General features: G+C 41.1%; 2 protein-coding genes across 4 annotated transcripts; both read right to left on the reverse strand.

Moving 5' to 3' along the window:
• Positions 1–6589: 6589 nt before the first annotated feature.
• LOC139417260 (tumor necrosis factor receptor superfamily member 6B-like) lies at positions 6590–8156 on the reverse strand. The gene is made up of 4 exons (XM_071166519.1): positions 8148–8156; positions 7524–7923; positions 7201–7383; positions 6590–6982 (listed from the first exon to the last, which is right to left on the reverse strand). The coding sequence occupies exons 1-4, from the start codon at positions 8154–8156 to the stop codon at positions 6717–6719; spliced, it is 858 nt and encodes a 285-aa protein (XP_071022620.1). The 3' UTR covers positions 6590–6716.
• An 863-nt stretch (positions 8157–9019) lies between these two features.
• LOC139416426 (regulator of telomere elongation helicase 1) lies at positions 9020–60627 on the reverse strand. Of its 3 annotated transcripts, none has more exons than XM_071165028.1 (33): positions 60282–60627; positions 59727–59925; positions 59350–59443; positions 59174–59255; positions 58728–58788; positions 58334–58409; positions 57546–57630; positions 56716–56781; positions 54004–54157; positions 53726–53764; positions 52931–53003; positions 50550–50647; positions 50186–50241; positions 49775–49858; positions 49576–49657; positions 45671–45803; positions 45312–45425; positions 43663–43703; positions 42838–42923; positions 41078–41155; positions 40836–40913; positions 36042–36188; positions 35682–35797; positions 32126–32249; positions 25335–25515; positions 21443–21606; positions 18427–18522; positions 13933–14146; positions 11573–11710; positions 10687–10845; positions 9903–10127; positions 9613–9732; positions 9020–9266 (listed from the first exon to the last, which is right to left on the reverse strand). In XM_071165028.1, the coding sequence occupies exons 1-33, from the start codon at positions 60381–60383 to the stop codon at positions 9202–9204; spliced, it is 3630 nt and encodes a 1209-aa protein (XP_071021129.1). In that variant the 5' UTR covers positions 60384–60627; the 3' UTR covers positions 9020–9201. The 3 variants fall into 3 exon arrangements, 2 of the variants coding, with proteins under 2 accessions (XP_071021129.1, XP_071021128.1); XR_011635095.1 differs by having other exon boundaries at positions 9065–9266; positions 9949–10127; positions 60282–60625; XM_071165027.1 differs by lacking the exon at positions 9020–9266 and having other exon boundaries at positions 9397–9732; positions 60282–60625.
• Between the last annotated feature and the right edge of the window lie 5984 nt (positions 60628–66611).

A 66611-nucleotide genomic window follows, 5' to 3' on the forward strand; every position in this document is an offset into this window, starting at 1 on the left:
TGAATACACAATGACCTCAACAAAAAAAATCTGAATGATTTGTCCTCAGGGTTTTGCCTGCTACATAAGTTATGTTATACTCACAGACATGATTCAAACAGTTTTAGAAACTTCAGAGTGTGTTCTATCCAAATCTAATAATATTCATATATTATATTCTGGGGATGAGTAGCAGGAAGTTGAAATTGGGCACGCTGTTTATCCAAAAGTGAAAATGCTGCCCCCTATCCCGAAGAAGTTTTAGTCATCGAAGGAATGACCGTTACACCAAGGCCTGTACTCTGGAGCGGGATCGATTTGGAGGCGGAGGGTCCGTCATGGTCTGGAGCGGTGTGTCACAGCATCATCGGACTGAGCTTGTTGTCATTGCAGGCAATCTCAATGCTGTGCGTTACAGGGAAGACATCCTCCTCCCTCATGTGGTACCCTTCCTGCAGGCTCATCCTGACATGACCCTCCAGCATGACAATGCCACTGCTCGTTCTGTGCGTGATTTCCTGCAAGACAGGAATGTCAGTGTTCTGCCATGGCCAGCGAAGAGCCCGGATCTCAATCCCATTGAGCACGTCTTGGACCTGTTGGATCAGAGGGTGAGGGCTAGGGCCATTCCCCCAAGAAATGTCTGGGAACTTGCAGGTGCCTTGGTGGAAGAGTTGGGTAACATCTCACAGCAAGAACTGGCAAATCTGGTGCAGTTCATGAGGAGGAGATGCACTGCAGTACTTATTGCAGCTGGTGGTCACACCAGATACTGACTGTTACTTTTGATTTTGACCCCCCTTTGTTCAGGGACACATTATTCCATATCTGTTAGTCACATGTCTGAAGAACTTGTTCAGTTTATGTCTCAGTTGTTGAAACTTATGTTCATACAAATATGTACACGTTAAGTTTGCTGAAAATAAATGCAGTTGACAGTGAGAGGACGTTTCTTTTTTTAATGAGTTTAGCAGGCAGATTATGAAGACAATTATAAGGGCACAAGGCAAGACCCAGATGCAGACACAGGAGGCAGATGGTTTGAGTCTTTGATATGTATTAAACAATCCAAAAGGCGTAGGCAAGAGAATTGCCTGTCCACGACCAAAGGTTAAAACCAGTTCATACATAGTGGCAGGCAGGCTCGAGGTCAGGGCAGGCAGAATGGTCAGGCAGGCGGGTACGGAGTCAAAAAACAGGCAAGGGTCAAAACCGGGAGGACTAGCAAAAAGAGAATAGAAGCAGGAGTACGGGAAAACATGCTGGTTGACTTGAAAGACATACAAGACAAACTGGCACAGAGAGACAGGAAACACAGGGATAAATACAGCAGGGAAAATAAGCGACACCTGGAGGGGGTTGAGACAATCACAAGGACAGGGGAAACAGATCAGGGTGTGACAACAATCAAATATCTGTATCAGTACAGAAAGGACTTTTCCATGCTGTCATTGGAAAATAAGCTAGAATAATACACACAACCCACATGATGGAGACAATACTGTATGACAGAGAACTTCTTATTAAGGCTAGGCGTCCCGCTAGCAGGACACCAGTCGAGAACATCCGGTTGAATTGGAGGGTGCGCAATTCAAAAAAATAATCGTAATATTAAATATTTATGAACATACAAATCTTATATCGGTTCAAATCTTAAATTATTTTTAATCTAACCGCATTGTCCGATTTACAATAGGCTTTACAGCGAAAACATACCATGCGATTGTTTGAGGACGGCACCCCACAACATATTTTTCAACCAGCACAGGCTTCATAAAATCACAAATAGTGATTAAATAAATCACTTACTTTTGAAAATCTTCCTATGTTTGCAATCCAAAGGGTCCCAGCTACAACATGAATGGTCGTTTGGTCATAGAAAATCCTTCTTTATAATCGCAAAAATTCTGTTTAGTTGGCACCATCGATTTCAGTAATCCACTCGTTCAACATGCAGACAACATGCAGAATCCAAAAAGCTACCACTAAATTTTGTTCAAACAAGTCAAACTACATTTCTATGCAATCCTCAGGTACCTTAAAATGTAAATAAACTATAATATTTCATACGGAAAGAAGTATGTTCAATAGAAAAATAAAATTAGCAGGCGCGCGTCCTTTTCGTTGCACCCTGACAGACTGATTTTCCACTGTGACTCTTTGTACCAAAATTCCAAATTTTTACTCATTTTGGAAGAAACAAGCCTGTTACCTTGAACAAAGACTGTTGACGTCTAGTGGAAGTCATAGGAATTGCAAAGTCAAGGCTGCTTGCCAATGAGCATATTCTGCATTTACTCATTATAATTTATGAAAAGGATGAAGGTCCTCCACAGAATAATTATAGTAGACGGCATGTGTCCGAAAGTGAGTGATGACCTATTTTATGTGTCACGTGGTTATGCCCATTTATGTACATCCTGACCGGATGTTCTCACACTATTGAGTGAGTGCTTATGCATCCTGATAGTGCAGCTGTTTTGGGGAAAGCATGTGTTTGCAATAAAGCTGTCCTGGTGATTGATGTGTAGTGACCTTGTTGAACTGAAAGAAGATGTGAAACAGTTGGGAAATTTGGGAATTTATGTTGTGAATGGGGAGGCCTGAGTTTGACAACTATAAACAGGTGGGAATTTATGTAGTGAATGGGGATGCCTGAGTTTGACAACTTTAAACAGGTGGGAATTTATGTAGTGAATGGGGATGCCTGAGTTTGAACATTTGAAACAGGTGGGATTTTTTGGAGTGAACTTAGGGAGCTGCTGTTTAGGGAGCTTGTGAAATGAAAAAGTATTTTCCAGGTAGGTCTGCCTGAGTATAAGTAACAGATGAAAATACGCCTTCTGGAGTGGCCCAGTCAGAGTCCTGACCTCAACGCGATTGAGATGCTGTGGCATGACCTCAAGAGAGAAGTGCACACCAGACATCCCAAGAATACTGCTGAACTGAAACAGTTTTGTCAAACAGGAATGGTCCAAAATTCCTCCTGACCGTTGTGCATGTCTGATCCGCAACTACAGAAAACATTTGGTTGAGGTTATTGCTGCCAAAGGAAAATCAACCAGATATTAAATCCAAGGGTTCACATACTTTTTCCACCCTGCACTGTGAATGTTTACACACTGTGTTCAAAAAAGACATGAAAACGTATAATTTTTGTGTTATTAATTTAGGCAGACTGTGTTTGTCTATTGTTGTGACCTAGATGAAGATCAAATGTTATGACCAATTTATGAAGAAATCCAGGTAATTCCAAAGTGTTCACATACTTTTCTTGCCACTGTACATATACAGGTTTTGAAGTGGTGCAGGAGGCTGCCACACTGGGTGCCCGGAGAGCTGTTGTTGTTGGGCATTAATTACCTTGCTCAAAGGCACACAGCAGGAAATGGCATCTAAGATTTGATATCAGCAACCCTCCGGTTGCCAGCTCACTTCCCACCAGATTTTTCCCGTTGGACCCAGAAATCAAACTGGCAAACCTCATGTTGCTGGCTCTCCTACCTAAGCACTAGGCTACCAGCCACCCCAGGTGTCTGTAATTATCTCTGGCTCTCTGTGTGGCCTTATCACATGTAAAATATATAAAATAATCAAATAAGATGATTTTAAAATGTAAAAATATTTAATGACAAAGCTGTAAAACATAATCATAAAAATAAATCATAAAAACTTAGAGAATACCATTGGTGTTTAAAATGAGGGTTTCAGCATGAAATATACTTATTTTTTAACACACTTTTATGTCAATATGTCTTTGTTGTAAATATTTTGGTGCCAAACTGGTGGCAGTTGTGAAAAAAAGTAAATAGTTCATTTAAAGTAATTGTTAATTAGATCATTTTTCATTAATTAGACAATTTTTTCTATAACCATATGGCATATCCACTAGAAATTCATGGAAAATACAGACACAGATAAACATATACATAGTTAATTCTGAAAGTTTTCACACCCCTTGACTTTTTCCATATTTTGTTATGTTATAAATTGGGATTCAAATATATATATATTTTTTTTATGATCAAAATACTCTGTAATATCAAAGTTGAATAAAAAATTTCCCCCAAAAAATGTGATCAATGAAAAATAAAAGAGTAATATATCTTGATTAGATAAGTATTCAACCCCCTGAGTCGCATTGACTCAGGGGGTTGAATGAATGTTATATCATCACCTTTGGCAGCGATAACAGCTGTGAGTCTTTTTGGGAAAGCGTCTAAGAGCTTTGCACACCTGGATTTGACAATATTTGCCCAACTCTTTAAGCGCTGTCAAGTTGGTTGTTGATCATTGCTAACTAGGCCATTCAATGTCATCAATGTCATCTTGGTAAGCAACTCCAGTGTATATTTGGCCTTGAGTTTTAGGTTACTGTCCTCCTTAAAGGTGAATTTATCTCCCAGCGTCTGTTGGAAAGCAGACTGAACCAGGTTTTCCTCTATGATTTTGCCCTTGCTTAGCTCTTTTCCATTTCTTCTTATCCGAATGAAGGCATATCCATACCATGATGCAGCCACCACCATGCTTGAAAATATGAAGAGGGGTACTCAGTGAGGTGTTGTGTTCATCCCAAACATAGTGCTTTGTATTCAGGACAAAAAGTTAATTGCTTTGCCACATCATTGCAGTATTACTTTAGTGCCTCATTGCAAACAGGATGATGTTTTGGAATATTTTTATTCTGTACAGACTTATTTTCATTCTGTCATTTAGGTTAATATTGTGGAGTAACTACAAGGTTATTGATCCATCCTCAGTTTTCTCTTACCACAGCCTTTAAAGTCAATGTGAAGCATGGGGGTGGAAACATCATGCTTTGGGGCTGTTTTTCTGCAAAGGGACCAGGACGACTGATCCGTGCAAAGGAAAGAATGAATGGGGCCATGTATCGTGAGATTTTGAGTGAACACCTCCTTCCATCAGCAAGGGCATTAAAGATGAAACGTGGCTGGGTCTTTCAGCATGACAATGATACCAAACACACCGCCCGGGCAACAAGGGAGTGGCTTCGTGAGAAGCATTTCAAAGTCCTAGAGTGGCCTAGCCAGTCTCCAGATCTCAACCCCATAGAAAATCTTTGGAGGGAGTTGAAAGTCCATGTTGCCCAGCAACAGCCCCAAAACATCACTGCTCTAGAGGAGATCTGCATGGAGGAATGGGCCAAAATACCAGCAACAGTGTGTGAAAACCTTGTGAAGACTTACAGAAAACGTTTGACCTCTGTCATTGCCAATAAAGGGTAAATAACAAAGTATTGAGAAACTTTTGTTATTGACCAAATACTTATTTTCCACCATAATTTGCAAATAAATTCATAAACAAACCCTACAATGTGATTTTCTGGATTTTTTTTCTAATTTTGTCTGTCATAGTTGAAGTGTACCTATGATGAAAATTACAGGTCTCATCTTTTTAAGTGGGAGAACTTGCACAATTGGTGGCTGACTAAATACTTTTTTTGCCCCACTGTACATACTTTGTGTATTTCATATTTCCTATTGTTATTTCTCACGTTTTTTTTCTAGTAATACATTGTTATTGATTATTGCATTGTTGGGTTTTGAGTTTGCAATAAAGTAATTTCACTGTAATTGTGCAAGTGACATTAAAAACTTGAAACTAAGGTGGTACAGGCCAGTACGGGGTCCAAGCAAAATATATGGTGGTGGTAAGCCGTACCGGTAAAATGTGAGCCTATCACAATTAATACAACATGCCCAAAAAACTATAAGCTTTTACACCATTATTTAACATTATTGCATGTCAGCCGCATGACAAATTAGATAATTGACTAGAAACCGGGTGGTTTTCGCTCCAAATTGTGATATGAGAAGAACACTTACATTTTGTCAAGACGGAGATGAGTGGCCGAGACGCTTGAGGACAAGGCAGAGATGAGTGGCCGAGACCGAGGAGCGCGTGGACAACAGTGGATGAATCAATTCAGGCTACAAGTGTAGGCCTAATGAAAATACACGTAGGTGTTTTGTAAGGGATGTTTCTCCATTCATCAAATTGCTGGTGCAGTTTGGATGCTGAAATGATTTTGTGAATGAACGAATGTGCGAGGGTAGTTTACAGGAGCGCCTTTGTTTGACAATCAGATGAAAACATGACTGGTTGTGTTTCTGAAACATTAACCCTTGTGTAGTCTTAACATTCTGTATACTGCCCTTGTCCTAAGGGTAAAACATGACCTGCCTTCACTAAACCCCTAAAATAAAGCAGCTTAATCTAATTTTAAACCACAAATCTATTTTGCATGAAGAAATATCACAAACATTGTGAATATCTGGGTTTTCCCTCTTTATAATGCATAAAGACTGCATTTAAATCAGTGGACACCACTCGTTTTAATTACAACACACCTGTCATAATTGTTTTCTTCACTAAAGTAGAGGTTTATTATTATTATTGCTAAAGGTACTGCATAGGTGTAAACATACATTTGTTTAGCCTAAGAAAGTAGCAGAAATAGTTAGTCGTTTTGAATGCATTTTATTGAAGGGAAACAGTAAGTCTTGAACTTTTTTGGCAACATAGTGATATATTCTGATATACTGCACAATGAGGAATTCAACGACAAAACACTAGTCTTCTATTTTTTTAAAAACCATTTATACACCCACAAGGTGTATAAACAACAATAAATAAGAATAAAATAAGATAATGGATACAAAACAAAAACATGAAGAAAATAAACGGTTTACAATATGTGGTGATTTCTATTAGCCCTATAAATTCATATGGAGAAACCATTTGTTGACTTTAGTTCTTAAATGGAGCAGCCTGTCTGTGTTCAGGATATCACGCATTTGAATAGCAAAATGTTTGCCAGCTTTGTTCTTAATAGTTTTGAGGAGGTCTAGTACAGTTGCATTATTGGTTGTGGCTTTACCAGCACTCCTCCTGAGCACAGCCACCAGTCTCTTGTCCTTTCTTGGTGTGAGGATCTGCAGTGACAGGAATTCCATCAACTCCCCATCACAGATAGCTTCACCTGAGTGGTTGAGAGAGTGAGAGAGAAAGAGAAAAGGAGAGAAACCAAGACCATATTAATTGACTGCATTACAATAAATAATTCCACCTTTTGTGACACACAATTAAGGCTTTTCATTTTCAGTTCTGGTAGATAAGAAAACATAAAACAATTATCATGAATAAATGTTTTTCCCCATGCCTACAAAAGACTAAACAGAACCGACAAAATATTCTCACCTTCATGTGTTCTTGAACCATTCCTACATGCTGAGCAGTAAACATCATTCATGTCATTGCCAGGTATAGTGGTGCGACCTGGGGGGCACACAGAAAACTTCTGACAGGTTTTCCTACTGGAGGACACTGCAGAGAAGAAGCCCACTGGGCAAGGTTCACACTTCACATCAGTGTGTGCGGTTCCTGGAAAATAAGTATATTGATCATACAAAGTGTATTTAATCTGTAAACAGATTGCAGTGGTTTGCAGAGCCAACTGGAAACATAGCAGTGGAAAAGGTGTATTCATTATGAAAGGTAGCCAAACATATCACTTAAGCTACCATTAGAGATGACCCCTTCCCCGGGTGGACACCTTCTGTGCCTTGAACATGACCCATGTGTCATGTATAACCCGTCCTTGCACTCGCACTGTCGGTTGTGCAGTTGGGTGCACGGTACGCTTTCAATCTCATCAGCCGTGCAAAAACGATTGCAGTATTGACACCGCTCGATGTAGTTCCAGATCTCTGTGTAGTGGGACTTTGGACAAGGTCCGCAGTCGCTCTTGCGGTCCTTTGTGCAATGCTTCAGTAAGTATGTTCCAGGAGCGCATAGGTCGCACGTAAGGGAATCCCCTGTCGCGTCATCTCTCCAGATATAAATCGGTGTGTGAGCGCCTGACACTGGCACGCTGCCACCACAGAGCGCAAATACCAGGAGAGGCAGAAAACAATTTGTCATCTATTGGAAGAAAGAGTAATGTTATAATTTAGAATCAATCATAACTTTTGTGTGGTCTACGTCTCTCAATACGACTGTCCAAATCCAGCAAATTACTATTTAATTTGAGGCGTTCAGCTTCAAGAGTTAAATAGCCTTGCCTACACCATAGCCTAATATCCATTTATTTCCCATAGGCACTGAAGAGCTCGCTCGCTATGTTTGAGCAGAGAAATAATACTCACCGGATGCATTTCTCTCTAGTCAGCTAGCAACTGATGTTAACATGTTCGTCTTTTGAATTTATAGGGTCTACATCGCTGATGACTAATACTCGGGGAAGACCTTTCCAATGACAAGAGCAAAATTACCGCTTCCGCAACATCAGTTTTGTCTTTGGTGTTACATAAACTAGACGTAACATATTAAACATAAATCCGGGACACTGAAATGAATATATGTTACGTTTGGTATGGTTAAATAAGTCAGGTTACTTAAGGCAAAAACGAAATGCGGGTATTTGGTCGGGTGTATAAAGCGAAGTCTAGCAACCCAAAAGTTGTGTTCGAATCTCATCAGTGACAACCGTTGCAACTATTTCCTACTTTTCAACTCCATAGCATGTTAGCTAATCCTTCCCTTAACAGTTTATGCGAACCCTCCCCCCAGCTAGCTAACTTCAGTCACAATAAATTGGAAATCGGGCAATATTTTCGCGATTTCGTAACATTGTACGTTTTGCAAATTCGTAACATATCATACTTAATGGACGATGGACATCCACAAATTAATATATACCATACGAAATGCAACATATGTTCAAGACCATAGGTTGTTTGCATACCAATAATTTATCCCATCCTGATGTGCTCACGTGTGAACAAGTAGTGTATACTTCAGGAGAAATTAGTGTTATGTCTAACAGTTAATTTAACAGTTCACTACTTCTCTCTAACAGTTTCAATACTGTCATATTTCAGTTGATTATGTGTAAAGGAGGTTGACAAAGCAGCTCTTAGCACCCATCAAAGCCTTTCTGATAAGAAAACAACTGAGTGTGGTAAATAACCTAATATTTGGATCAATATCTTACATGATATAATAACAAAAGAAACAATCACATCAACATTTGTTTAATAAAAAAAGTTATAAAATATGTTGGGAAAATATTACCATAATCTGCATACATTTATTACAACACCACAAAACCCTAACTTTTTACCACAATTTCCATACAATAAAAAGCTAGCAGCATCAGAGTAGGGGGATTCTTCTTAGAGGCTCCATTTCCAACAGCTTTCATTTCCTTTGGCTGCTGGGAAAGAAAGAGGAGATCTTCCTTTGTGCTTTCCCAGGCGTCGAAACTGAAAGAGACCCAAAAGTGCATTGAAAATTGGTTGACACTGTAAAATTCTGTTAATGTGTTCACATCTTTTATATGCTTATGTCTTTTTCAACTCTAACATTGTTAAATTACATTTAATCACATTACTACATTATTAAATTAAAATGGTTATTATTGCAAACCAGCTGTTTAACACTACCAAAGTGTTAATTAACAACACCTGTTAAACAAAAATAATGGGTTCAATAATTACTTATATAGACTTTATGCTCACTGTAGTTACAATAGTGCTGACAATACAAGAACTTCTCCTGAATTGCTACAAGTTATTCTCTCTTGAAGGCACTTGCGAATTGTACATTCACCTTTTATTAGTTGGCCTGAAATCCCAGAGGAAACACTTGAGCCTGTGGAGTCACCTATCAAGGCATCCAGCATCTCTTTGTACTGTTTCTTATGGTGAGGCCGAATGAACAGGGCAAATGCTAGGGACACAAAGGATGACAAAAATAATATGCATCTATGCCATAGCATTTCATGGTTCATCGATGTTTGTTCAAATGTTAAGATTTGATTTAATTGAATTTCAGATTTAAGTGAGAATGCAAAGAACTGTGCTTGCCAAGACGCTCAACTCTAATAGGCAAGAACTTACTGCTAAGGAGGTTAAAGTCTTCGTTTTTCTCAGTTAACAAACTCACTACTGTGCCCACCAGGCTATCATAGTTGTCGGTCTTCTTATAGCTCTGAATAGCTGAGAACAGTTGGTTGGACTTCTCAAGTCCAATGGATTTTTTCACATCCGCTATGAAACTGACGTAGATTTGACTCTTCTGAGCAGACTGGACTGGTGCTTGGCCTTCGCATTTAGGATCATCAACTGGTGAGCACAGAACAAGACAAACACATCCAATCCTGTCAGGATTTGGCCAAACCAGTAAAAAAAAAAAAGCATGTCAACTTTTATACAGTATATGCGTGAATGTGGCCTCCCATATCTTTGTGTCATGCTCATACATAGCCATGAAAGATGTGGTGGTATTTCATGGCGTAACTTGGTTGGCAAAAGATTGGAACAATAACACCACATCTGTCATGGCGAAAGTTTGAACAACGTTGTGGGGAGATTTGCCTATAAGGTATCTATGCTGAAGCTCATACAAATTACTCTAACTGCATGTTTGTAACTGAATGTAGAGGGGAATCCTTTGTTCAAAAACAAAGATTCAATTAAAGACTCTTCCCCCCCCCCCAAAAAAAAAAATAATTTTCAACTAGGCCTGTTCAGGAAGGCACAACTTTATGGAACATTCAGATATAAATATATTATGTAGAACAGATGTCGATAGGGAATTGTGTCAGCTTAATTTGTAACATTTCTATCTGAAACGTTATGAACATTCCATCTCACGGAATACACTCCAGGTATCTAGCAGTACCTGTAAGCACTTTATTCTTTGGCAAATGCTCCTCTGTAGTCAATCCGTGGATTCCAAGGTGATGGCCACCTTTATTAAGCAGCAGACTGGCGTTGAGCTGACTGCAGGAGGAGCTTGAATCAGAAGCAACAGCAACACTCGTCAGCTTTCCCGGCTTGGCTTTAAAACAAAAGCAAATCAAGGTTACTGGGTTGTTCAGGGGGTGAAATACAAAAACACTAAGTTGCATTTTTGAAGCCTTGCTGCAAAGATGGTCATAATTGTCTGACAATTAGGCTCAGGGCCGGCTCCAGGCATATGCGACATAAGCGGTCACTTAGGGCCCCTGGGAGAGTTATTAGCATAGTAGAAAAAACAAGGTGCAATTTCTACATTTGGCTGTGAGTCTCTTGTTATGTCAGTCATTACATTACATTTTTGCTAAACTTCTCCCCCACACCATGGCAAAATGTCTAGAATTGCAGAAAGCTTGCTTTAAAACTGGAACATTTTCTCCACTCCCCATGGCAAAATGTGTAGAATTGCAGGAAATTCACTTTATTTTTTTTTCTCTTGCCGTCGTGAAGAGGGAGCCACTAAAATGTTTTGTCCATGAGGTGTGGGGCCTCCCAACCAAATCTCGCTTAGGGCCCCCAAAAGTCTAGGGCTGGCCCTGATTGGGCTAGTCAGAATGTAATGATTCAGGAGTCACGAACTGGTATGATTAAGCCAAGACACTGGGTGGGTGTCATCTTGCTGCACAAAGGTATCCTTGCTTAAATGTGAAATGACTCATGCATCACATGTACAATCACACTCTATCCAGTCTTTTGACATGTCTGGAAAATACAGTGTTACTAAATGCATCCTAGTGGTCAGTGTCAGAAACTAAGAATTGACTGCACACCCCCGTTCTGCATCAGCGTTTCTTTCTCCTCCTTTGAGAGAGAGTGATCGGGTTTGTAGCCACAGCCCTGGCCAGTCAGCTCCACACACTTCTCATCAAATCTCTTCTTGTGGTGGGGTCGTATGAACTGGTAGAATCCTGAAATACAGTAAGGTTTGAGGTCAAACCCCAGTGCATATCTGTATGAACAAACCTGTGATATTTGCCATGTATATCTTGAAAATTGTTACATTTCCTAAAAACAGGAATACAATACTGCAGTTTGCCAGTTCATAGTTTACACAATTTCCTTGGAATCTTGTATCAGAGAGAAGATCTACGCTACACTAAAGTTTGTGTAACGTTTGTGTACATGTGACTTAATTCATGACTCACCACAAGAGAACTTGTGTAACTAACTTCCTTTTTCCTGCATAACTTACATTATACCATCAACTGCATTACTCATGTGCTGGCTATGACTGTCCATGACCACTTTTAACATCCCGCTTCTAATGGATTCTCTGGTGACAATGATTTCAAAGTCCTGTTACAGTCAAAATGTTGATTAATGTAATTCTCTTGAAGTTATTTGAAAACTGACAGTAATGACCAAAAACAGTAGACATTACAGAACCAGGAAAATCTTTTGACTGTCACACAGGAGTGGCTCATGTTTGGACTTCAGTTCTCATTGTCAGCCCGAACCCTATGGTCTTATACCAGGTCGACCTCAAATTCCAAGAATTGATTCAGGTCAGGTGGGTTGCGGCCTTGCCACGCTGTGTTTAAGAAGGAAAAAAAAGTATACGTGTCTTAGCAGCTTTTACTACTGCGGTGTCTCAGCAGCCACATTATTCCAATGGCATCTGTTAACGTGACACATTCAAACAAAATACCTTGAAAACTTTCTAAAGTAGAACCATAATTTATCAAAATGTTTTCCTAATCAGGCATAGGCTTAATGCAGTTATTTCGGAATAAACTATGCATTCAAAACAGGGATTTTGAGCGATTATTCAAATGGATGTATGGCAGAAAATATTTAAAGGCTCTTAAGAATTTGAATAAGAATTTTATAAAAAAAAATAAAATGCTTGTTGTATTTAAAGATTAAATACACAGTAGGGGCAAACAGCGTCAAGGCCGTAATATTTTTGTTTTGTTGTTGTTGACAGGGTGGAAGTGAAATTGCAGTACATATTGGGCTCCGGAGTGGCACTGCGGTCTAAGGCACTGCGTCTCAGTGCAAGAGGCATCACTACAGTCCCTGGTTCGAATCCAGGCTGTATCACATCCGTCCGTTTTCCCCATAGGGCGGCGCACAATTGGCCCAGTGTCGTCCAGGTTTTGCCGGAGTAGGCCGTCATTGTAAATAAGAATTTGTTCTTAACGGACTTACCTAGTTAAATAAAACATTTAAATGAAATATATTTTTTATATTCCAAATTGCGAGTGCAATGATGTCCAAGGGAAAGAGACGGTGTCTGTCATTTGCAGTAACTTCTATGTTGTTATAATATTGCAAACGGACGTGGCAGTTTCACCATTAAGAATTTCAGCTTTAAAAGGCATAAATTACTTGTATGCTGTGTAATGAAATGAATTAATGTTTGATTGAGATACTGTATATTTAAGTAGGCTAAATTACTTAAGACAGGAAACAGGACGCACTAACAGCTCGATAGATTATATAAGGCTACTATAGCCTATATGCGAGTCAAGGGAGAAATAACACACCAACTGCATTTGCTGACTTTATCCAATATTTGCCATCCAGTTTATCATAACAAAAAGGTGAGTTTTCAGCTCTTCTCTTTTCTAAGACAAGGGCTGTTTCCTCATCTCCTCACTCCACTCCCTCCCAACTCCGCCGCATTGTTCTTAACACCAGTTTAAATCAATGTACTGTTTTCTAGAAAAGTTTTTTTTGGGGGGGGGGGTTGGACTCATTACATTTCTGTGATGTCGGACCTTCAGCTCACCGGGCTTGGTTAAGACCAGCCTCATTTTCAGGCCCGATGAGAACTCTAGGTTGGACAAGCCTAAATGACAGCCATCGTTGTCATCCGGGTTCAATGTATGCAAGAGGGGTGCGACTTCAAGCGATGCGACTTCTGATTGCTAGTTATTTTTTCCCTATGCTTCAATCATGCCCTCCCCCACTCCTGGACAGGCTGTGCACACACACACACACACACACATGCGTCAGGCACATGCAGCAAATGTTTTCCTTTAACATTAGAATGTACCATTGAGTAGGATCCATTTTCTCTAGCTGAGTCAGAGTGACCTGATGACTCCGATGAGCCCAGCAGTGAACACACAAGGCCGAGATCCATTACTATACAAGCTGAACCCACAAGCACACACACACACACCTCGGAGCAGGTTGTGGGTGTTGGTGTCCCCGGTGAAGAGGTCGGCTGCCTCGGCCAGCAGTTCGTCAAGGTCATCCATCTGTTTGTACGTCTGCAGGGCTGCCATGATTCGCTGGAAATTCACCTGACTCAGCGACCTTTTCATTTCCGCCAGGAACGACTTGGCTTTCCCCGCTTTGCCCTCCTCTGACACATTAGGAGACAGAGGGATTTTCTATGGGAGGTGGGAGAGATATGGTTTGTTAGTGTGTCATACATCTTAGTGTGTCTAGCCATGACAGATGCAAGGGTATTTCACTGTGTTCATTTGGTTGGCGAATGGAATGATACCTAAGTTATTTGAACAACGCTGTGGGGAGATGTGCCTGTAAGGTATTTATGCTGAAGCACATATAAAACTGTCACAAGAAATGATGAGTTAGCGTGTGATAACTGTATGCCCCCCAAAACTATAGAAGTCCCTTTACAGTACCTTCGGAAAGTTCAGACCCCTTGACTTTTCCACTTTGTTACGTTACTGCCTTATTCTAAAAATATTTCAAAAAGTTGACAAAATACACCATAATGACAAGGCGAAAACAGTTTTTAAAAAAAAAAATGTTTACAAATGTATTCAAATAAAAAAACAGAAATGCTTTATTTACATAACTATTCAGACCTATTGCTATGAGACTACAAATTGAGCTCAGATGCATCCTGTTTCCATTGATCATACTTGAGAAGTTTCTACAACTTGATTGGACATGATTTGGAAAGGCACACCTGCCTATATAAAAGGTCCACAGTTGACAGTGCATGTCAGAGCAAAAATCAAGCCATGAGGTCAAAGGAATTGTCCGTAGATCTCCGAGACAGGATTGTGTCGAGGCACAGATCTGGGAAGGGTACCAAAATATTAATGCAGCATTGAAGGTCCCCAAGAATGTAGTGGCCTCCATCATTCTTAAATGGAAAAGGTTTAGAACCACCAAGACTCTTCCTAGAGCTGGCGGCCCGGCCAAACTGAGCAATCGAGGGAGAAGGGACATTGGTCAGGGAGGTGACCAAGAACCAAATGATCACAGACAGAGTCCCAGAGTTAATCTGTGGAGATGGAAGAACATTCCAGAAGGACGACCATGTCTCCAGCACTCCACCAATCAGGCCTTTATGGTAGTGGCCAGACGGAAGCCACTCCTCAGTAAAAAAGGCACGATAGCCCACTTGGAGTTTTCCAAAAGGCACTGAAAGACTCTTAGACCATGAGAAACAAGATTCTCTGGCTGATGAAACCAAGATTGAACTCTTTGGTCTGAATGCCAAGCGTCAGAGCACTCAGGTGAAAACCTGCTCCAGAGCACTCAGGACCTCACACTGAGTAAAGGGTCTGAATACTTATGTAAATGTGATAGTTTTTTTGTTGTTGTATTAATTAGCAGAAATGTCAACCTGTTTCTGCATTATGGGGCATTGCGTGTAGATTTTTTTATTATTAGAATAAATAAAAAATGTTTTAGAATAATCCTGTAACCTAACAAAATGTGGAAAAATTCAAGGGGTCTGAATACTTTCTGAAGGCACTGTACCTCTGTCTCTCCCTCCACTCATACAGTTCCACTCCATAACATTTGAGTGAGAGCTGTTTGAAGGGGCCTAAACGAGGTGGAAGGAAGATTGCTTGGAATTGTACGAGGTCATCACCATGGAGTGTACTGTGGAAAACATTCAAAACAAGGGGACAAAAGAGAGAGCAAAATCTACTCCATACTTTGCAGTCCCTCCAGGATTTAGAAATTCTGAGGTGTCACACAATTTTAACCAATCACTAAGTTTTCTTATGCAGTAAAAGTAACAAGAATAAAACATAACATGCCACAATTTCAAAGATTTGACTGAGTTACAGATCATAAGGAAATCCGCCCATCTATGGATTTCAAATGACTGGGAATACAAATATGCATCTGTTAGTCACTGACACCTTTAAAAAACAAAAGTATGGGCGTGGATCAGAAAACCAGTTAGTATCTGGTGTGACCACCACGTGCCTCATTCAGCGTGACTCATCTCCTTGGCATAGAGTTGATCAGGCTGTTGATTGTGGCCTGTGGAATGTTGTCCCACTCCTCTTCAACGGCTGTGCGAATTTGCTGGATATTTGTGGAAACTGGAACATGCTGTCGTACACGTCGGTCCAGAGCATTGCAACCATCCGCAATGTGTGACATGTCTGGTGAGTATGCAGGCCATGGAAGAACTGGCAGCTTCCAGGAATAGTGTACAGATCCTTGCGGCATGGAGCTGTGCATTATGCTGAAACATGATGTGATGGCGGCGGATGAATGGCACGACAATGGGCCTCAGGATCTCGTTACGGTATCTCTGTGCATTCAAATAGCCATCGACAAAATAAGATTGTGTTTGTTGTCCGTAGCTTATGCCTGCACATACCATAACCCCACCTCCACCGTGGGACACTGTTCACGTTGACATCAGCAAACCGCTCGGCCACACGAAGCCATACACGTGGTCTACGGTTTTAAGGCTGTTTGGACTTACGGTCAAATTCTCTAAAACGATGTTGCAGGCGTTTTATGGTAGAGAATTTAACACAAATTCTCTGGCAACAGCTCTGGTGAACATTCCTGCAGTCAGCAAGCCAATTGCATGCTCCCTCAGACATCTGTAGCATTGTGTTGTGTGACAGAACTGCACATTTTAGAGTGGCCTTTTATTGTCCCCAGCACAAGGTGCACATGTGTAATGATCATGCTGTTTAATCAGGTTCTTGATATGCCACACCTGTCAGGTGGATGGATTATCTTGTCAAAGTAGCGCACAAAAACAGGGATCTTATATTTCAGCTCATGAAGCATGGAATCAACACTTTACATGTTACGTTTATATTTTTTTCAGTGTAGTTCAATCAAGCCTGTGTTGAAACTTTTCCCTCCGTCACGCATTTGTGACAAAATGGTTATGTCAATAGTTGTGTCATTGGTGTTAAATAATTAATTACTAAGATATACAGGGACCTTGAGCATTCCCTCCAATAGCAAACTATTACTGTGGGAGGGGTCTATATTAAAGAATGAACCTTTTAGTATGTAAAATATGAGGATTCCATTGCTCATGTAGTGCATCTAAATACAAAGTGTCATTGGTGTTACTCAATTTAAATGAAGGCTAATTACATTGTGAACAAAAATATTAATCATATCACTTTAGTAAATGTTCTTTTAAACAGGTTAATAATCGTTCATTTTATGCATCTGTGGCCTCCAATTAAGAAAATCCTCAATGACCTAAAATGTGTCAGTGGTGTTACTACTCCTAGTGGTGTCACAATGTTATCGCAATGGTACAAGTTATTTTAAATATTTAGATGATTTAGAATAGTTAGATCGAAACAAATTACATTTCAACAAATCCCCCCAAAATTAAGTAAATTATTTCCTAAATGCTTTGCCCAAATCAATGCCACCGCAATTCAAAGAACCACCATACCACAGGATTGATTCACCATAGTGTGAAATAAACCTACAACTTATCGTAAAACTTGTAAAAAAATTAAACACTTAAGACTTTTAATAGTTGGGCATTGGCACACATTTCAGCAAATAAATGTATGTTTCAAATAACTGTTGGGTCTAAATGAATTGTTTACAAGGTTACAATGGACACCGCTCTGGTCATGAACACAAAGGAGATCTATGAGACTGAGTGACAGTGGGGCCTCTGATTTCACTGCTAGTGCAGGTTGGCTTGACAAAATCCTTAAGTGTATTGAGTTCTCAGTCAGAGACGCCTGGCTCATATAGAAGCCTGACGCTAATAAGCGCGATTGTGTTCAGTGACTGAAGCAAATAAATGCCCAGGCTATTAATTTAAGTTTTACGGTAGTATATTTGATAAAACTATCTGGACAAAATTAAACTACACATTTTTCATAGTCCATTCTGTGAATTTCTCTTGAAAACCTACTATTTAGCCAATTTTATAAATTTTAATGTGTCTCAATGAGTTTTCTTCACAGATTCAAAACTTATATTGCGTCACAAGTTAATTTCCACAACATGACAGTGCCATTTCATTGTACCTAGGTAATATTAATACAAACCATGAGGATGTTCACGGTTGGCCAAACAGACAAGACTCAACAATAGGTATGCACAGCACGATTTTCCGTGAGTCAGTATCACACACAGAAACCTCCGTGCCAGAGTAAATAATGGAACTCCCGTTCAATGTATTTTGTTCCACAAACCCCAGCCAACGCATCCTTGTGCCAATGATGATAGGGATCAACAACGCGGGTGACACATAAACAATGGAGTGAGAGGCTCTTGTGACTGTGGTATGAAGACAGTGTGTTGGAATTGGGGGCTAGTCTTAGCGTTAGCCTTATAGGGTATGAGTTGGGGGAAGCGTGAGGATGAGTTACACACAGGCCTCAAACTTAGTGCGCTATAGAGCTTTTAACAGCAGTTGTGTTTAGACATGCAGTATTTCACATACCCGTTCTTGGACCACTTTGATTTTTCGTTTTCCACCACGCAATTCGTCATCCACGCGCTTGTCGTACTGAAGAGACAGCGTGGATATGCGATTAGCCTAAACAGAATGGAACCGTTAGCATCAGCAGCAGTTTTATTCAGTACTACATTTATACTAAAACATACACCTTTGCTATGATCACCTACTGTATGGTCCTCCTAAATCTGCTGTAAACAGCCGTTACCTTACACTACCTCAGCTCATAGCGTCCGGATAATAAAAACAGAACCTTATATGAGCTTATTATATTATTTTCTCATCATGGTCTATTGATTGATCCATCGTGACCAAGGAAAAATTATTTAAAAAATAAATAAAATACTTTAGGACATTGCTATTTCAGGAAACGATTGAGTGAAAGAACAGACGGGATATGTTTTCCCCCCCTCAACTCAAAGATATCATATGGTTACGTTACAATCTCCATACTACACCACTATGAATACATGCCCAATACTTTGGCTCATTCTAAGTCGCATGCTAAGATATTTGAAGGAACAAAGTCTATAGTGTCTAAAGTCTATAGTGCACTAACTTCAAAAGTAGTGTTACCACATCCAATAACTAGCCTAAGCTTGCAGGTATCTATTATTTATTTCCTAACTTACTAAACATGTGTATTGAGACAACCACCGCCTCCACATGGCTTTTGGAAATTGGAACCGGAGAGCGTTTTGTTCGAAACATAAACACACATCCTTTGTTTGTTCGCTCAGCGTTAGGTGGGAAATGGCATTTAGAAAAATAGAGTAAACAATTGGTCATTATAAAAGGTGCTAAACCACTGTGAATCTGTCATCCGAAGGGTAATATAAGCCCTGTAATTAAATGTGTGACCTTTTAATTGTGCTGATATAAAATGACTGTATGGCTTTACAAAATCTTAGTGAGCGGATTACTGGAAACTGTATGTAGTGCTTAGCCACATACTTGCTAGCGATAAGGGAAACAATAGCATTATGTTTCATTTTCATTGATTACAAGTATGAAATTATATTTGATTTAATCAGTTTGATTTAATAATGTTAAATTTAATAATCAAATCAAAGAAAAACAGTATAAGTATTTTGTAGACAATTGGATGAGGGGAGTAACAGAAATAGATAGAGCTTATATTAAATATATATAATATATTGAAATATTATCTAATAAAGTATTCACAATTCCTGACATTTAATCCTAGTAAAAGTTACCTGTCTTCGGTCAGTTAGGATCACCACTTAAAATGTCAGAATGATAGCAGAGAGAATTATTTATTTCATCACATTCCAAGTAGGTCAGAAGTTTACATACACTCAATTCGTATTTGGTAGCATTGCCTTTAAAATTGTTTAACTTGGGTCAAACGTTTTGGGTAGCCTTCCACCACCTTCCCACAATAATTTGGGTGAATTTTGGCCCATTCCTCCTGACAGAGCAGGTGTAACTGAGTCAGGTTTGTAGGCCTCCTTGTTCGCACACACTTTTTCAGTTCTGCCAACAAATTTTCTATTGGATTGAGGTCAGAGCTTTGTGATGGCCACTCCAATACCTTGACTTTGTTGCCCTTAAGCCATTTTGCCACAACTGTGGAAGTATGCTTGGGGTCATTGTCCATTTGGAAGACCCATTTGCGACCAAGCTTTAACTTCTTGACTGATGTCTTGAGATGTTGCTTCAATATATCCACATAGCATCATGAGGAAGGGAAATGATCTATTTTGTTAGGTGCACCAGTCCCTCCTGCAGCAAAGCACCCCCACAACATGATGCTGCCACCCCCATGCTTCACGGTTGGGATGCTGTTCTTCGGCTTGCAAGCGTCCCCCCTTTTCCTCCAAACATAACAATGGTCATTATGGCCAAACAGTTCTATTTTTGTTTCATCAGACCAGAGGATATTTATCCAAAAAGTACAATCTTTGTCCCCATGTTTAGTTGCTAAATGTAGTCTGTCTTTTTTGGAGCAGTGGCTTCTTCCTTGCTGAGCGGCCTTTCAGATTATGTCGATACAGGACTCGTTTTACTGTGGATATAGATACTTTTGTAACCATTTCCTCCAGCATATTCACAAGGTCCTTTGCTATAGTTCTGGGATTGATTTGCACTTTTCGCACCAGAGAACATTCATCTCTAGGAGACAGAATGCGTCTCCTTCCTGTGCGGTATGACGGACTCCTGGTCCCGTGGTGTTTAAACTTGCCTACTATTGTTTGTACAGATGAACGTGGTACCTTCAGGCGTTTGGAAATTGCTCCCAAGGATGTACCAGACTTGTGGAGGTCTTTTTGTCTGAGGTCTTGGCTAATTTATTTTGATTTTCCCATGATGTCAAGCAAAGAGGCACTGAGTTTGAAGGTAGGCCTTGAAATACATCCACAGGTAAACCTCCAATTGACTCAAATTATGTCAACTAGCCTATCAGAAGCTTCTAAATTGAATTTTCCAAGCTGTTTACAGTCAACTTAGTGTATAAATACTTCTGACCCACTGGAATTCTGATACAGTGAATTAAAAGTGAACTAATCTGTCTGTAAACATTTGTTCGAAAAATGACTTGTGTCATGCACAAATTAGAGGTCCTAACTGACTTGCCAAGACTATAGTTTGTTAACAAAAAAATTGTGGAGTGGTTGAAAAACAAGTTTTAATGACTCCAACCTAAGTGTATGTAAACTTCTGACTTCAACTGTATGCTAGCTCATATTTAGTCAACTAAAACACGTTTTTTTTCTCAATGCTGTGGGTTCCTAGCGTTTACCAATCAGTTTCCTTATTTCATCACTTAAGGACGGTTTCCCTAAGTGAGTCAAGGACTCAGCTTGATCTGGTAAAACGATATTGTCAGTTGCATCAAAGCAGTGCAACATGCATTTCTCCTTCTGCATCAGTTTAACCAGACATGTTCAGCAAAACATTCCTTGATATTATTTCGAAGGACCACCATCCTCCAACTCATCTGTTCAGACAGAGGTTTCTGTAGTAAAGCCAAGTGTACCCTCTCCTCGCCCCCTAGGGCCTCGTCTTCATCTCCATAACGGCTGTCGCTGTGCTCCAGGGCGTCTAGCAGGCCGGCCGGCCTCCTCCGGCTTGCCTCCATCTCCGTTTCGTACTCGATGCACAGCCTAGCCATGCCGTTCCCCTCACTGCCGCCATGCTCATCTGAGAACAGAAACAGGAGACAGGTCATGAGACAAGTGATAAGAGGTGATGAGACGAGTCACTTCCAGACCCACAAACATGACCAGACCTGTGGCAAATGGTTCAGGTCTCTCCTGAAAAAGAGATTTTGTATCATCAACAAGACTAACCTGGTTAGAGACTTTCATATATTACAGCTGCGCTTGATTTAGTTTGCCCACCCAGTACAATGGAACACATGGTTAGCAGATGTTAATGCGAGTGTAGCGAAATGCTTGTGCTTCTAGTTCCGACCATGCAGAAAATATCTAACAACTTCACAACAACTACCTTACACACACAAGTGTAAAGGAATGAATAAGAATATGTACATAAAAATATATATGGATGAGCGATGGCCGAACGGCATAGGCAAGACGCAGTAGATGGTACAGAGTACAGTATATACATATGAGATGAGTAGTGCAGGGTATGTAAACATTATATAAAGTGGCATAGTTTAAAGTGACTAGTGATACTTTCATTACATCCAATTTTTATTATTAAAGTGGCTAGAGATTAAGTCCGTATGTTGGCAGCAGCCACTCAATGATAGTGGTGGCTGTTTAACAGTCTGATGGCCTTGAGATAGAAGCTGTTTTTCAGTCTCTGGGCCCCAGCTTTGATGCACCTGTACTGACCTCGCCTTCTGGATGATAGCGGGGTGAACAGGCAGTGGCTCGGGTGGTTGTTGTCCTTGATGATCTTTTCGGCCTTCCTGTGACATCGGGTGGTGTAGGTGTCCTGGAGAGCAGGTAGTTTTCCCCCGGTGGGTGATGTGTTGTGCAGACCTCACTACCCTCTGGAGAGCCTTACGGTTGTGGGCGGAGCAGTTGCCGTACCAGGCGGTGATACAGCCCGACAGGATGCTCTCGATTGTGCATCTGTAGAAGTTTGTTAGTGTTTTTGGTGACAAACCAAATTTCTTCGGCCTCCTGAGGTTGGTTCTTCACCACGCTGTCTGTGTGGGTGGACCATTTCAGTTTGTCCGTGATGTGTATGCTGAGGAACTTAAAACTTTCCACCTTCTCCACTACTGTCCTGTCGATGTGGATAAGGGGGGTGCTCCCTCTGCTGTTTCCTGAAGTCCACGATCATCTCCTTTGTTTTGTTGACGTTGAGTGTGAGGTTATTTTCCTGACACCACACTCCGAGGTCCCTCACCTCCTCCCTGTAGGCCGTCTCGTCTTGGTTGGTAATCAAGCCTACCACTGTAGTGTCATCTGCAAACTTGATGATTGAGTTGGAGGCGTGCATGGCCACGCAGTCATGGGTGAACAGGGAGTACAGGAGAGGGCTGAGAACGCACCCCTGTGGGGCCCCAGTGTTGAGGATCAGCGGGGTGGAGATGTTTCCTACCCTCACCACCTGGGGGCGGCCCGTCAGGAAGTCCAGGACCCAGTTGCACAGGGCGGGGTCGAGACCCAGGGTCTCAAGCTTAATGACAAGTTTGGAGGGTACTATGGTGTTAAATACCTGAGCTGTAGTCGATGAACAGCATTCTTACAATGCTATTCCTCTTGTCCAGATGGGTTAGGGCAGTGTGCGGTGTGATTGCGTCATCAGTGGACCTATTGGGGCGGTAAGCTATTTGGAGTGGGTCTAGGGTGTCAGGTAGGGTGGAGGTGATATGAGCCTTGACTAGTCTCTCAAAGCACTTCATGATGATGGAGGTGAGTGCTATGGGGCGATAGTCATTTAGCTCAGTTACCTTAGCTTTCTAAGTTGGCTGCGGTGAAGGAGAGCCGGCAGGTTTCTGGTAGCGGGCCGTGTCGTTGGCACTGTATTGTCCTCAAAGCAAGCAAAGAAGTTGTTTAGTTTGTCTGGGAGCAGGACATTGTGGTCCGCGACGGGGCTGGTTTTCTGTTTGTAGTCCGTGATTGACTGTAGACCCTGCCACATACCTCGTGTCCGAGCCGTTGAATTGCGACTCTACTTTGTCTCTATACTGACGCTTAACTTGTTTGATTGCCTTGCGGAGGGAATAGCTACACTGTTTGTATTCGGTCAGGTTTCCGGTCGACTTGCCTTGATTAAAAGCAGTGGTTCGTGCTTTCAGTTTTGCACGAATGCTGCCATCCACGGTTTCTGGTTGGGGAAGGATTTAATAGTTGCTGTGTGTACAACATCACCGATGCACTTGCTAATAAACTCGCTCACCGAATCAGAGTATTCATCAATGTTAATGTCCGACGCTATGCAGAACATATCCCAGTCCACGTGAGCGAAGCAATCTTGAAGGGTGGAATCAGATTGGTCCGACCAGCATTGAACAGACCTGAGCACGGGCGTTTCCTGTTTTAGTTTCTGTCTATAGGCTAGGAGCAACAAAATGGAGTAGTGGTCAGACTTTCCCAAAGGAGGACGGAGTAGGGCTTTGTATGCATCGGGGAAGTTTGAGTAACAATGGTCCAGGATTTTTTCAGTCCGGGTAGCGCATTCGATATGCTGATAAAATTTAGAGTCTTGTTTTCAGATTAGCCTTGTTAAAATCCCCAGCTACAATGAATGCAGCCTCAGGATATGTGGTTTCCAGTTTACATAGAGTCCAATGAAGTTCATTCAGGGCTATTGATGTGTCTGCTTGGGGGGGATATACAGATTTTATTACAATCGAAGAGAATTCTCTTGGTAGATAATGCGGTCGACATTTGATTGTAAGGAATTCTAGGTCAGGTGAGCAAAAGGACTTGAGTTCCTGTATGTTTTTATGATCACACCGCGTCTCGTTAATCATAAGGCATACCTCCGCCCTTCTTCTTACCAGAGAGATGTTTGTTTCTGTTGGCGCGATGCGTGAAGAAACCAGGTGGCTGTACCGACTACAATAGCGTGTCTCGAGTGGGCCACATTTCCTTGAAACAAAGAACGTTACAATCTCTGATGTCTCTCTGGAAGGCAACCCTTGCTCAGATTTCGTCTACCTTGTCAAGTAGTAAACTCGGAAGCAGTGCGCGATGTGCCCGTCTACGGAGCCTGACCAGAAGACCGCTTCTTCTGCCCCTCCTGCGGCGCCGTAATTTTGGGTTGCCGGCTGGGATCCGATCCATTTTCCTGGGTGGTGGCCCAAACAGAGGATCTGCTTCGGGAAAGTCGTATTCCTAGTCGTAATGTTGGTAAGTTGACGTTGCTCTTATATCCAATAGTTCCTCCCGGCAGTATGTAATAAAACTTTAGATTTCCTGGGGTAACAATGTAAGAAATAATAAATTTAAAAAATGAAATACTGCATAGTTTCCTGAGAACGCGAAGCGAGGCGGCCATCTCTGTCGGTGCCGGATGTTATATATAGACCTTACCGTGAAATGCTTACTTACAAGCTATTAACCAACAATGCAGTTCAAGAAATAGTTAATAAAATATTTACTAATTAAACGAAAGAAAAAAATTCAAACACAAAATAATAACGAGGCTATATGAAGGGGGTACCAGTACCAAGTCAACGTGCAGGGGTACAGGTTAGTTGTGGTAATTTGTACATGTAGGTAGGGCTAAAGTGACTACATGGACAAATTACCACGACTAACCTGTACCCCCACCGCAGGAAGCGTTAAGTACATCTCAAATAGTACTTAAAGGTATTTAACGCAGATCTGCACATGACAGAGAACTGATGAGAAGCAAAAGCCTAAGGAGACATATTGTTAAGCAACTAAAACGTTCACTCAAACCATGCTTGGTGCCACTGCATGTGCGGTGTAGATACTCACTCAGCCGTCGCCTCTTCAGACTGGGCACGTGGGAGTCCAGTACTTTGGCCTTCTGGGCGAAACCTCCCTTGGTGGAGCTCTCGGAGGAGTGGCAGGGTCCGGCGCTGACACACTGGGCATCTGCAGAGTGTACCGCCCCACCACAACTCCCCTTTGCAGGCTTCTTCTCTGGAGGAGGCCTCTGGGACATTGGAACAGTCAAAGAGTTCAGAGGTTAGGATTAAGGTCAGAATTCAACAAAAAAAAATTGGTGTCTCACATCTGCAGTGAAACAACAAAACCAAATGGAGGAATATAACAGTTTCATCCCCAGTTGGGCAACTCTGAATCACCCATTGACACTACCCACAGTGTAATCGAGGGAGATTGACTCCCTGTTCTGAGGAAAGGCTACATGTAGGCTTCAGTTCTGACGAAAAATCTTGGTTACAGTTCTGAGGAAAGATGTACATTTCCGGCCAAATGTATTGGCACCCTTGCACATTTGTTTTATACACACACACACACACACACACACACACACACACACACACACACACACACACACACACACACACACACACACACACACACACACACACACACAACATTGCAGAAAATTTTTTGGTTTTGAAACTTTTAGTTTACAATTTTAATTTAGAAAACAAGATTCAAGAAACATGGGGGAGGTTTGATAATGCTGTGGGGTTGCTTTGCCGCCAGCACCGGAGGCACAAGGCATCATGAAATCAGCAGATTATCAAGGTGTTTGAGTCCACTATTCAACCCAGTCTCCAAAAACGGGGCATCCCTTGAAGGTGGTGGGTCTTGCAGCAGGACAAGGACCGCAAACATCAAAAAGCACACAGGAATGGTTCAAGAATAAACACTGAGAGGCCTCCCGAGTGGCACAGTGGTTAAGGGCGCTGTACTGCAGCGCCAGCTGTGCCACCAGACACTCTGGGTTCGCGCCCAGGCTCTGTCGTAACCAGCCGCGACCGTGAGGTCCGTGGGGCGACGCACAATTGGCCTAGCGTTGTCCGGGTTAGGCCGGTAGGGATATCCTTGCCTCACCGTGCACCAGCGACTCCTGTGGAGGGCCGGGCGCAGTGCACGCTAACCAAGGTTGCCAGGTGCACGGTGTTTCCTCCGACATATTGGTGCGGCTGCTTTCCAGGTTGGATGCGCGCTGTGTTAAGAAGCAGTGCGGCTTGGTGGGGTTGTGTATCGGAGGACGCATGACTCCCGTACGGGAGTTGTAGCGATGAGACAAGATGGACTGTTCTGGCCACTCCAGATCTGAATCCCATGGTGAGCTCTGAAAACAGCAGTTTGTCGAATGCACCCCTCAAAAATAGCAGAATTGGAGCAGTTTGCAGCTGAAGAGTGGGCAAAACCAACCAGTAGAGCTGATGGCTACGAAAAGCATGTCAGGTATCTTGGCCAAAGACCAAACCGAGTATAAGGTCTTCTGTGCTAATTTTGTCCATGCCATTTGGTTTTTCTTTTCAGAATTTTTACCAAAAACTAAAATGGTTCAAATTGTGTGTGGAGACCAAAATAAATGTTTCAATTTCAACAATTATTAGAAGAAATAAGGAATTATTTAAGAAAAGTGCCAAAACATTCAGCCAGGGGTTCCCAAACCGGTTTGTGTCTGGGACCCCTGTTGAGATGGCAAATTAATCAGGAACCCCCTCATAATATCAGAACACAACTCCTCCTTTACAGTGCAATTTTTATTTGCATACAAGTATCTGCAGTTTAATGTTGCCCATGCTACGTCAATGGGTTGCGCAGCGCATTCTGGATGATTCTGGGACAAGGAGCACTCTCCTTCAAAGAGTCTATTGGGTACTAGCTCAAAAATTTAACATTAGCACGAATTTCATCAACAAGAAGTACAATATTACAAATCTTTAAAACAAATTAACTTGTAATATGTTAATATGTTATAGCTTTGGAATCATGACAATACATACTTAAAAGGGAAATAGGCACGTTTCTCGAAATATACACAGACTTAAAAGGGATTGTGTGACGATTAGCTTAGCAACCACATGACGCAGTATGACAACGTGAACGCAATTGGTCGACAGTCTGCTGGGTGGGACGTTATGCAGTGAATTCGGAAAGTATTCAGACCCCTTGACTTATTCCAAATTTTGTTACAGCCTTATCCTAAAATGAACTAAAATTGTTTATTTCTGGGGAAGGGTACCAACACATTTCTGCAGCATTGAAAGTCCCCAAGAACACAGTGGGCTCCATCATTCTTAAATGGAAGAAGTTTGGAACCACCAAGACTTTTCCTAGAGCTGGCCACCCGGCCAAATGGGGCAATCGGGGGAGAAGGGCCTTGGTCAGGGAGGAGACCAAGAACCCAATGACCACTCTGACAGACCTCCTCTGTGGAGAACGGGAGAACCTTTCAGAAGGACAACCATCTCCGCAGCACTCCATCAATCATGCCGAGGCTCGAGGCTATAATCTTTGCCAAAGGTACTTCAACAAAGCACTGAGTAAAGGGTCTGAATACTTATGTAAATGTGATATTTCAGGTTTTTATTTTTAATAAATGTGCAAAATTCCACAAGAAAAAAAAAAACTGTCATTATGGGATATTGTGTGCAGATTGATGAGGGGGAAAAACTATTTAATCCATTTTTGAATAAGGCTCTAGAGTGACAAAATGTGGAAAAAGTCAAGGGGTCTAGATACTTTCCAAATGCACTGTACGTTCCTCCATTAATTGGATTCATATCTCCTTTCTATAATATATCTGGCAATGGCACCATGCAACGCACCCTGGACTAAAAAGGCAGACAAATAGGAAAAATGTCCTACACCCTCCGTTAAATTACACATTTCTTAAGGAAGGAATATCGCAAAAAGAGAGAAGACATACTCCCGAGTTGCAATGTCAGCCAGTACTGAAATCTAACATGTATGATAGAGGTTTTCGTGCTCTATAAGTCGTATTCCTATTCATTTCCAGTGTAATGAGAGCAACTATCACAGTGCTGCTGCTTGAACGCCAATAACTCAGATACACATGAAAACATGAAATGGTTCCAATCAATTTTTCCCTCCCACCTGGATCATCGCAGCTAGGAAGCTGCTATCTGAGTGGCCACTCCTGGCTAACGTCTCTGTCCCGAAGCAAGAACCAATTGGCCTGGAGCTAGCCTTGCTATGCTCATCTGCTAGGCCCATCAGCCACTCCTTGGGCTTCAATACCTATTTTGCCGACTGGCCTGGACCCCCACCGACCCATCACGACTGGACTACTGACGTGATTCGCCCGAGGGGGTCTCTCAACTGGCTCCTCCGTCGCGACGTCCCGCCTAGCCGTAAGCCTACTAGCTGTCTAGAGCACATTGGACCTGGTTTGCCACAAGGAGCCCTGCTGATCCGTCTGCCGACTTAACAGCATGAGGGGGCCACAACAGACTTTCTTCTGTCGCAACTTCCCTAAAAAGGACCTTCTGCTAGCTTGCTAGCCCCGGCCCGCTAGCTGCCTGAAGCCACTCACTGGACTCCTATGATCACTCTGCTACGCATGCCTCTCCCTAACGTCAATATGCCTTGTCCATTGCTGTTTTGGTTAGTAAATATTGCCTTATTTCACTGTAGAGCCTCTAGCTCTGCTCAATACGCCTTAGTTAACACTTTAGTTCCACCTCCCACACATGCAGTGACATCACCTGGTTTAAATTATATTCCTAGAGACTCTTTCATCGTCACTCTATGCACAGGTTTAGCCACATCCTACCATAGCATTGGCGTTCCACTGTGCCTAGAAATCTACTCCCTTTACTCTGTTCTGAACGTACTAATGTCCACTTCTTTTAGGGTTTAGCCGTACCCTTATCCTACTCTGGTGATGTGGAGGTTAATCCAGGCCCTGCAGTGCCTAGTTCCACTCCCATTCCCCAGGCGCTCTCATTTGTTGAGTTCTGTAACTGTAAAAGCCTTGGTTTCATGCACGTTAACATTAGAGGCCTCCTCCGAATTTCAATAAGCATTTTTCTACGGCTGGCCGTGCTTTCTACCTGGCTACCCCGACCCCGGTCAACAGCCCTGCAACCCTCACTGCAACTTGCCCAAGCCTCCCCCATTTCTCCTTCACCCAAATCCAGATAGCTGATGTTCTGAAAGAGCTGCAAAATCTGGACCCCTACAAATCAGCAGGGCTAGACAATCTGGACCCTCTCTTCCTAAACTTATATGCAGAAATTGTTGCAACCCCCATTACTAGCTTGTTCAACCTCTCTTTCGTATCGTCGGATCCCCAAAGATTGGAAAGCTGGCGTGATCATCCCCCTCTTCAAAAGGGGGAGACACTCTAGATCCAAACTGCTACAGACCTATATCTATCTTACCCTACCTTTCTAAAGGTCTTCGAAAGCCAAGCTAAACAGATCACCGACCATTTAGAATCCCACCGTACGTTCTCCACTATGCAATCTGGTTTCCAAGCTGGTCACGGGTGCACCCCTCAGCCATGCTCAAGGTCCTAAACGATATCATAACCGCCATCAATAAGAGACAATACTGGGCAGCTGTATTCATCGACCTGGCCAAGGCTTTCGACTCGGTCAATCATCATATTTTTATTGGCAGACTCAACAGCCTTGGTTTCTCAAATGAATGCCTAGCCTGGTTCATCAACTACTTCTCTGACAGAGTTCAGTGTGTCAAATCCTGTTGTCTGGACCTCTGGCAGTCTCTATGGGGGTGCCACAGGGTTCAATCCTCAGGTCGACTCCTTCTCTGTATACATCAATAATGTCGCTCTCGCTGCTGGTGATTCTCTGATCCACCTCTACGCAGACGACACCATTCTGTATACTTCTGGCCCTTCTTTGGACACTGTGTTAACAACCCTCCAGACGAGCTTCAATGCCATACAACTCTCCTTCCGTGGCCTCCAACTTCTCTTAAATGCAAGCAAAACTAAATGCATGCTCTTCAACCGACCGCTGCCCACACCTACCCACCCGTCCAGCATCACTACTCTGGACGGTTGGGAATATGTGGACAACTAAAAATACCTAGGTGTCTGGTTAGACTGTAAACTCTCCTTCCAGACTCACACTAACCTGTCTAGGACTGGGAACCCCGTTCCGCTAGCGGAACCCCTCGCCAACAGCCAATGAAATTGCAGGGCAACAAATACAAATCAACAGAAATGTCATAAATGTAATTTCTCAAACATACAAGTATTTTACACCATTTTAAAGATAACATTGTCATTAATCCAGCCAGTGTCCGATTTGAAAAATGCTTTACAGCGAAAGCTCCAAACTATTATGTTAGGTCACCACCAAGCCACAGAAAAACCCAGCCTTTTTTCCAGCCAGAGGAGTCAAAAAAAAACAGAGATAAAATTAATCACTAATCTTTGATGATCTTCATCAGATGACACTCATAGGACTTCATGTTACACAATACATGTATGTTTTGTTCAATAAAGTTAATATTTATTTTATCTCATTTTACATTGGCGCGTTAAGTTCAGTAGTTCTAAAACATGCGGTGATAGTGCAGAGAGCCACATGAATTCACAGAAATATTCATTATAAATGTTGATGAAAATTCAAGTGTTATGCATAGAACTTTAGATACATTTCTCCTTAATGTTAATGCAACCGCTGTGTCAGATTTAAAAAAAAACTTTACGGAAAAAGCATAATCTGAGTACCGCGCTCAGAGCTCAAACCAGCCAAAAGAAATATCCGCCATGTTGCGCAGTCAACATTAGTCAAAAATAGCATTGTAAATATTCACTTACCTTTGATGATCTTCATCAGAATGCACTCCCAGGAATCGCAGTTCCACAATAAATGTTTGTTTTGTCCATCATTTATGACCAAATAGCTTCTTTTGTTAGGGCGTTTGGTCCAGTCGGACAAAAAGTTCAAAAAGTTATATTACAGGTCGAAGAAACTTGTCAAACTAAGTATAGAATCAATCTTTAGGATGTTTTTATCATAAATGTTGAATAATGTTCCAACCGGACAATTCCATTGTCTGTAGAAAAGCAATGGAACGAGAGCTACCTCATGTGAAATGCGCGTGACTGAGAACGAGGCTGCTGCCAGACCCCTTAGTCAAACAACTCTCATCCGGCCCCCCTTCACTGTAGAAGCCTGAAGCAACGTTCTAAAGACGGTTGACATCTAGTGGAAGCCTTAGGAAGTGCATAATAACCCATATCCCACTGTGTATTCGATAGGGGCTGAGATCAAAAATGACTAAATAGCCCATCCAACTACCTCATCAACATATTGCTATTTATTTTGCTCCTTTGCACCCCAGTACCGCTACTTGCACACACATCTTTTGCACATCTATCACCCCAGTGTTTAATTTGCCATACTGTAATAATTTCGCCACTATGGCCTATTTATTGCCTCACCCCCCTTATCCTACCTAATTTGCACACACTGTATATAGACTTTCTCGATTGTATTATTGACTGTGTTTGTTTATTCTATGTGTAACTCTGTGTTGTTGTTTGTGTCACACTGCTTTGCTTTATCTTGGCCAGGTCGCAGTTGAAAATGAGAACTTGTTCTCAACTAGCCTACCTGATTAAATAAAAGGTGAAATACATGTTTTTTTTTAAATGACCCAGGGCATTGATATAACATTACTCAGATGCACAAAAACAAACACATTCAAAATGGGTGAACCTTTCCTTTAAGGGTTATTATTACAGTACATTCCAAATGTATAATTTAATGGTTCTCTCTCAAGCAGTCAGAAAGTCACTCAAGATGTACTCTTCTGCTTGACCCACTTACATGTTTCTGTGCAACTCTGAAGAACTGAGCCACGTCACGGACCACATTTCCAAAGTTGTCGTAAGTGCGCACGTAGGGCCTTATCCATGAGGGTAGCTGGGCACGTGCGTCTGTGCTTTTGAACCTGGAGGAAATAGCCAACGGACACTATAGAGTTGATTGATAGGAAAAACTCTGGTAACACTAACGTTCAGTAATAAATAATTTAAGGCATTTACAAAACAGTTTGTTCACCATTTATAACTCATTACTACCACATTGGAAAAGGTTGGTAAGCTACTGCTTATTCTTTATCATTGATATGATTTAAGCCACTTTTAACACCTTAAAAGAGCATCAGGCACTGCTGGAATGTCTACCAATGTCCATCTTTTTGTGAGAAATTACACGGGTCACTCAAAACATTTATAAAAGTATAGCCTAGATAGCCCTCACTTTATATTAGGAACCACAAAAAAACGTAACTAATGATTAGTAAACAGTTTAAAAGGACCTATATTAAACGTCTTATGAATTATTTATGAATAAAAGTTGTGAATAACTAGCTTGTAAACTAACATTTACAAATGGGAGAAATGGTGAGCAAACTTTAAATGCTTTATAATTGGTTTATTATTGACTGTTATTAGAAAGTGTTACCAAAACTGTAAGAGTCGGTCTGAAGATACTGACCCTTTGGGAAGAATTAAACTTGGTTAAGCTTCGCTAGTGTCCGTGAGTTACTTATTCAAAATTGGACCCTAACACTACCTTACCCATACATAGGTGAGATAGCTGATGTTTTCAACTTCCACATAATAGCTGGTGACTCCTAAAATCACGAAAGCATTAATATTTTATATTGATGGTGACAAGTGATGACTTGCACATACTGTACAGTACCAGTCAAAAGTTTGGACACACCTACTCATTCAAGGGTTTCATTTAATAATTACTATTTTCTACATTGTAGAATAATAGGGAAGACATCAAAACTATGAAATAACATATGGAATCATGTAGTAACTGAAAAAGTTTTAAACAAATCAAAATATGTTATATTTGAGATTATTTGAAGTAGCACCCTTTGCCTTGACAGCTTTGCACACTCCTGGCATTCTCTCAACCAGCTTCACCTGGAATGCTTTTGCAACGGTCTTGAAGGAGTTGCCACAGATGCTGAACACTTGTTGGCTGCTTTTCCTTCACTCTTCATCTCAATTGGGTTGAGGTCAGGTGATTGTGGAGGCCAGGCCAGCTGATGGAGCACTCCATCACTCTACTTGTTGGTCAAATAGCCGTTACACAGCCTGGTGGTGTGTTGGGTCATTGTTCTGTTGAAAAACAAATTATAGTCCCACTAAGCCTAAACCAGATAGGATGGCGAATCGCTGCAGGATGCTGTGGTAGCAATGCTGGTTAAGCGTGCCTTGAATTCAAAATAAATCACTGACAGTGTCAACAGCAAAGCACCATTACACCACCTCCTCCATGCTTCACGGTTTGAACCACAAATGCGGAGATCATCCGTTCACCTAAGCTTCGTCTCACAAAGATTGACTGACCATGTCTTAAAGTAATGATGGACTGTCGTTTCTCTTTGAGTATATGAGCTGTTCTTGCCATAATATGGACTTAAACTTTTACCAAATAGGGCCATCTTCTGTATACCAACCCTACCTTTTCACAACACAACTGATTGACTCACACGCATTAAGAAGGAAAGAAATTCAACAAATTAACAAGGCAGACCTGTTAATTGAAATGCATTCCAGTTGTGCAAAGCTGTCATCAATGCAACGGGTGCTTACTTCAAAAGAATCTCAAATAAACAAATACATTTTATAACACTTTTTTGGTTACTACATGATTTCATGTGTTATTTCATAGTTTTTATGTCTTCACTATTATTCTAAAATGTAGAAAACAGTAAAAAGGGAAAACCCTGGAATGAGTTGATGTGTCCAAACGTTTGACTGGTACTGTAGGAGTTATCAGGCAAAGGATGATGACTAGAATCTTATAGGACAATCTAGTTGATGTCCCGGTCATGTGATTTTTACAATGTCAACCACTAGAGGCACGTCATGTTCCGTCACCAACGCTGCCTGAAGAATATAGGCTGATCTGCTTCTACTTGAATATACAGTTGATGTCAGAAGTTAACATACACTTGGGTTGGAGTCATTAATACTTGTTTTTCAACAATTTGTTGTTGTTAACAAACTATAGTTTTGGCAAGTCGGTTAGGACATCTACTTTGTGCATGACACAAGTAATTTTTCCAGCACTTGTTTACAGAACGATTATTTCACTTAAAATTCACTGTATCACAATACCAGTGGGTCAGAAGTTTACATACACTAAGTTGACTGTGTCTTTAAACAGCTTGGAAAATTCCAGAAAATGATGTCATAGCTTTAGAAGCTTCTGATCGGCTAATTGACATAATTTGAGTCAATTGGAGGTGTACCTGTGGATGTATTTCAAGGCCTACCTTCAAACTCAGTGCCTCTTTGACATCATGGGAAAATCAAAAGAAATCAGCCAAGACTTCAGAAAACAAATTAGAGACCTCCACAAGTCTGGTTCATCCTTGGGAGCGATTTCCAAATGCCTGAAGGTACCACGTTGATCTGTACAAACAATAGTACGCAAGTATAAACACCATGGGACCACGCAGCAGTCATACCGCTCAGGAAGGAGACGCGTTCTGTCTCCTAGAGATGAACGTACTTTGGTGCGAAAAGTTCAATTCAATCCAAAAACAGCAGCAAAGGACCACCAGACTTGTGGAGGTCTACAATTTGAAGATGCTGGAGGGAACGGGTACAAAAGTATCTATATCCACAGCAAAATGAGTTCTATATCGACATAACCTGAAATGCAACACAAGCACTTCCCAAGCAAGGAAGAAGCCCCTGCTCCAAAACCGGCATTAAAAAAAATCCAGACAACAGTTTGAAACTGCACATGGGGACAAAGATCGTACTTTTTGGAGAAATGTCCTCTGGTCTGATGAAACAAAAATAGAACTGTTTGCCCATAATGACCATCGTTATGTTTGGAGGAAAAAGGGGGAGGCTTGCAAGCCGAGGAACACCATCCCAACCGTGAAGCACGGGGGGGGCAGCATCATGTTGTGGGGGTGCTTTGCAGCAGGAGGGACTGGTGCACTTCACAAAATAGATGGCATCATGAGGAGGGAAAATTATGTGGATATATGGAAGCAACATCTCAAGACATCAGTCAGGAAGTTGAAGCTTGGTCGCAAATGGGTCTTCCAAATGGACAATGATCCCAAGCATACTTCCAAAGTTGTGGCAAAATGGCTTACGAACAACAAAGTCAAGTTATTGGAGTGGCCATCACAAAGCCCTGACCTCAATCGTATAGAACATTTTTGGGCAGAACTGAAAAAGCGTGTGCAAAATTTATTGAGTGGTTGAAAAACAAGTTTTAAATGACTCCAACCTAAGTGTATGTAAACGTCCGACTTCAACTGTACCCGATGTACCTGAAATTACCAGCATGCACCCCTGATGATCACCTGAAATGACCAGCATACAATACTGACCTGTGGTCGCACAAGAAGATAGCCCCGTAGTCATCACGGTGGCGAATGACTCTTCCAATAGCTTGGTTCACTGCCCTGGACGCCTGCTGTCTATACCAGTTCTGCCCCGACAGGTACTACCGACACACACAGAAAGGCAGAGAAACACAAATATTAACTAGATGTCCAACTTCTTAGTGCATGAACAGCTTTGCCAAAAACATGTTTTAAAGTATGTTTTGTTTTGCTTTTAGTGAAAAAAAGTTGTGAATTGACAATTTACATGAATTTCACTTCTGTAAGGGTAGCTATTAGTGAAGTCCTAATAAATCCTGTAATATATCATCAGTCAGAGGACCAGCGAAGGGGCTTCCTCCATACCTGCACCCCGGGGGTCTTCTTCCTGCACATCTCGTCCAGGTACTGCATCTTCAGAATGACCCGGGGGTCCATGCGGGGCGGGAACGGGAGGCCAGTGATTATGACCCCTCGGCCATACGTGTCAGCAAAATCCAGGCCCTCACTGGCCTGGCAGAGGTACAAAGAAACCAATCAAGGCACACAGAAAATACCATGTATGGTCTTAATAACCTCTTGGTGTTAGGGGGCAGTATTTTCATTTTCGGAAAAAAAACGTTCCCGTTTGTCAGAAAAAGATGCTAGAATATGCATATAATTGACAGCTTTGGATAGAAAACACTAACGTTTCCAAAACGGTAAAGATATTGTCTGAGTATAACAGAACTGATGTTGCAGGCGAAAGCCTGAGAAAAATCCAATCCGGAAGTGCCCCAGGTTTTGAAAGCGCTGCGTTCCAATGACTCCCTATATGGCTGTGAATGTACCATCAACGAGCTTACGCTTTCTACGTATTCCCCAAGGTGTTGTGACGTAGTTGTGACGAAGCATTGTGACGTAGTTTTACGCATTTCTGTTGAAGAATAGCCGTATGGGGGCACATTGCGTAAGTGGTCACATGGTGGCTCCGAGAGAGATTCTCGCGTAAAGTGCAGAGTGCAAAGTGCAGCCATTACTCCAATCGGTCCTAGAGAAAAAAGGAATTGTCCCGACGGATATATTATCGAATAGATATTAGAAAAACACCTTGAGGATGGATTCTAAACAACGTTTGCCATGTTTCTGTCGATATTCGATAATCGATTTCTCAGCCAAACGTGAAGAACAAACGGAGCTATTTCGGTTACAAAAAAAAAAAAACTTTGGCTGTCTACCTGGGAGTCTCGTGAGTGAAAACATCCGAAGTTCAAAGGTAAACAATTTAATTTGATTGCTTTTCTGATTTCCATGACAAGTTTGCCTGCTGCTAGCAAGGCATTATGCTATGCTATGATAAACTTACACAAATGCTTGTCTAGCGTTGGCTGTAAAGCATATTTTGAAAATCTGAGATGACAGGGTGATTAACAAAAGGCTAAGCTGTGTTCCAATATATTTCACTTGTGATTTTCATGAATAGGAAGATTTTCTAGGAAGATTTATGTCCGTTGCGTTATGCTAATTAGTGTCAGATGATGATAACGGTCCCGTTCACGGGCTGGGCGTCACTACAGGTTAAGATCAATTCAGAGTGATGTCTCCATGCGTTGTCAAAATTGTAGAGACCTTAACCTAACACTTAGCGACCTCGTTAAGAGGTTTGGATATCTTGCCGTGACAGCTGAGGTAGTGGTCAACATCACTTCGAGTCAAAATGCAAGCCGAGATCTACCGCTCAGATTTGTTTTGTATTTTAAACATGAACCTTTTACAGTTCTAGAACAACGAGGTTTGTGCAGTAGGTTTAGCCCAATACATTACTGCATATTGGATATGCTTGAATTGCCCTGCCAATGTTGTTCTTCTCAGACCATTTCTAAATAATATTTCAAAACTTGAGGTATTATCACACCAGTAATAGATCAGTAGATCAAATTACATTACTTTGTTCCTCTCCATCGCACGCGCTCTTTCAATATTGACATAATGAAGTATATGATTTTTCCATTGTCTTAACGATGGAGGATTGGCTGATTTCCAGTTTAAGCATACTTTTTTTATGGATAATTGACGGGAACAGTATCATCCAGCCCATCAGATATCTTACTCCCAGTAGCGGAGTTTGGGAAGATTTTTTTTTTTTTTTTTAAATTGTTTAAATCACTCAGAAAGCCAAGCCAAGGAAGAAAAATAGCCATATTACAACTTATGTGTTGTGATAATTGCGTTGTTTATGTTTATGTTTATATATATATATATATATATATATATATATGAACTAACAGGTTATAGAGGTTATAGAGCAAACAACGCAATTATCACAACACATAAGTTGTAATATGGCTATTTTTCTTCCTTGGCTTGGCTTTCTGAGTGATTTAAAAAATAAATTATTATTATTATTATTTAATAAAAAGACAGAATGGCAGAATAAATTCAACCACACCTGTGTTTCATCACAAAACCGGAGAGCAACATCTGTCCTGTGAAGTCCACAAAGCATTTTGCATGTAACAAACAAGTTACTATTTCAGACATTTTTGGACTACTAAACTACTATTGATTTAGAACCATGCAGAGTTAGGCTACCACAAGTCGCTAAGAAAACAGGAGCTGCCTATACTGTTCCAGCTTAACATTTGAATATAATCAAAATCACCTATGCTTAGTCTAATACAGTGACAACTAAAAGATACCAAAAACAATCCAGTCCAATCAACATAAGCTAAAGAAAAAAAGAAACGCAACATGCAACCAATTTCTAAATATTTTACAGAGTTACAGTTCCTATAAAGAAATCAGTCAATTTAAATAAATTCCTTAGGCCCTAATCTATGGATTTTACATGACTGGGAATACATATGTGTTGGTCACAGACACTTTGAAAATAGGGTAGAGGCGTGGAACAGAAAACCAGTCAGTATCTTGTGCGACCACAATTTGCCTCATGCGGTGCAACATCTCCTTAGCATAGAGTTCATCAGGCTGTTGATTGTGACCTGTGGAATGTTGTCCCACTCTTCAATGGCTATGTGAAGTTGCTGGATATTTGCGGTAACTGGAACACGCTGTCCTACACGTCAACCCAGAGAATCCCAAACATGCTCATTGGGTGACATGTCTGGTGAGTATGCAGGCCATGGAAGAACTGACATTTCAGCTTCCAGGAATTGTTTACAGATCTTTCCGACGTGGGGCTGTGCATTATCATGCCGAAAACATGTGGTGATGGTGGCGGATGAATGGCACAACAATAGGCCTCAGGATCTCATCACGGTATCTGTGTATTCAAATTGTCATCGATAAAATGCAATTGTGTTCATTGACCTTATGCCTTTCCATGAAGAGCACACTTCTCCAGCGTGCCAGTGGCCATTGAAGGTGAGCATTTGCTCACTGAAGTCCGTTACGATACCAAACTGCAGTATGGTCAAGACCCTGTTCAGGGCGACAAGCACACACATGAGCTTCCCTGAGATGGTTTCTAACAGTTTGTGCAAACCCAGTTTCATCAGCTGTCCTGGTGGCTGGTCTCAGACGATCCCACTGGTGAAAAAGCCGGATGTGGAGATCCTGGGCTGGCATGATTACACGTGGTCTGCGGCTGTGAGGATGGTTGAACGATGTTGGTGACGGCTTATGACAAGAGCTCTGGTGGACATTCCTGCAGTCATCATGCCAATTGCAATGCAACACCTGTAAGGTGTTTGGATTATCTTGGCAAAGGAGAAATGCCCATAAACAGAAATATAAAACACATTTTAGAGAAAGAAGCCTTTTGTGCATATGGAAAATGTTTGGGGTATTTTATTTCAGCTCATGAAACATGGGACCAACACTTTACATGTTGCGTTTATATTTCTGTGTGTGTGGGTGCTTGCAAGAAGAAAGAAACATATCCACTCACCCTACCTGTAGATAACCACCAATGCCATCCTCTTCTTTCATGTTGCCAAAATGGTATATGAATCAGAAATATAGTAGTCTACACTCTTAGTTTTTGTTGTCCTAGGCTACCTGGCTTAAATTCTTGCTACCTAGTCTAACTTCCTTTCAGAGGCAACAATAGCCTACTACATTTAGCTACATATTGAACTTCCAGGCAAGGGGCACTATGTATGAATGTATGGTTAGTTCAGAATCGGCGTAATAATCATCGATTGGCCAGCACGGAGAATTAACTAAAACCACAAGTCCAAACCTCTATCTCCATTCAGGACTAATTTAGGAAAGGGCCAATTTTAGCTAGGTAGCCAGCCACCAGAGCTCAGAAGTGAAAAATTATATTTTTTTTTCTGTCAATGACATTTGGTTTTTGTTGTGATTGGTGTGGCAATGACAAAACGAAACAGGATTCCCTAAACTTTTTTGGGGTGTGCCAGGACCATTCACAGTTGAGCTCATTTAGTTCAACGCTGATTGGCTCTCATTTCATTTTATTATCAAGGGAGGCCAAATGCTCGCTGGCTTCCATTGCGGCAACAATTTGACTCTTTTTGACCAGACAGAAACAGATAGATGGGCTACACATAAAGTGACAGAGGGGCGCTGTTTCGCTTGCTCGGACGCTTTCTCCTGCCGAGATTAATTCGCAAGAGGCTGAATGTAAGGGTAAATTATGAAACACAGACGAAAGACATAAAATAATGTGTTTCTTTTTTTCTTGGAATTTTTTCAGGAAGCCTGGCTTCCCTTGACATCCATGAATGCACGCCACTGCTGCACCCTTATATGGAATGTCTTGAAATATGCAAACAGAAAGATTGAAAGTAAATTTAGATTGTAATATTTCTGACAGCCAACTTTCTAACTCTGCCCACAACTTTTGGACTTTAAAGCATTCCCAGAAAATGACTCTGTCGTTGTGCTGTAGAATGTGTTAATTTGGTCTTGTATAATAGTGTGCTGTTTTTTCAATGAGGCCTGGTGACATTCTGCTTTGCCAAATCAGGAACCGCTGTGTTGACATAAAAAATGAGGTAGCATGCTATGTTTCCCTAACATGACGATGTTGGGTCATGGAGGGTAAACAGTGACCTTTTGGTAGAAGTGATTTACAGTATGTGTGTGGGCGACTATCTGAACCAGTAAGTGCTATAAAGCCATCAGAGCAGAGGAAGTACTTCAGGCAAGGATATAGGGAAGACAGACTGACCATGACAAACAAACAGGTCTTACCTTTCCCCGACAGACCGCAAAGAAGCTGCCCCCTTTAGATTTCGAGTCATTGACTTTGTCATAATAACCATCAATTATCTAGACAAAAAGGAAATGGTATGGGTTAAGTTAGCTTCGCTGTACTAAAGATCGTGCAGGAGAAACATTCCCATGATAACGGTCATTTACTGTTACGGTCACGAACCTGCAGGTAGTGACAGAATACATGCAGCGTTTTAAATTGGAATGTCTGCAGCACTGACCTCCGTGAACGTCCCCTTTCCCCTGGGCTCCACAAACATGGGCTTTATGTTTTCAATGCGGTCGGCATGCCCATTTGCCTGGGGAAAAAGCAGGCATAGAAGAGCATGTTATTATATTAAGTAAGACCAGAGGATTCTCATCACAGGCTCAGCATCAATAATGAAGCGGGAGGATCCCCTACACACACACAGTGCCTTCGGAAAGAGTTCAGACCCCTTTACTTTTCCCACATTTTGTGACGTTACAGCCTTATTCTAAAATTGGTCAATTGTCCCCCCCTCAATCTACTCACAATAGCCCATGACAAAGCAAAAACAGGTTTATTAACGTTAGCCAATTTATATATTTATATAAATGAAACTTCACATTTACATAAGTATTCAGATCCTTTACTCAGTACTTTGTTGAAGCATTTTGGCAGTGATTACAGCATCATGTCTTCTTGAGTATGACGTTACAAGCTTGGCACATCTGTATTAGGGGAGTTTCTCTCATTCTCCTCTTAAGAACACTCTCAAGCAGTGTCAGGGAAACATTGCTGTACAGCTATTTTCAGGTCTCTCCAGAGATGTCCGGGCTCTGGCTGGGCCACTCAAGGACATTCAGAGACTTGTCCAAAAGCCACTCCTGCGTTGTCTTGGCTGTGTGCTTAGGGTTGTTCTCGCATCTCCACAGAGGAACTCCAGAGCTCTGTCAAGAGTGACCATCGGGTTCTTGGTCACCTCCCTGACCAAGGCCCTGCTCAGCCAATTGCTCAGTTTGGCCAGGCAGACAGCTCTAGGAAGAGTCTTGGTGTTTCCAAACTTCTTCCATTTAAGAATGATGAAGGCCACTGTGTTCTTGGGGGCCTTCAATGCTGCAGAAATGTTTTGGTGCCCTTCCCCAGATCTGTGCCTTGACACAATCCTGTCTCGGAGCTCTACGGACAATTCCTTCGAACTCATGGCTTGGTTTTTGCTCTGAAATTTATTTTCAACTGTGGGACAGTACATAGACATGTGTGTGCGCCTTTCCAAATCATGTACAATCAATTGAATTTACCACAGGTGGATTCCAATCAAGTTGTAGAAACATCTCAAGGATGATAAATGGAAATAAGATGCACCCAAGCTCAATTTCAAGTGTCATAGCAAAGGGTCTGAATACTTATGTAAATAAGGTCCCCGTTTTATTTTTTATAAATTAGCAAAAAAATTGTCATTATGGGTTATTGTGTGTATATTGCTGAGGATTTTTTTTATTTCATCCATTTTAGAATAAGGCTGTAACGTAACAAAATGTGGAACAAGTGAAGGGGTCTGAATACTTTCCGAAGGCACTGGATAAGGTCTTTAATCTATGATTTATAACACCGCTTTGTCCTCAGCCGTCTAGGCAACATACACTGCTTTGGATCTGGTCCTATGCCTGCTCCAGCGTTGAATTTCTGCATTACGGTGATGTCATTGTCCAGACCTTGCATCCACGCAGTTACCAACACATGGCAACAACTGTTGCCATGTGTAGGTAACCATAGAAGTGTAGAGTCGGCATTAGCACATACTGTACACATACAAGGCTACCTCTACATCAGGCCTTGGGTCAATTCAACACAAACTCATTCACTGCAGGAAATGGATTGATATTCAAATCCTAACCTGAAAAGTACTTTCATAGAAAAAGTTATCAACGTATGGGTGGAATTTCAAAAAAGTTGCTGAATTGAGGGTGTTCAAATGGTGACAACCTTTTTTCTGATGGATCCCTAAGCTGCACTCACCCTCCAGAACTCCAGAGTCTTGTCCATCACAGGGTAAGAGGGGAAGAACACCAGCAAACCGTGAGGGACAACGCGGCCCAGATTCACTGCAGAAAGAAAAAGGAGAAATAATTTAGGAAATTTAGTAGAATGGGTTGTCTCCAGTATGTTTATCGAGCCAATGCTCTCTAGCATTAGAGCAATGGATGGAAGTCTAGTGAAACTACCTTTAACTTCCTTCATACTGGACACAGAGATACAAATGGTATCCACGAGTTCATCTGACTCAGGGGAAGTAGATAACGGGCATCATTGCTAAAATTCCGTAGTATCCCTATAATATACCCCTCCCCCGATAACAATTTGCCACTGGAGGTCATTCTCAAGGTCCTTGTATATCTCTGTAATGAGTGATTTTCAAGGTGTTTACACCAATGAAATAAAATTTAAGGATACACATTACACTAGTAAAAAAATATATATATTTGAATAGCCTTTGTTGTTGTTATTAAATCAATACATTCAATAATTTTGTTCACTTTGGATCATTGAAAAAAAAATGAAAGATCCCTCTAAATCCCCAAAACATCTCACTACAACTCTACACCTCACTACTGGGACAAGTCATTTTGATTACCCCAAGTACTTTAAACAATGCACAAATAACGTTTTGCAGTATAAAAAGGACTGGCATTATGGTTTTAACATTGATAAACATTGCAATATATACAAAAACATTTATGATGTGTAACTTAGTTTCTCTCATGGTTGCAAAGGCAAGATACACAAATGCCACCGCAAATCAAGAACGTACAGATATTAATTTGTAGGATACATTCATCTTACCAACAGTGTTCCCTAAAGATGCCATGTTTTCAGGGACAAACCTTTGAAACAAATAGTGAGTGTGTGTTAATTAAACTAGAATGATATTATCATATATACAGTGCCTTCGGAAAGTATTCAGACCCCTTGACTTTTTTCACATTTTGTTACGTTAAAGCCTTATTCTAAAGTGGATAAAATATAAAAAAATATACACAATAATCCATAATGACAAAGCGAAAAAAAACAACAGAAATAGCTTATTTACATAAGTATTCAGACCCTTTGCTAGGAGACTGGAAATTGAGCTCAGGTGCATCCTGTTTCCATTGATCATCCTTGAGATTTTTCTACAACTTGGAGTCCACCTGCAGTAAATTCAATTGATTAGACATGATTTGGAAAGGCACATACCGGTCAATAGAAGGTCCCACAGTTGAAAGTGCATGTTAGATCAAAAGCCATGCGTTCGAAGGAATTGTCTGGGGAAGGGTATCAAAATATTTCTGTAGCATTGAAGGTCCCCAAGAACACAGTGGTCTCGATCATTCTTAAATGGAAAAAGTTTGGAACCACCACGACTCTTCCCAGAGCTGGCCGTCCGGCCAAACTGAGAAATCGGTAGAACAGGCCTTGGTCAGGGAGGTGACCAAGAACCCGATGCTCACTGACAGAGCTCCAGAGTTCCTCTGTGGATATGGGAGAACCTTCCAGATGGACAAACATCTCTGCAGCACTCAATGAATCAGGCCTTATTGGTAGAGTGGCCAGATGGAAGTCACTCCTCAGTAAAAGGCACATGACAGCCCGCTTGGAGTTTGCCAAAAGGCATCTAAAGACTCTCAGACCATGAGAAACAAGATTCTCTGGTCTGATGAAATTAAGATTGAACTCTTTGGCCTGAATGCCGAGCGTTACGTCTGGAGAAAACCTGGCACCATCCCTACGGTGAAGCATTGTGGTGGCAGCATCATGCTGTGGGGATGTTTTCCAGCGGCGGGGACTGGGAGACTAGTCAGGATTGAGGCAAAGATGAGCGGAGCAAAGTACAGAGATACTTGATGAAAAGCACTCTGGAGCAGGTTAGGACCTCAGACTGGGGCGAAGGTTCACCTTCCAACAGGACAACGACCCTAAGCACACAGCCAAGACAGCGCGGAGTGGCTTCAGGAGAAGTCTCAATGTCCTTGAGTGGCCCAGCCAGAGCCCGGACTTGAACCTGATCGAACATCTCTGGAGAGACCTGAAAATAGCAGTGCAGCAATGCTCTCCATCCAACCTGACAGAGCTTGAGAGGATCTGCAGAGAAGAATGGGAGAAACTTCCCAAATACAGGTGTGCCAAGCTTGTAGCGTCATACCCAAGAAGACTTGATGCTGTAATCGCCGCCAAAAGTGCTTCAACAAAGTACTGAGTAAAGGGTCTGAATACGTATGTGAAATGTACGTTTTTATTTTTGATAAACGATCTTACATTTCTAAAAACCTGTTTTTGCTTTGTCATTGTGGGGTATTGTGTGTAGATTGATGAGTGATGATTTTTATTTATACATTTTTAGAAAAAGGATGTAATGTAACAAAATGTGGAAAAAGTCAAGGGCGTATGAATACTTTCCAAAGGCACTGTATATCCCCCCCAGAGAGGGTAGTCACAGCAGTGGAGGTGCCCACCTGCGGTCAAATGCTGAGCTGAGCTGCACGCCGTCTGGACCGCGGTCAATTATGCTGACAAAGATCTGATCATGCTGAATCACATGGGGGTTCTCCAGGCATACTGGAAAGGGACTGTGGGGGCAAGGGGTCAAGAGAAGTGAAACCCAAAAAAGGAAACCCAAGGTCAGTAGAAAAAAACACAAAAACAGAACTGTCTCTTATGTTATGGACAAGAGCATCTGCTAAATGACCAACATGTGAATGACAAGACAAGTAGGTAATAACAAAGTTGATGGCTAATATCCGGTTACAGCTTTTTTCCCGTGTGTGTGTGTGTGTGTGTGTGTGTGTGTGTGGTTGACAAATGACACACTCACATTTGCATTTCGGAGGTGAACGAGGACAGAGGGGAGAGGGTCCCGCTGGTGAGGATGATGCTGCGCACGCCCTGCCTCACCAGTTCCTGCATGCTGAACCCAGGCGAGAAGCACCAGTAACTCAGAACATTTCCTGGAATAAACCACATCCCCACTGGTTTCATAAAATCGTAAAACACCATGGTACATCATTCAACCGGGGAACTCGGTCCAAACATGAGCGCAGGATGTCCATAATAGACTCTGTCTAGCTCAGTTGCCTGTAGACAGAATTTGGATGGAGAATGGCCAAGCAACACTGCCTCTAGCTAGATCTACAGTGACCGGTTGATTCAGATTTTCTTCAAGGAGGAGAGCAGTGGACTTCTGTTCTTTAATGTACAGGGATCTCAATGTCAACCTGTAGTACAAGGGCCTTTATTCTCAAATCGCCTCAGAGTAGGAGTGCTGATCACCGAGACGCTTGGTACATAAAGCCCCAGGTCCCCCGTCAATATAATCTTATTCATTATGATCGAAAAGGCCAAACTGATCCTAAAATCAGCACTCCTACACTGACACGCTTTGTGAATACAGACTGAGATATCAGTGTTCAAAATACATACATGAAACATCTTGTTTCCATTAGATACAGTGCCTCCTAGGGTTGGGCGATGTCTGGCATGACACATTGTCTCATCAACCTGTCCAGACATCACTGATATGCGATTGTATCATCTATTTATTTTTTTGCCTGGGGCGCGTCGTTGCGTTGCCTAGCAATGCAGGAAACGATCTGTAATGCAGCCTGTGTCATGCACAAACCATCGATGAAAGTCTAATCATTAGACTACAATGTGGAAATCATCTTACCAATATTGTATTTTCTTGTGTGCAAATGAATAAATATAAACCAATCATATTGTGATATGTGGTACTGATAACTTTGAATGGTGATTTGGAACCCGCCCCATCTACATACATTGTAGGCCTATTCTTGCATTATGTTAATAGTAGGCTAAGTCTACACACACACACACACACACACACACACACACACACACACACATAGAAAAAGGCAGTGGCAAATGGGAATAGGAAGGTGAATTGGCGTGTCACCCGGCTGGGAGGTCAGAATTGTGCACTGCCCAACTCCAGCGGTGCCAGTCATGTACAAATAGGTTAAAATATCTTCTGTAAAAAAAATCAAATATATAAAAACTATCGTCTGTTACATCACAATGTAGTTACCATCGACGGTGTGTCTCAAAGGGTTGGGCGATGTTATGATACAATATCGCCCAATGCCAGTGCTTTCAAAAAGTATTCATACCCGTTGACTTATTCCACATTTTGTTCTATTATTACAGCCTGCTTTCAAAATTGATTACATTCTCACCCATCTACACACAATACCCCATAATGAAAAAGGGAAAACATGTTTTTAGAAATGTTAGAAACATTTATTTTAAATGAAATACTTTGTAGAAGCACCTTTGGCGGCGATTACAGCTTTGAGTCATCTTGTATGTGTACGTCTGTATCAGCTTTGCACAACTGGATTGGGGGACTTTCTCCCAATCTTCCTTGCAGATTTTCTCAAGCTCGGTTAAATTAGATGGGTAGTGGTGGTGAACAGCAATCTTCAAGTCTTCCCACAGATTTTCAATAGGACTCAAGTCTGGGCTTTGGCTGGGCCACTCAAGGACATTCACATTCTTGTTCTGAATCTTCGCTCCAGTCGAAGGTTGTTTGCACTCTGAAGCAGGTTCTCGTCAAGGATTTGCCTGTATTTGATTACATGCATTGTTCCCTCTATCCTTATCAGTCTCCCAGTCCCTGCCTCTAAAAAGCATCCCCATAGCATGATACTGCCACCACCATGCTTCACGGTTAGGATGGTATTAGATGGGTGTTGAGCTGTGCCTGGTTTTCTCCAGACAAAGTGCTTTGTATTCTGGCCAAAGTGTAACATTTCTCTAAATCAGAGACTGTTGTCCTTTTGGCAGGTTCTCCCATCTCAGCCAAATAACTTTTGTAGTTCGTCATTGGGTTCTTGGTCACCTCCCTGACCAAGGTCCTTCTTGCCCGGTTGGTCAGTTTGGTTGGACGGCCAGCTCTAGGCAGAGTCTGGGTAGATCCATATTTTTTTCCATTCCCCAATGGAACTGTACGCTTGGAAACTTTCAACATTATAAATGATTTATTCCCTTCCCCAGATATATGACTCAGAACAATTCTCTCTCGGAGACCTATGAACAGTTCCTTGGTATGGTATAGTTTTTGCTCTGACACACACTGTCAACTGTGGGACCTTATAAAGACATGTGTGTTTCTTTCAAAATCATGTCCAAATAATTGAATTTGCCACAGGTGGATTCCCAAGTTGTAGTGACATCAAGGATGATCAAAGGAAATTGGATGCACCTGAGCTCAATTTGCAAAGAGGTGTGAATACCTATGTAAAATGTAGTACTTCTCCATTTCATTTTTAATAAATTAGCTACATAACATGTTGTTTTCACCGCGTCATTATGTTTTTTATACTTTATCCATTTCGAATTCAGGCTGTAACAACAAAATGTGGAATAAGTCAAGGGGTATGAATACTTTCTGAATGCACTGTAAATCATGATTGGAGGCTACCAATCAAAAGTTACAATGGAGTCCTCAAGAGGCCACCTCACATTGATGCATCTCTAATTCACCACTACGTAGTGCTATATACTGTAGTCCTACAGAGTATTAACCCATTTGTCTAGGCAACTTGAGATCAGTGTTCATAGTGTTACTGTTAGAGCAGTTTATGAAAAAGCCTGTTTATTATTTTGAAAAATAAAAAAGGATATGTATATAAAAATACGTACCTTTAGGTTTGAAGAATATTTTGTTATAATGAAGGAAATATCTACCTGTGGTGGTCGGTACCGTTTAAGATGAGGGAGGACAATTTAAAAAAAAAAAATGTTTATGAGCATGACCTTATTTCTAGTACAGCATATCATTCATACTCCATTCACCCAGCTCAATGTAACATCAATATGTTTGGGCTACTACATGAGACTCAAATATTCCCTATAGCCATCATGAGGTTGCTACAACCTAGCCTATGAATGAAAGTTTACAATGTAGGTGCACAGGTTGAGAGAAACATTTTAGTAATCAAGGTGACAGACAGCGACACATTATATTGCCTTGCTGATCTAAGTTGATCTAAGTAATCATTAGTCTAACCATTGGAGTTTCATTTGGACAAATTTTGGTATGTTTATGGCCGTTTCGTTCGGTTTTCTTCCGTTTAAGAAATGTTTTTCTACAGAATTGGCGAAATGAATACACCCCTGATCACATGCAAACACAGTTCACTTTCATTGCAGCCACATACAAACAGCATGATCACTTTGCTCATTGCAATTCCTTCTCACATCTATGCGCTATCCTCCTCTCTCACATTTTCCCTTCGTTTGTGGACTTCAGTGCACAACACATTAGTGGTCTGTGACCAGGCAACAAAAAAAAAGGTTCCAAGTCGAACCTTCATATCATAACTGCTACAAAGCCTACATCGTTGTCAACATGTTAGCTAGCTAACGTCATAGTTAGCATAGCTAATAGAACTGACGCATTAGTAAACCCACTACAATCATGCAGTAGAGTGTACAGTCGGCAAACAGTTTAGCATTTACACCGGCGGGCCTGTGGCAATAAATTAAGAAAACCAAAAGCTCAGCTTGACTTAGAAGAGTTTCAGTTTTGGATAGCCATAGCCAGGTAGCGAACATAAGCATCTCTCTCTGAGCCGGGTGTTTGTGCAGACTAAACTAGCTAGCTGCATTCGCCAAGTAAGCGAAAGTGAAAAATGAAATCTCTCTTCTCCATTTTTGAAGAAATGTATTTGTTCAACAAAGACGGACACAGACTGTTACCTTGTTTTTTGGAGGAAGATGAAGACCACACATCAGTATTTTGTTTTTTCTTATGATGGCTGGTGTCTTTATGGATATGGACCTGCGACAGAGGATGTGTGTAAAATAGTATTAAAACCATGGTTCAAATGTACAATTCTGATTGGCATTTGTATTTCCAGATACAGATGAAATAGTGACTACAGTGACTATTACACACCTTAAATTTAGTGGTGCTGGATTGCATGTTGAGCGTCATGTTTGCACCTTTGTTGCCCTCTTGTGTATCAACGCAGAACACCAGCTAGTGAGATAAAAGAAGAGAAAAAACATGATACAGTATTCACATTGGACATACATTGATAGACTTAAAACAAGGACATTGTTCCTGTTCCAATGCTTTGTATTTTGCTTTATTTCAACCACATCTCCCTTCTCTAATCCCTCTATATCATCCCCCTCTTCTTTCTTTCCCTGATCCCGTTTCTTTACTTCCCTCTGTCCCATCTGTAGGACAGGAAACCCTCTGAAAATCATTAGGTCTGAGAAGTGCTCAACATCTTAGTGTAAAACATTTATTAAAAATAAATACATGAAAGAAAAAAAACAACGCTTTAAAAGTGCACCAAACCTGAATTATGTCCGCCAATTTCTGTAATCCAGTTGTGTTCATGAATATGCCTGGTTCTGTTAAAATAAATAAACACTTATAGTATCACCTCCATCACTAACGATGTTCAGACACTCCGCATTCAAATGACAATGTAAGGTACAGTACTAGAAAAGGCAGTGAAAAGTGAAAGCAAATAATGGAAGGCTTAACTTAAATCCTAAAACTACAATGACTCAGGACTTCAGACAAGTGGACATACAATAGCTCAATAATAACGTTTTAGAATGTATTGAATTAGCTTTCAAAATGTTATTTTAGATTTGAACTTGATATCACATCAGAATGGCTGAATAAAGGGAAAGCCATATGAACAGAGACTCACTTCCAGCCAGATATCCAGTGATCTGCTCCAGGGCTTCAAAGATGGGCGTCCTTGTGTCAAATGTGAGGTGAGCCTTCTGGAACAACTCGTAGATGAAGCTGAGAGGGATGGTTTAAAGTGTACAGAATGTGGATGAGCGCTTTCTACGATTCATACCCCTTGACTTATTCAACATTTTGTTGTGTTACAGCCTGAATTCTAAACATATTAAATAAATAAAAATCCTCACCAATCTACACCCAATAACCCATCATGACAAAGTGAAAACATGCTTTTTGAAATGTTTGCAAATTTATTGAAAAAGAGAAATATCTAATTTACATAAGTATTCACACCCCTGAGTCAATACATGATAGAATCCCCTTTGGCAGAGATTTCAGCTGTGAGTCTTTCTGGGTAAGTCTCTAAGAGCTTTGCACAACTGGATTGTACAACATTTGCACATTCATCAAGCTCTGCCAAGTTGGTTGTTGACAATTACTAGACACCCATTTTCACAACTGTAACTAGGCCACTCAGGAACATTCAATGTCATCTTGGTAAGCAACTCCAGTGTATATTTGGCTTTGTGTTTTAGGTTTTTGTCCTGCTGAAAGCTGATTTTGTCTCCCAGAGTCTATTGGAAAGCACACTGAACCAGGTTTTCCTCTAGGATTTTGCCTGAGCTTAGTATTCAAGACATAACGTTCATTTCTTTGCCACATTTTTTGAAGTTTTACTTTAGTGCCTTATTGCAAACTGGATGCATGTTTTAGAATATTCTGTTCATATTCTGTAGTTATTTTCACTCTGTTATTTAGATAGCTTGTGGAGTAACTACAATGTTGATCCATCCTCAGTTTTCTATCACAGCCATTAAACTCTAATTGTTTTAAAGTCACCATTGGCTCATGGTGAAATCACTAGGTAGTTTCCTTCATTCCGGCAAATGAGTTATGAAGGACGCCTCTATCTTTGTAGTGACGGTGTATTGATACACCATCCAGTGTGGTTAATAACCTCGCCATGCTCAAAGGGTTATTCAATGTCTGCCCCCCCCCCCCACCAATAGGTGCCCTTCTTTGCAAGGCATTTGTGGTTGAATCTGTGTTTGACATTCACTGCTCGACTGAGGGAATTCACAGATAATTGTTCAGTGCATTCGGAAAGTTTTCCACATTGTTACATTACAGCCTTATTCTAAAAAGGTGTGTGCCTTTCCAAATCATGTCCAATCAATTTAATTTACCACAGGTGAACTGCAATCAAGTTGTAAAAACATCTCAAGGATGATCAATGAAAACAAGAAGCAATTTCGAGTCTCATAGCAAAGGGTCTGAATACATATGTAAATAAGGCATTTGTTTTTTAATGTTAATATATTTGCAAAAATGTATATTTATTTAATCCATTATAGAATAAGCCTGTAATGTAACAAAATGTGAAAAAAAAGTCAATGGGTCTGAATACTTTCCAAAGGCACTGTATATACAGTGCCAGTCAAAAGTTGACACACCTACTCATGCAAGGGTTTTCGTTCTTTTTTAAAACTATTTTCTACATTGTAGAATAATATTGAAGACATTAAAACAATGAAATAACACATATGGAATCATGTAGTAACCAAAAGTGTTAAATCAAAATATATTCTATATTTGAGATTCTTCAATGTAGCCACCCTTTGCCTTGATGACAGCTTTGCACAGTCTTGGCAGTGTTTGAATAGTTATTAAGTTATTTCTGTTTTTTTTATTTTTAATATATTCGCAATCATTTCTAAAAACTTGTTTTCGTTTTGCCATTATGGGGTAGTGTGTGTAGATGGATTAAATAAAAACATTCTCTCATCAGTTTTAGAATAAGACTAACGTATCAAAATGTAGAAAAAGTCAAGGGGTTGGAATACTTTCCCAATGCACTGTATTTAGGCTTGCTACAGAAAAAGAAGAAAGAAAAGGGTTGAATACTTATTGACTCAAGACATTTCACCTTTTCATTTTTAACATAATTCCACTTTGATATTATGGGGTGTAGGCCAGTTACATAATCTCTCAATTTAATCAATTTTAAATAAAACTAAATATGGAAAAAGTGAAGGGGTGTGAATATTTTCTGAAGGCACTGTAAATGCAAGCATGATGCTTTGAAGGGCATTACAAAAAAAATACACTAATGTGCATGAAGTGTAAAATGTGCTTTACCCTTCATTATCTTTGGAGATGACAGCAGTAACCAAATGCATAGCCTGTCAAGTGCTTTTGTAATGGTGCTATGAGGTGAGTTCCAAAATAAATGCACCGACTTTATCCTTAATTCTCTTTTGGGCGGTGAGGACAGCCATAATCAAAAACATCTCAATATTAATATCACGTATACCCTCTGCAAAACCCAGAAGCACACACCTTCCAGGTTTGGTGATCCCCTTGTCCGGCACGTCGTAAGAGTCAATGGCCGCCTCCAGATCCAGAAGTATCTCTGCAAAAAACATTTATGTAAGAAGGGAGTTGTGCAGTGCAATCTCTACGATATTATACATTTAAACCATTAGACACATTCATTGGTGAAATCCCATTCTTCTTAAAGCAGCAATCAGCAGTAGAAACAATAACAAAGCAGTCTCCCTTGCCCTGGTTTGGTAAAAAGCTGAGGGATGGGACTGGAGAAATGTAACCACTCTCAAATGCATAGGGCTAGAGATGCAAGAACTGACCATCCATATCAAAATGATAGTTTTAACCATGTGTTGAAGCTATATAGGGGGCGACAGGTAGCCTAGTGGTTAGAGAGTTGGGCCAGTAAACGAAAGGTTGCTGGATCGCATCCCCGTGCCGACAAGGTAAAAATCTGTCATTCTGCCCCCTGAACAAAGGCATGATTCCCTGGTAGGCCGTCATTGTAAATAATAATTTATTCTTAACTGACTTGCCTAGATAAATAAAGGTTAAAGTTAAAAAATATATATAGTTTTTGTTTAAAATGTTCTTTGTTTACAACCATTGGCATAAAACAAGCTTATATTTTGGGTTCTGATGGGGTACGACTAAGCTCATAAGAAATGTATAAGTTAAATTCTTCATGAATCATTGGGTACATATAATTCATTTATAAGTTCAAAAATGGAAGTAGCAACTGCTGAATGCTCCTTTTAAGAGAGGAGTGTATGATGGTTGCATGACAAACAGGATAAAATAACTTACGTTTTATTTTAGCAATGGTGGTTATGTCCAATTTCAAACCTGGAATGAAAGAATTATTAAAGGTGGCACTTTCAAATAAAAAAAACTGTCTCCGTTTCAAATTGAACAATGTAGTAAAATTATTGTCATAATACAATTCACACGTTACTCAATCAATGGAACTAGGAGGACATTACTTCATTGATCTCTGCATATGAATATAGGGGGGGGCGGGAGAAATCATGAATGCTTGTCCTTACAATGAGTTTGCAAATTGTGTGGAGAATAATTATTCTGACCCCCATTTATGGATTCCATATTGAAGTCCTCTGAGACATCTCCTCGCCCGGCCTCTTTGGCCTGCTCCGCTAGCAGCTTGTCCACAGCATCGATAGCTGATGCCAGGTCGTAGGGCGTGAGGTCAAAGGATGTGGACTCCTCACACATCTTTTCCTGTGGGCATTTTAAGTGGTCAGAGCAGTCAGAGGAAAATTTTTACAGTGGTTCATGTTCATAAGGGTAAACACCAGAAACAGTTTCCTTTGTTTTGCAAATGAAAAGGAGTACTTTGTTTTCAAAACATCCAGGTAGTCCATCCCTGTTTGTTAGTTTTCTTCCGTTTAGTGCCTAATGGATATTTTCCTGTTCATGAGTTTTGCACAAAGTGCTAAATACCTGAAAAATGGTCTCGTAATACCTGGTAATTGTTGAACCGTAATCCGCTATGCTTAAACCTTTCTAATGGAGGAATATATTAGGATGTTGGTGAATAATTTCTGCAGATCCTCTCAAGCGCTGTCAGGTTGGACGAGGAGCATCGTTTTACAGCTATTTTCAGGTCTCTCCAGAGATTTTAGATCGGGTTCAAGTCCGGGCTCTGGCTGGGCCACTCAAGGATAGCTCTAGGAAGAGTCTTGGTGGTTCCAAACTTCTTCCATTTAAGAATGATGAAGGCCACTGTGTTCTTGGGGGCCTTCAATGCTGCAGACATGTTTTTATACACAATCCTGTCTCAGAGCTCTACAGACAATTATTTTGACCTCATGGCTTGGTTATTGCTCGGACATGCACTGTCAACTTGAATTTACCATAGGAAGACTCCAATCAAGTTGTACAAACATCTCAATGATGATCAATGAAAGTCTCATAGCAAAAGGGTCTGAATACTTATGTAAAAAAAATATTATTTTTTAAAAATAAATTGGCAACAATTTCTTAAAAAAACTGTTTTCGCTTAATCATTATGGGTTTGTGTGTGTTGATTGATGAGGAAAATGTTTTATTTAATCCATTTTAGAATAAGGCTGTAACGTAACAAAATGTGGAAAAAGTGAAGGGGTTCTGAATACTTTCCAAATGCACTGTATAGTACTGCAGTAGGCAATCAGAGTTGGGAGACTGTAGAGACAACAGCCAGCCACTTGGCAGCCTTCCAGATTGTTCTCAAAGTTGTAATAACTCCAAACTCCTGGACGGGGCGGGGGGTTGGAGGAAGACACAGAGAGACAGGAGGCTGCCACTGAAAGCAAACCAGTTTTGCCTGAAATTAAAATGGAGACATAATAAATAAATCAACGTGGCTGGTTCTCGTTTTTTCTTCCAACCTATAAAAATGGATTGAAGTTGGGGCTTGGGGGGGGACTAGGGGTGGCAGTGTCGACACACTATGGATGCAGATCTCGATTATTTGGCTTAGTCATGCTCGTGCTCTGCAGTTTCTGTTTGTTTGGCAGTCATTTTATGGCTGCTCTTTAGTTTCACAAAAGCAGACAACAGCTACTGCTGCCTTACTGAAATAAATATAGCTCAACTCTCTATCCACACAGTGAAAAACAATAGTTGTAAAGGAAAGCCAACAGTGTGACGAGGGCTATAATGATGATAATGGACATTTTTCTCACAGGGGGAGAAGCCAATCAGGGCCACGTTCTGTAGGCAAACATTGTGGATAGAAATGTACTATTTATAACAAATATGCCTCTCTGACTCTATTCATGACCATGTTCCACAATGTTATAGTGCTGTGCGACGTTTGTTCTTGGTAGCCATGAGGAGTTGGTTTTGGAGCATATGACTGCCGGGTTATCATTGCAAAGTCAGAGGCTCCTATTAGTGCTGGGAGGCTGGGCAACAACAGCCTTGCGTGACTTGCACATCGCCTCCCCATGTTCTATTCCGTACCCCACTCCGTTTTGTTTGTGGTCTAAAAAGGCAGGCAGGGAGGCTGTACACTGACTGCAGTGCGGTGTGTGTGATCAGGCAGTGGCCAGATTGCATAACACCCAGAGGAGAGCAGGTTGTTCTCAGGCTCTCTCACGGAAGGCTGCCACACTGGCTCTGGCTGGAGGCGGTTTAATAGGACACACCAGGATAGTGTTGTTCAGTAGGAAGAAAAGGTTGTAAAAAGGCAAGGTACTACCTGAATTTGTCCAGTAATACTTTTTTGATTTTCATGTTTTACAGTGTGCTTTAGTAAACACAACCCTGAAGGTAGAGGATAGAAAATAACTGGGATAAAACAGAGAAGTATTAAAATACCCTCAAATAAAAAAAGGTGACATTCTGTACAGTTGACTCACGAAGCATTTGATCTCAAATCCAATATGCTGAAGTAAAGAGACAAATTAAAATATTTAGCTTTACTTTCCAAATAAATACATAGGGGAGTGTATATTGATGAAATGTGTTGGTGGTATTTTTTGCAACTTGCAGTTTTACATATATTTTTTGCAGAACGGTGTGCACAAGTTGCAATGTGCATCAACATCCTCTTATAAAAAAATGTATCTTCCTATTGTGCCCTGATGAAGGCATTTAGCCAAAAAAAAGTGCTTTGGATAATCGACTACCTTAAAATTGTATTAACATTTTCCTTTAAGAGAGGCAGAATGCTTTATATCTTCATGTAACTTAGATGTTTCAAAATGGTGTTGGGTGAAGAAGGGGATCATCAATTATCAATGACCTCCAATGCTCATGAATAAACCAAGGAGACCTGCAGTCCAACTTACCACGTTATGCGCTTCGTCGAAAATGACCACTGCCCCTTTCAACTCGATGTTGTGCGCCCTGCGACTCTGTCAAGCAATGAGGAAGAAATGTAAAATGAATTGTGAAAAGAGCACAATTTTGTGAAAATCTACTTTACAAGATTTTAAAAGCCAATATGTAGTCTGTATGCATCCATGTCATGACTAAAACATGCTAATATAGCAGTCTAAAATAAGCCTGACAGGGGTTTAATGGCTAGCACATGAGAAACCTGTGCTGTAAGTAAGATTGACCAAGTACCTAAAAGCAGCACTTACAGACCCTTTCAAGGCAGGCATGACACAGCAGTTTCTAACAAAGCCTACATTTGTACTACTATTAAGCAACTAACTGAAACCTAAAATATTGCATTATAACTTTGCAGAGAGAGAAAAGAGACCACACATTTCTTTAGTGTGATTCAACAATAATACATCATAACGAGCAGTTACATTTGATTCAACAAAGCCAGTCAACTGACAGGTCAACAAATCTTACTTGGTAGCATTGGATATACTGTATGATCCTCTGTGAATTCTTGTTTGATTAAGTAAATGACTTGCTAGTACTATAAAGCTAAAGAACGGTCAAGACCATTTTCAGGGAGAAATTATTGTGCCTCCTCATACATCAGGGTCATATTCACTTGGCACCAAACAGAAGACAACAGACTTGGAAAGAGAGGGACTACCTTAACTTATCCAATACGAAACCTTTGTTTTTGTGCAAAACAATTTGCTACAGTGTGCACTAATAAATACGACCCATATGGCCTCGCATTCTCAGAATCACAGAGGAACACTTGGCTCACCTTTGGGTCCAGGAGATAGTTGTAAGGCATGAATATGATTTCTGCCTGCTGTTTCAAGGAGCGTGAGAGGTAGTATGGGCAGACCCTATGGAAACAAGGCAACTGTGAGACAAAGAAAAAGGGATGCTCCAGTAAACCAATACATTTCCAAAATAGGGATATTAAAAAGTCCTCTCCAGAAATAAGTCAATGATTGCATGAAGAAAGAGTATGGCAGAGAGAAAAAAACAGATGAGTTCAGTGTGATTTGGAATGAAGATGATAGGCACAGGTTAAAGACTGAATTCAATGAATCTTCATTAATAAGTATGAAAAGAATTGACCTTGTAAAAACACAAGTCTCAAACTAAACCTCCCTGGCAAAACTGTAGTTGAGTGAATAATTACAAATCCCATATAGCTACATCCAAAAGTTTGCCTCTAGTCCTTACACCCCCTGCCTATCTGAATTGCAAGACAAATTAATTACAAAACATAATGCCTCAAAATACATCCTCCTGTTTCCCAGGTTTCTATTAGTTGCCAGTGGGGGTGGCACATCAGAGGGAATCCAGTAGGCTGCCATACTCTAACTGATGGCTCCAGCTATAACTGAAAGCCTTCATATCTGGCAACCGGCATGCCCTGAAACAGCCTTCGCAGCTTAAATGCTCCAGAGACATTAATATTCCAATATGCCCTCCACAAACAAGACTAATGATACCGGTTTGTAGCCAAGCTGGTGAGGCTAGGGGTTTGGAAGAAGGGGTGGAATAGTACAAGAAGAGGTGGAATGGGAGACTTCATACCTTTGCTTGTTGCCAGCTTTCACCAGATCTTCAACATCCAAAATGGAGTTCACCAGGTCTTTATCCATGCTCTTCTCTGGAGATGGGAGAAAATCAAAGATCCGATTTCACAATTAATTGCAGGGATTTTAATTAATGAAACTATTGGTAAATGACCATTACTATGTTGGGGGAGGGGGGGGGGGGGGGTGAGACAGCTGTACACAACAGCTTATGAACTTCTGTTTTTACTAGATTTTGTCGATGCCCTCAATCATAGAGGATAATAAAAGTCAGTGCTTAAAAACAGTACCAGGCATAAAGATACACATATTACTAGTTTAATATATTATAGTAGTGTTCTATTTAATTATGTGGTATGAGCCATCCTCTCTCAATCTCTTTACACACATACCTTCAACATTGTTGTAGAAGACGCAAGACCTGGTGGATATCTTTTGCCTACACATGTGAACCTGGGAAGAGGATACCATGTCAGTCAGATTCAGGATATATCAACTGAGGCTCTGAAATCCCAAAATAATGTCTAACATGTATATTTATGGATAAAAATAAGTTGTAAAGGACAGAATGTGTTATTTATACCATAAATATTGAAAACTGTAAATCATGTATTGTAGAAGCAAAACATATGGATTTGGTAAAGTGATTAGAACAGGGTATAGACTGATTTGGTAAAGACAGAACACAAGCTAATTTGATGCCTCACACATTCTGGACTTGACATCTACTAATTGCACATTGACAGAAGCTCACTGCACCTCTACTGTCCACCCAAATATGGTTGATTCATCACAAGCTGTGTTGACCTCTCCAACTTTATTCCTATCCTTTCTGTACCTTAAGGTGGTTGCTCTCCTGACGCATCACCTCCGGGTTAATACAAAGCTGCTCCCTGGATCCTAACACGCACACTTTGGGCCTGAAAGTCAGAAAACAACACCATTTTAACACTGACGATAATTGCAACGTACACAAGGGTGTGAGTCTTCTAGGATTAACAAGAAGGCCCTTACCTGTAGGAAGTGTTCTTTAACTCATTAATGACCTGGGTCAGCTGAGAATGTGTCCTGGATGCATAAATGATCTTTGGAATATCAGTATAATAAGCTACAAGGGACAAAGACATCATAAAAGGGATTAAAAAAGGTATTAACATACAGGTGTAAATATAAAAGCATGGTGATCTACTAAAGAAAACGAAATGTAGTATGTATAAACCGTGTTAAGAGAAACGATATAATCTGATCAATACTGATACAAACTATGTGAACTGGATTGCATATTTTGCTGAATTAGCCTAGTTTTGCAATCAGCAACATCGGGATGGCAGTTATATGATAGATTAGCCGTTTTTCATGCAGAACAGATGCTATGTGTGTGGTGCCCATACTTGTTGTGTCTCCATCTGTTGCAGCGGTCCCCCACGATGCCAATGGTGTGTTGGGGAAAAGCTCTGCTCCTCCCATTTTTTCTGCTATCTTCCTGGCAGAAATGGTGTCTTTGAAGTAGTCCTTCCAGGCAAGGGTGGCACACAGAAGGCATAGGGTTTTGCCCGTGCCTGTCGGACTCTCCAGAACCCCATTTACCTTCTGAAATACACTTATTAAAATGTGTTTCAACCAAAAAGTTTTAATAGCGTTCCCCTTGCACTGCTGAGAATCTGTGGGTTTGTGTAGCGGCCACTGTCCATACATGGGGATTAAGAGTTTACATTTCCACTGTCGCTAGGTTGTTTACATTAGACTTTTTAAAAGTATTAATTTGTATTAATTCCTGCATTTATTATTTCAGGTTGATAGCTAGCTAATTTATTTATCTGAACATGTTGACCCACCTCAATCTGACCCGACGGCCAATGACATTTCACAAAAAATGCACTTCCTGGATAGCTTGCTAACTTTAATAGCAAGATGGGCATGTTTGAGGGTCCATAAAGCACACTTACGTTTTGTAGACACTCAATCACCTTGCTCATATAATCCTTCTGACATTCGTATGGGGTGAAAGGGAAATCCACATTTATCCCTTTCAAAGTCAGGGGAGGCATCGTTTTTCAGCAGGCTCGCGCAGCTTGCTAGCTGGCTACATTAGCAGATTAGTAAACTAGCTCTTTAGCTAAAGCAACCTAACAAGTACCGGCTGTCAAGCCACATACAGAACTGGTCAGCACCTGAAACATAACTAAAGCTGTATGGAAGATGTATCTCCCCGAATTCAAATCACCGGAATTAAAGACAGTCAGTGCGGTTCAACTTTCATGCTTGGCGCGAACTCACTGCTTTCACACATGCGCAAAGGCATGGCTCTTTGCTGCCTCTTGATAGGCTCATCTACTAACTCGATGGACATTAGATTATTATGTGCTCTGACTGTTGATGTGTTTGCTTGAATTGAATTTGTATAGTGGCAAATGCTTATAGTCTTTATTCACAACATAATGTCTGTGATATTGTCCCGACAGTGTCATTGATATGAAATCAAAGACATTTTGAGCACACACACACACGTGCAGACTAAACAACCACACTCATAGACAGACAAACATGCTAGGAGGTATGCTCCCTTTCTGGTAAATTAGCAGAGCACTCAGAAATGATCAAAAGCACCTTATAAACCGGGTGGTTCGAACCCTGAATGCTGATTGTCTGAAACAGTGTTATAGCACGGGTATGACAAAACAATACTTTTATTGTTCTAATTACTTTGGTAAACAGTTTATAATAGCAATAAGGCACCTCCGGGGTTTGTGGTACAGTGCCTTGCGAAAGTATTCGGCCCCCTTGAACTTTGCGACCTTTTGCCACATTTTAGGCTTCAAACATAAAGATATAAAACTGTATTTTTTGTGAAGAATCAACAACAAGTGGGACACAATCATGAAGTGGAACGACATTTATTGGATATTTCAAACTTTTTTAACAAATCAAAAACTGAAAAATTGGGCGTGCAAAATTATTCAGCCCCTTTACTTTCAGTGCAGCAAACTCTCTCCAGAAGTTCAGTGAGGATCTCTGAATGATCCAATGTTGACCTAAATGACTAATGATGATAAATACAATCCACCTGTGTGTAATCAAGTCTCCGTATAAATGCACCTGCACTGTGATAGTCTCAGAGGTCCGTTAAAAGCGCAGAGAGCATCATGAAGAACAAGGAACACACCAGGCAGGTCCGAGATACTGTTGTGAAGAAGTTTAAAACCGGATTTGGATACAAAAAGATTTCCCAAGCTTTAAACATCCCAAGGAGCACTGTGCAAGCGATAATATTGAAATGGAAGGAGTATCAGACCACTGCAAATCTACCAAGACCTGGCCGTCCCTCTAAACTTTCAGCTCATACAAGGAGAAGACTGATCAGAGATGCAGCCAAGAGGCCCATGATCACTCTGGATGAAATACAGAGATCTACAGCTGAGGTGGGAGACTCTGTCCATAGGACAACAATCAGTCGTATATTGCACAAATCTGGCCTTTATGGAAGAGTGGCAAGAAGAAAGCCATTTCTTAAAGATATCCATAAAAAGTGTCGTTTAAAGTTTGCCACAAGCCACCTGGGAGACACACCAAACATGTGGAAGAAGGTGCTCTGGTCAGATGAAACCAAAATTGAACTTTTTGGCAACAATGCAAAACGTTATGTTTGGCGTAAAAGCAACACAGCTGAACACACCATCCCCACTGTCAAACATGGTGGTGGCAGCATCATGGTTTGGGCCTGCTTTTCTTCAGCAGGGACAGGGAAGATGGTTAAAATTGATGGGAAGATGGATGGAGCCAAATACAGGACCATTCTGGAAGAAAACCTGATGGAGTCTGCAAAAGACCTGAGACTGGGACGGAGATTTGTCTTCCAACAAGACAATGATCCAAAACATAAAGCAAAATCTACAGTGGAATGGTTCAAAAATAAACATATCCAGGTGTTAGAATGGCCAAGGCAAAGTCCAGACCTGAATCCAATCGAGAATCTGTGGAAAGAACTGAAAACTACTGTTCACAAATGCTCTCCATCCAACCTCACTGAGCTCGAGCTGTTTTGCAAGGAGGAATGGGAAAAAATGTCAGTCTCTCGATGTGCAAAACTGATAGAGACATACCCCAAGCGACTTACAGCTGTAATCGCAGCAAAAGGTGGCGCTACAAAGTATTAACTTAAGGGGGCTGAATAATTTTGCACGCCCAATTTTTCAGTTTTTGATTTGTTAAAAAAGTTTGAAATATCCAATAAATGTCGTTCCACTTCATGATTGTGTCCCACTTGTTGTTGATTCTTCACAAAACAAATACAGTTTTATATCTTTATGTTTGAAGCCTGAAATGTGGCAAAAGGTCGCAAAGTTCAAGGGGGCCGAATACTTTCGCAAGGCACTGTATATGGCCAACATACCAAGGCTAATGGCTGCATCCAGGTACTTACTCTGCATTGTGTCATGTGTACACAATGGTATATTGGCCATAGACAGTACCACAAGTCCTTGGTCCTTATTGCTTAATTAGACATAATGTATTCGTTGTAGAAGTTGATCTCAAAAAGCCAGACAGAAGTAGATAATAATTGTTATTCTGTCTCTCACTGTTCAAATAAACCTACCATTAAAATTATAGACTGATCATTTCTTTGTCAGTGGGCAAACCTACAAAATCAACAGGGGATCCAATACTTTTTTCCCTCACTGTATATATTTTTAATTCTTTAAAGTAGCCACCCTTTGCCTTGATGACAGTTTTGCACACTCTTGGCATTCTCTAAACCAGCTTCACCTGTAATGATTGTCCAACATCCTTTTCCAACAGAAGGAGTTCCCACATATGCTGAGCACTTGTTGGATGCTTTTCCTTCACTCTGCGGTCCAACTCATCCCAAACCATCTCAATTGGGTTGAAGTCGGGTGATTGTGGTCATCTGACCAGGTCATCTGATGCAGCACCATCACTCTTCTTCTTGGTCAAATTGCCTTTACACAGCCTAGAGGTGTGTTGGGTCATTGTCCTGTTGAAAAACAGATAGTCCCACTAAACGCATACCAGATGGGATGGCGTTTAGCTGCAGAATGCTGTGGTAGCAATGCAGGTTAAGTGTGCCTTGAATTCTAAATAAATCACTGACAGTGTAACCAGCAAAACACCATCACACCTCCTCCTCCATGCTTCACGGTGGGAAGCACACATTTGGAGATCACCGTTCACATACGCTGCGTCTCACAAAGACACGGCGGTTGGAACAAAAATTCTCAGATTTCCACCGGTATAATGTCCCTTGCTCGTGTTTCTTGGCCCAAGCAAGTCTCTTCATATTATTGGATTCCTTTAGTAGTGGTTTCTTTGCAACAATTCGACCATGAAGGCCTGATTCACGCAGTCTCCTCTGAACAGTTGATGTTGAGATGTCTGTTACTTGAGCTCTGTGAAGCATTTATTTGGACTACAATTTCTGAGATGCAGTTAACTAATGAACTTATCCTCTGGGTCTGCCTTTCTTGTGCCGGTCCTCATGAGAGCCAGTTTCATCATAGCAGTTGATGGTTTTTGCGACTGCACTTGAAGAAACTTTAAAAGTTCTTGACATTTTCCGGATTGACTGTCCTTTATGTAATGATGTAATGATGGGACTGCCGTTTCTCTTTACTTAATTGAGCTGTTCTTGCCATAATATCGACTTGGTATTTTACCAAATAGGGCTATCTACTGTATACCACCCCTACCTTGTCACAACACAACTAATTGGCTGAAACGTGTTAAGAAGGAAAGAAATTCCTGTGAATTGAAATGGATTCCAGGTGACTACCTCATGAAGCTGCTTGAGAGAATGCCAAGAGTGTGCAAAGATTGGATACCAAGCAGCATGTTGAGGATCTTCAGAGAAGAATTGGAGAAACTCCCCAAATAAAGGTGTGCCAAGCTTGTAGGGACATACCCAAGAAGACTCAATGCTGTAATCGCTGCCAAAGGTGCTTCAACAATGTAATGCGTAAAGGGTCTGAATACTTGTGATATCTCAGTTTTTTATTCGTAATAAGTTTACAAAAAGTTTTAAAAAACTGTTTTTGCTTTGTCAATATGGGGTATTGTGTGTAGATTGAAGAGAAAAAAACTATGAATACATTTTAGAATAAGGCTGTAATGTAATAACATGTCAAGAGGTCTGAATACTTTCTGAATTCACTGTAGATACAGTTGAAGTCAGAAGTTTACATACACTTTGGTTGGGGTCATTAAAACTCATGTTTCAACCACTCCACAAATTTCTTGTTAACAAACTATATTTTGGCAAGTCGGTTAGGACATCTACTTTGCGCATGACACAGGTAATTTGTCCAACAATTGTTTACAGACAGATTATTTCACTTATAATTCACTGTATCACAACTCCAGTGGGTCAGAAGTTAACATACACTAAGTTGACTGTGCCTTTAAACAGCTTGGAAAATTCCAGAAAATGGGGAGGCAGCATCATGTTGTGGGGGTGCTTAGCTGCAAGAGGGACTGGTGCACTTCACAAAATAGATGGCATCATGAGGTAGGGAAATTATGTGGATATATTGAAGCAACATTTCAAGACATCAGTCAAGAAGTTATAGCTTGGTCGCAAATGGGTCTTCCAAATGGACAATGACCCCAAGCATACTTCCAAAGTTGTGGAAAAATGGCATAAGGACAACAAAGTCAAGGTATTGGAGTGGACATCACAAAGCCCTGACCTCAATCCTATAGAAAATGTGTGGGCAGAACTGAAAAAGCGTGTGCGAGCAAGGAGGCCTACAAACCTGACTCAGTTACACCAGCTCTGTCAGGAGGAATGGGCCAAAATTCACCCAACTCATTGTGGGAAGCTTGTGGAAGGCTACCCGAAGTTCACCCAAGTTCGCTAAGGTGTATGTAAACCTCCAACTTCAACTGTAGATAGAAAGATAGATACACTACAAAAGTATGTTGCCACCCCTTCAAATTAGTGCATTCTTCTATTTCAGCCACACCCGTTGCTGACAGGTGTATAAAATCGAGCACAAAGCCATGCAATCTCCGAAGATGAACATTGGTAGTAGAATGGGCCGTATTGAAGAGGTCAGTGACTTTCAACGTGGCACCATCATAGGATGCCACCTTTCAGTTGGAGCTGCTCCTGTCAACTGTAAGTGTTGTTATTGTGAAGTGAAAAAGTCTAGGAGCAACAATGGCTCAGCCACAAAGTGGTAGGCCAGACAAGCTCACAGTACGGGACACCCGAGTACTGTAGCATGTAGTGCATAAAAATGGTTGGTCCTCGGTTGCAAAACTCACTACCGAGTTCCAAACGGCCTCTGGAAGCAATGTCAGCACACAAACAGTTCGTCATGAGATTCATGAAATGGGTTTTCATGGCCGAGTAACCGAACACAAGCCTAAGATTACCATACGCAATGCCAAGCGTCGGCTGGACTGGTGTTAAGCTTGCCACCATTGGACTCTGGATCAGTGGAAACATGTTCTCTGGAGTGATGAATCACGCTTCACCATCTGGCATTCCAACGGACAAATCTGGGTTTGGCAAATGCCAGGCGAAAGGTACCTGCCCGAATGCATAGTGCCGACTGTAAAGTTTGGTGGAGAAGGAATAATGGTCTGGTGCTGTTTTTCATGGTTCGGGCTAGGCCCCTTAGTTCCAGTGAAGGCAAATCTTAACGCTACAGCATACAATGACATTCTAGATGATTCTGTTCTTCCAACTTTGTGGCAACAGTTTGGGGAAAGCCCTTTCCTGTTTCAGCCTGATAATGCCCCCGTGCACAAAGTGAGGTCCATACAGAAACGGTTTGTCAAGATCGGTGTAGAATATCTTGACTGGCCTGCACAGAGCCCTGACCCCAACCCCAAAGTTTGGGATGAATTAGAATGTCGACTGCGGGCCTGATCGCTCAAAATCAGTGCCCGACCTCATTAATGCTCTTGCGGCTGAATGGAAGCAAGTCCCTGCAGCAATGTTCCAACATCTAGTGGAAAGCCTTCCCAGAAGAGCGGAGGCTGTTATAGCAGCAAAGGGTTGACCAACTCCATATTAATGCCCATGAATTTGGAATGAGACATTCGAGGAGCAGGTGTCCACATTCTTTTGCCCATGTAGAGTAGATAGATACAGTAGGACATAGATTGTTTGGGTTATGCAACTTGGTTTGTGGGAAGAGAAAGACAGCTTTTAGGAGTGTGAACTTAGAGACAAAGACATTTGACTGACTTTACTATTGGCTATAGATGTACAAGCAGTTGCAAACAACTCGCCATTTGAATACACGAAAATA

Source organism: Oncorhynchus clarkii, chromosome 9 (assembly GCF_045791955.1).
Source record: "Oncorhynchus clarkii lewisi isolate Uvic-CL-2024 chromosome 9, UVic_Ocla_1.0, whole genome shotgun sequence".
NCBI classification, from domain to species: domain Eukaryota; kingdom Metazoa; phylum Chordata; class Actinopteri; order Salmoniformes; family Salmonidae; genus Oncorhynchus; species Oncorhynchus clarkii.

What these genes read in the sequence shown, in the direction of transcription:
- LOC139416426 (XM_071165027.1), bottom strand. Translation starts at nt 60,383, where the DNA reads ATGCCTCCCCTGACTTTGAAAGGGATAAATGTGGATTTCCCTTTCACC. An exon ending in TGATTGAGTGTCTACAAAAC is followed by an intron (nt 59,926 to 60,281) that starts GTAAGTGTGCTT and finishes AGTGTATTTCAG; the next exon opens with AAGGTAAATGGGGTTCTGGA. An exon ending in CCAGCACCACTAAATTTAAG is followed by an intron (nt 49,658 to 49,774) that starts GTGTGTAATAGT and finishes CCTCTGTCGCAG; the next exon opens with GTCCATATCCATAAAGACAC.
- LOC139417260 (XM_071166519.1), bottom strand. An exon ending in GGAAGGGGTCATCTCTAATG is followed by an intron (nt 7,384 to 7,523) that starts GTAGCTTAAGTG and finishes CTTATTTTCCAG; the next exon opens with GAACCGCACACACTGATGTG. An exon ending in TGGTTCAAGAACACATGAAG is followed by an intron (nt 6,983 to 7,200) that starts GTGAGAATATTT and finishes TCAACCACTCAG; the next exon opens with GTGAAGCTATCTGTGATGGG.